Raw genomic sequence first — 72089 nt, 5'->3', positions numbered from 1 at the left:
CGTTAATTCCTTGTAAATCAAAGAAAGTAAAATGACATTACTACTTACAAAAGCAAAAATCCTCCAAACAAAAAGATTAAGTTAGCATTGACGTGCTGCAGGGTATAGTGGTTGGCAAGTCAACCAGGATTATTAGGACTATCGACAGGACGATAAAAAGTTATGTAAGAAGCAACAGTCTCAGAGGGAGAAACAGGATATTCACCAGGCTGCGTACTGTGCACAATGCTTGCCATGTTTGACCAACTGGCAGTGGGTATGGATAAGGGACCTTAACGTGGATCTGTACAGTTATTCAAGAATCAGTAGACCGGCAGTAATTGTATATTTCTGTACAACTGAGGGAACTGTATGTAGAAATCATAGGAACTGTCAAAAGCCAATGTTTGATTGGAATGAACCCAATGGGGAACAGCGTAATGGAAATGATCTACAGAGCAATCAAAGTCAAGATTAGGATCAAGGTCAACAGTTCTCACATCAAAGACCTACCAATCTTTCAACACTGAAGAGCACACATCAGGAAGAATTGTATAATCGCTTAACTGCTCAGATTTGTGATGTCAGAAACTCAGAGGGAGATGGGGTAATAGTAAATGTAAATATAATTATATACGCAAATGTCTGAATAGATAAAAATCTTAGGCTGAGGGGATGTATATGCTTATGGTTCACATAGGGTTAATGTTAGAGATTGCATTGAGCTCCACCCAAACCTCCCTCACAGCACCAGGGACCAGGGTTCGATTCCAACCTCGGGTGACTGTCTTTGTGGAGTTTGCACATTCTCCCCGTGTCTGCGTGGGTTTCCTCCGGGTGCTCCTGTTTCCTCCCACAATCCAAAGATGTGCAGGTTAGGTGAATTGGCCATGCTAAATTGCCCCATAGTGTTTGGGGATGTATAGGCTAGGTGCATTAGTCAAGGGTAAATGTACAGTAATAGGACAGTGGGAATGGGTCTGCGTGGGTTACTCTTCGGAGGGTCGGTGTGGACTTGTTGGGCCAAATGGCCTGTTTCCACACTGTAGGGATTCTATGATGATCTAATTCTGTCTTGGGTGAGGAAAGAGGAATCTAATTGAAAGTCCTAATGGAGGCAGAGAGTTGTCAATGTCTCCTGATAGTCTTGGTTCTTATGTCTAACTAGTCAGTGTAACGTATACCTATTGCTGTCAATATAATAACACATCTTAAGACAAGTGCTTCATCTCATTATGATTCACTAATGCCTTTCCTTCACCACTATTCACCAAATAGGTCACTAAAACCAGCATAGAACAGAAAGTTGGTAGAAGTACTCTATCCAAAACATTAGCTGTTAGTGACTGGTTCCACAGCACTTAACAACAGTGACCACAAAATTATCATTGTAAAAACCTACAGGTCATTCTGATATAATGTGTATTTTGTCAGTGTGAATTGGCTCTAACGTGATTGATGAATAGGGACGCAGTCTCTAAAGTGCGAACTTTTAAAATGAGTGGTGGCTATAATGTGATTAGATCACCAACACTTTAAGTGCTATTTGTATTACGCGATTCTCGTACAGCGCAGAGTCACACAGGAACGTGACGTTCGCACTATAGAGGAAGTAACTGTACATGGTTTACCAAGGTCCTTTCGAGGAGTAATGTGGTGTCTTTATCCAGTCTACCCTCCTGGTGACTCCAGATCCACAGTGATGTTTTCGACTTTAACTCCCCTCTGAAAGGCCCTGATCGGCCATCCATGATCATGAAATGAGCCACAAATGATGTCCACATCTATGAAAAAATTAAAGCTGAAAAATATTGAAACCGCTATGATGAGCATGAGCTGACTGAAGTAGTGGATCAAAACAAAAGCAGCCAGCTTTTGCTGTCCTGAAAGTTTCCATGTGACACGCTTCCTGGGTTCAGGAATGTATCTGGCTCTTCCAGAACCAGAGCCTGACAGCCATCTCTTCCCAGCCCCAGCTTCATTTTGATCCCAATTCATCTCCTGAAAGTGTAGGCTGAAAAATGTAATGCAGATAGAGAGAAACTATTTCCCCTGGTGACTGAGACTGGGGGGAATCAGGACAAGGGGGTATAGCCTTAAAATTCGTATCAAGCCTTGGAAAGTGAGCGGCACTTCTTCGCACAAAGACTTGTGCAGATCTGGAATTCTCTTCCCCTGGAAAGCTGTCATAGCTTCCAATTGATTAGGGAAAGGATCAAGTTCCCTACCTCCTCCAGCCTCACCACCCTCTGAAATATCTGTGCTCCTTCTGTTAGGACCTTAAATTTAATCACCTCAGAGTTGTCCATCCTAACTTCAGGTCCTGCGCCTTAAACTCTGGTATACCGTCTATAGATCTCTTTCTGACTCCCTAGCTTGCTTTCCTCCCTTGAAATGCTTCTTAAACATGGAAACAATATAGAAATAGATAAAAATCACACAATGCCTGGTTATAGTCCAATAGGTTTATTTGGAAGTACACGCTCTTTGGGTGCTGCTCTGAATGCTTGTAGCTTGTACTTCCAAACAAACCTGTTGGACTATAACTTGGTGTTGTGTGATTTTTAACTTTGTCCATCCCAGTCCAACACCAACTCCTCCACATCATGTATAGAAATAGGCAAGGAGTGGGCCATGTGGCCCTTTGATGGCTGATTATCCAATTAGTCCCCTGTTACCACTTTCTCCCTATACCCTTTGATCCCTTTAGTCCTAAGGACTCCATCTAAATCCTTCTTGAAAACATTCAATGTTTTGGCCTCGACCTCTGTTTGTGGTCATGAATTCCACAGGCTCACCACTCTCTGGGTGAAGACATTTCTCCTCACCTCAGTTCTAACTGGCCTAACCCTATCCCTTCCTGCACTAACTCTCTTAAGGACATCCTTCCTGCATATACCCTGCTAAGGCCTGGCCTCTTATCACTTAAAATCTTTGACCAAGATTTTAGTCAAGCAAAAGTGAGGACTGCAGATGCTGGAGATCTGAGTCTAGATTAGAGGGGTGCTGGGAAAGCACAGCGGGTCAGGCAGCATCCGAGGAGCAGGAGAATCGACGTTTCGGGCAAAAGCCCTTCATCAGGAATTAATTTTAGTCACCCAACTTAATATCTCCTTTAGTGGTTCAGTGTCAGACTTTTTAGCAATGATTCTATAAAGCGTCTTGGGACATTCCAATATTTTATGCTGTGTAAGTTGTTGATATTGATGGTGCTGGTATACAATTTGCCAACATGCATTGCCTATCCTTGTATTCTTGGCCTGTGGAACAGATACCAGAGTGTATTGGGCTTCTGTGGATTCAGTGCCTTCAGAAGAGGGAGGTCATAGAGGAGCAAGAACAGAAATGCAATTTTTATTTTGTATTTTCATATACTAGGCCAATGTCGTGCTGCTCTGTAAATTTGTTTGTAGATTTTTTTTCATTTCCTTGCTTGGTTACAACATCTGAGCAAAACAAGTTTGACCTAAATGATGTCATGCTCAGGTGTGAATTCCCAGATCTGCCGAGTTAATCTTCCTTTCCCCATCTCCAATCTGTACACAGCACTAGCTGCACATCAGTTTTCTTTCCAAACCTGCCATACTCACACAACAATAGCACAATTGCCCTGAAGTGCAATCAATGAGGATAAACACAGGGCTATTACAGAGTTCTGCTACTCAGGGAGTGGAATAAATTGATTTTTGACATAACGACACCTCATTGACTCAAAAAAATACATTTTAGATTATCATGTCTATTCTTGTAGGCATTCAATGCATTGAGCTTCACCTTGAAAAATTGTGAACTTTAAAATAAGGTTCTAATTGGGGCAAAGGTAGCAATGTTTCTTCTTAAGGAGGAGTCTAGAATCAGGGTCACTATGTAAAAATAACGTGTCAATAAATTGTAATGGCGATGAGGATAAGTGTTTACTCTCAGAGAGCTGTCAGTCTTCACTTCCTGAAAAGACAGTAGGAGCTGGGTTTTGAAATGTTTAAGACAGAGGCGATAAGATTCTGTGAAAGCCAGGGGGTAAAGGGTTATCAGGATTAGGAGAGGGTATGGATTTGAGGTTACAATCAGATCATAATTTTAATTATTGGAGGTTTAGGATCAAGGTGCTAACTAGCTTACTCCGACTCCTTACTCATTTATTGTGTTCAAGTTGTAAACGATATATTTTAATTAAAATAGGAAATAGCCGAACTGAAATCAAGAGTGGTTCCAAATGTATCTTTTTAATTTATTCATGGAATCTCTAGAAAGGCCAATATTTATTGCCCATGTGTAGTGATTGGAATGAGGGCTGGGTGGATCTCATTGACTATGAGATCCCTGATTGAGGCTGTTAACCCAGGCCATTCAGGGAGCCCTGGCTGACAGATGTAAATAGGAGATTTAGAGAGTTTCCTTTATCTAGGGCCTGGCTGTGAGCTGTCTGGTCAGAGCCCAAGTACTGTGCACATGTCAGTAATAAAGGGTGATGGGATACCGGCCTCTGTGCAGTTGTTTCACCATGCCTGACCTGTGTACCTGTAGCCTAACCCTAAGCCTAATCCTTTCAGCCTGTTCTGCAATTGAGTGATGAGCTCAGTTGTTTCAAAAGATGGTTGAGTGTCAACTACATTGTCATGGATCTAGAATTGTATATAACCTAGAATGGGTAAGGAAGGCAGAATTCCCTGCCCAAAGAACATTGATGAGGGAAATTAAAGTTACCACAATGCTGTAATCTTATGGTCACTGTTACTAGTTTTTATTCCTTATGCTCTGCGTTTTCTGTTTAAATCCCCAGTTACTAAGGAGTGATTTGAATATATCTCCTTGTATCGATTAGTACTGGCCTCAAGATTACTACCTTTCTAACACAATCACTGTGCGATCATATCTCTTGCCCTGCTTCCTACTTTTAACTCCTTCTTTCCCACATTTTTACTTTTGTCTCTCAACTATCTTCAACCGACTTCCGATGTCAAATGATCATCAGTGGTTTTCTGCTCTGCACTGTGATCGTTGACTTGGCACTTGATTTGCCTCAATCATAAAACAACTACAATGTGGAAACAGGCTATCGGCCCATCAGGTCCACACCGACCCTCTAAACAGCATCCCACGCAGACCCAGCCCCCTACCGTATCCGTGCGACCCTGTATTTCCCATGTCTAATCCACCTAGCCTGCACATCTTCGGACACTATGGGCAATTTAACATGGCCAATTCACTTAACCTACACATTTTTGGACTGTGGGAGGAAACCAGTACTATACTGAATGCCCATTTATGCACTGCTCTACCCACTCCCACCTTAACAACATAAGTTGTAATCAACTGAAGCTAAGTTCCGAAAAGCATTGAAACTCGACATTGCAGAATGAAATCATTCAGTCCATCATGTCTGTGACACCTGATGAAGAACAATCCTTTCTGGTCCCTGATTAAGGAAATCATGTCGTAGTGTTAACTTTACTGGACTAGTACTGCAGAAGAGCCAAGCTAATGCTCTGAGGACGTAAGTTCAAATCCCACTGTCCGTTCCTGGGACACCATGGTCCTGTAACTGAGATGTGGAACTCTAGGGGGAAGCCCCTGTGTCTGGGTCTATGGAAGGGGGCCAGAGCAACTGGGGTCAGGGGACAGGACCGTTGTGCTTGGGTCAGTGATAATTGAGCTGCTGTGTTCACAGGGAGTCTGGGAATACTTTTGTTTATTTCAAAAATAAACTTTATTCATAAATTATTTTGATGATCTGTACAATTGGTCATGCCATACATACATCAAATTCCATTTCTTTAATATAGAGATCGAGTAATCATTCGAATACACAGGTCTGTACATTTACTATCCACATATTTAGCTGAGGCATCAGTGGACCTCATTTGCTGAGTGGGCCCCCTGTTCTTCTTAGGCAGGCAGATGTTACACAGTGGTCTTTCCCCACCGTGCCTTGGCAGCAGCTGCCCCAAGCTTCAGGGCGTCCCTCAACACGTAGTCCTGGACCTTGAATGTGCCAGTCCGCAACACTCAGTCGGGGTCAACTCCTTCAGCTGGAAGATCAACGGGTTTCAGACCGCCCAGAGAGCGTCCTTCACCGAGTTGATGATCCTCCAGGCACAGTTGATGTTCGTCTCGATGTGCGTCCCAGGGAACAGGCCGTAGAGCACGGAGTCCCGCGTCACGGCGCTGCTCGGGACGAACCTCAACAAACACCACTGCATTCCTCTCCAGACTTCCTTTGCGTAGGCACATTCCAGAAGGAGGTGTGTGACAATGTCGTCCCCTCCACAGCCGCTTCGAGGGCAGAGAGTCTGGGCGCGCATAAAGGATCTCACAAGCAGAGCCCTTCTCACCACCAGCCAAGCCATGTCTTGGTGCTTGTTGGAAAGGTCTGGCGATGAGACATTCTGCCAAATGACTTTGACAGTCTGCCCAGGGAACCGCTCGACAGGATCCGCCCTCTCCTTTTCCCGAAGGGTCTCAAGGACACTATGTGCTGACCACTTCCTGATGGACTTGTGGTCAAAGGTGTTTTTCTTCATAAATTTCTCCACGAAGGACAGGTGATACGGAACGGTCCAACTACTTGGAGCGTTCCGCGGCAGCGAAGCCAGGTCCATCCTTCGCAACACCGGGGACAGGTAGAACCTAAGTACGTAGTGACACTTGGTGTTTGCGTACTGGGGATCCACACACAGCTTGATGCAGCCACACACAAAGGTGGCCATCAGGGTGAGGGTGGCATTGGGTGTATTTTTTCCCCCGTTGTCAAGAGCTTTGTACAGCGAGTCCCTTCGGACCCTGGCCATCTTTGATCTCCATATAAAATGGAAGATGGCCCGCGTGACTGTGACGGCACAGGTTCTGAAATAGGCCAGACCTGTGCCACATATAACAGCAATGGCAGTGCCTCACACCTGATGACCAGGTTTTCCTGCGATGGAGAGCGACCGTAGATTCCATCTGCCCAGTTTCTGCCTCACTCTCTTGATACACTCCCCCCAAGACTTGGTGCACGCCCCAGCCCCTCCGAACCAAATACCCAGCACCTTCAGGTGGTCAGTCCTGATGATGAAGGGGATGAAAGATTGGTCGGCCCAGTTCCCGTAGAGCATGGCCTCGCTCTTGCCTCGGTTGACCTTAGCTCCCGAAGCCCGTTCGAACAGGTCACATATGCACAAGAGTCTGTGCATGGACAGCGGATCCAAAAATTGAGATTTGTCTCTCTGGCTTTGCCAGATGGTGGAATTTAAATTAAACTTGTAAATCTACCTTGTATCAATCATGATGACTGTGAAACCATGCTGGATCGTTGCAAAAAGAAATCACACAAAGTTTGCAATAATGATTCCAAGTAACTTTTAGTGAACTTCATTTACATAAATTGCTTGAAGATATTTCCCTTCAGAGGAGATTGGAGAACAGTTTTGATAAAGGTATTCTAAATTCTGAGGAGGCTGGACAGCGTCAAGTGGTTCCCATTGGTGGAAGAACCAAGAGCAAGAATAAACAGATTTAAACTAATTTACAAAAGGAACAATGAAGATGAGTAATCTCGATTGACTGCCTGGGATTTTGATTTTTATTCAATCACAGGATGAGGGTGTCATTGGCTAGGCCAGCATTTATTACCCATCCCTAGTTGCCCAGAGGGTGTTTAAGTGTCAACCACATTACCATGGATCTGGAGTCACATGTAGGCCAGACTGGATAAGATGGCAGATTTCCTTCCCTAAAGGGCATCAATGAACCAGATGGGCTCTTCATGTCAACAGCAGTTCAGTGACCATCATTAGACTCTGAGCTCAAATTCCACCATCTGCCTTGGAACCTGGGTCCCCAGAATATTGCATGGGTCTCTGGATTAATAGTCTACTGATTGTATTGCTAGGCCAACACCTCCCCTGGCTCAGTTGAGATGGACTTGGTTTGTTTCTTGTAAAGGAATAATGTGAAGGGTTTCGGGGAGAAGGTGAGGGAGTGGCACTGGGTAAATTGCTCCAATAGGCAGCTGGCACAGACGTGATGAGCTGACTGCCCACCTTCTGTAACCATCCTGTGAACACAACCCCACTGCATCTTACCTCATGGCTGAAATTCAGCTGAGTCATCTTAGCATTGAAAGAAGACCCGCTTTTTTTTTGAAGAATCCCTACAGTGCGGAAACTGGCCCTTCGGCCCAACAAGTCCACACCGACCCTCTGAAGAGTAAACCACCCTATTTCCCTACATTTACCCGTGACTATTGCATCTAACCTACATATCCCTATACACTATGGGCAATTTACCATCACCGGTTCACCCTAACCTGCACATCCCTGGATTGTGGGAGGAAACCGGAGCACCCGGAGGAAGCCCACGCAGGCACAGGGAGAATGTGCAAACTTCAAACAGGCAGTCGCCCGAGGCTGGAGTCAAACCCGGGTCCCTGGTGCTGCGAGGCAGCAGTGCTAACCACCAAACCATTGTGTCGCCCCAATCTTCACACAACAGACCTGTAGCAGCTGCAGACCTGGCATCCTCCAGGCAAGTAACACACTTCTTGGAGTGAGAAATTGAGCATATTTTACTCCTTTTTAAAGACTTAACTTGATTTCCTCCTCCCTGAGGCCTTTCCTTTTAAGCATTTGCCCTTTTGTTAGCTGCTGAATAGACAGACACAGCAGTGGGGTATGCAATCCCTAGCTATCTGCGCTTTATCAAGAGGTTGGAGAAAAAAACTGACAGTGCCATGTGGAAATACAAATTGCATCGGCAACGTTTCACACAGGAGTGTTGGCATCACCTGCATGGAGACAGCCACCAGTCAGGATAAACAACTGACTATGAGTAATATCTTTGTGACAATCTGTTGAGGGGAATGAATGCAAAAGAGCAGAGATAGGAGTAAAAAAAAGGCACCCTCAAAAATGTATTGTGACCAATTGGCTCCAAAACCAACTGGGTGGCTCAGTGGTTAGCACTGCTGCCTCACAGCGCCAGGAATCCAAGTTTGATTCCATTCTCGGGCCACTGTCTGTGTGGAGCTTGCACATTCTCCCCGTGTCAGCATGGGTTTCCTTCAGGTGCTCTGATTTCCTCCCAGAGTCTAAAGATGTACATGTTAGGTGGATTGGCCATGGGGAATGCAGGGTTATGGGAATGGGGTTGGTCCGAGTGGAATACTCTTCAGGGGGTTGGTATGGGCTGAATGGCCTGGTTTCACATTGTAGGGATTCTATGAATCACATGTCTTAATGCCTAAATTTGAGAAAGAAACAACTCTGCTTTTTTTTTGAAATTCATTCACAGGATGAGGGCATCGTTGGTTAGACCAGCATTTATTGCCCATCTCTAATTACCCAGAGGGCAGTTAAGAGTCAAGCACATTGCTGTGGGTCTGGAGTCACATGTAGGCCAAGCCAGGTAAGGATGGCATATTTCCTTCCCCAGAGGATATTAGTAAACCAGATGGGATTTTCCAACAATCTTTATCATCATTAGTTCCATATTTTTGCAGTGAATTCAATTCCAACATCTATGATAGCAGGAGTCAAACCCAGGAGATCAGAACATGTACAATTACAACATTTAAATGGCATCTGGATAGGTACATGAAAAGGAATGGTTTAGATGGATATGGGCTAAATTCTGGCAAATGGATTTAGATTAATTGAGGATATCTGGTTGACAAATTGGACTGAATGGTCTGTGTCCATGCTGTATGACAACTCTATGACTCTATAACATTACGTGCGTCTCTGGATTAACAATCTAGCATTAGGCCATTGTCACTATAGGTATCTCCATTGGGTTCAGCTGTGGCTCAATGGGGATCCCAGTCATGTTTCTGAATCCTTACCACCTCCACCCTCCCGAAGGACTGCAGTGGTTCAAGGAAGTAGCTCAACGCTACCTTCTCCAGGGTACGTGGTGATGGGCAATGAATGCTGGCCTAGCATCCACAACAGATTACAAAAAAAAATGGCGGTTTCATCTCATTACTGCAGAGAATTTAGCCCATAACCCTGGTTGACACCTTGGGGTTATCATCTAGTAGGGTCTGGCAGGGATGATTCAGACCAAACAGAATGCAGGAACAGTCATTGGCTAAATGTAAATTACGAGATAGTTAGGTGAGAATTTGGTGTGTGTTAATGGGGCAGAAATAATCAGTAAGTTCGATTTTGTGATGTGTGAGTTGAAATGAAATTGACTATACCTGGACTCTGCATTACTGAACTTTTAACATAAAAACATAAGAAGCCGAAGCAGGAGAAGGCCGTCTGGCCCTTAAAGCCAGCTCCGCCATTCAATAAAATCATGGCTGATATTTTCGTGGACTCATCTCCACTTACCCACCCTCTCACCATAACCCTAAATTCCTTCACAGTTCAAAGAATTATCTAAGCTTTAAAAGCGTTCAATGAGGAAGCCTCAACTACTTCACTGGGCAGGTAATTCCACAGATTCGCAACCATTTGGGCGAAGATGTTGCTCCTCCATTCATTCCTAAATCTGCTCCCACTAATTTTGAGGCTATTCCCACTTGTTCTAGTTTCACCCATCGGAGGAAACAATCTTCCATGCTTCTACCTCATCTATTCCCTTTATTATTTTATATATTTCTATAAGATTCCCCTTCATTCCTCTAAATTTCAATGAGTATAGCTCCAGTCTACTCAGTCTCTCGTCAAGAGCCAACCGTCTCAACTCCAGAATCAACCCAGTGAACCTCCTCTGTACCCCCTCCAGTCCCAGTACATCCTTTCTCAAGTAAGGAGACCAAACCTGTACACAGTACACCCTATAAGCTGCAGCATAACCTCCCTATTTTTAAACATCCATGCACAGAGTATCCAACATGGGCAAGCCTCTAGTTCCTCATGGCACATCTCCAATCCAGTTACAGTGTATTTCTGCACTTCAGTAATGCAACTCAGGGAAGTTGTCATTGTAACACTGCTGCAAGGATACTGTGCAATCAGGAACATGCATCAAGCTCATATGATCGAATTAGTGAACCAGAGGGGTTTTTTACAACCATTGATCGCCATCAGGCTAGCATTTACTTGCAGGTTTTTAAAAAAAAGAATTCAAACTTGATTGAAATCTTTGTTTAGATTAGAGTGGTGCTGGAAAAGCACAGCAGGTCAGGCAGCATCTGAGGGGCAGGAAAATCGACGTTTTGGGCAAAAGCCCTGATTGAAAGCTATCTCCTAGAGACATGTGCAAATATCAAGATGAAGCATTTCTGCAGTGATCAGAACATGATTGACCAAGAGGATCTCATTGACAGTGAGTTCTCTGAGTGGGGCTGTTAACCTAAACCAATCAGGGAATCCTGGCTGACAGATATAAACAGGAGTCTCCACACCTGCACACACATACCAGGGGTGCTGGGGAAAAAATAAGCACTACCGCACTTAGGTGGTAGTGTGGGGGTTAAATTATAGAAAAAAAAAGAGAAAAAAAATAAACAGGAGTCTCTTCTCTGTAAACTGGTTGAACGGTAGGGTTTGGGGCTTGGCTTTGCTGCTCCTCTCTCTTGAAAAATTGCAGTTGTATACAGCTGTAAATGTTAACTGTTTTTTGTAAATTGTGTTTTGTAATTGCTTAATAAAGTAAAAGTCTCAGGGATTCTCTTCGCTCTAAGGACTGGCTCTGAGCTCGCTGGTCAGAGTCCATGTACTGTGCACTTGTAAATAAAAGGTGACTTGGTGATGGGATACCAGCCTCTGTGGAGTTATTTCAGTTTCCTTCTCCTCTTTACTTCTTCCCACGCTCAACCTTTCAAGAGCTTTTGCATTTCACATTTTGTTGTGAAAGTTGAAAATAAAAGCAGAAAATGCTGGGGATGCTCAGTCAGGCAGCATTTGTGGAGAGAGAACAAGAGTTAACCTTTCAAATCTGTGACATTTCATCAGAATTCATAAATAGAGAAACAAAGTACTATGGATGCTGAAAGTCTGATCCCAGACCTGAAATAATTATTTTTCCTCTCTCTCCCTGCTGAGCATTTGCAGCATTTACTGTTCCCATTTGAAAATCTGACCCCAGACATGAAACAAACTCTTCTACTCTCCCTCTCCATTAAGCATTTTCACCAATGTACGTTTTTATTTGGAAATCTGATCACAGACCTATTTGACTCTCAGACAAAAACAGAAACTGTTGTACTCAACAGGTCTGGCAGCATCCGTGGAGACAGAAACACAGTAGATGTTTCAAGTTAAGTGAATTGTTACTGTTTTTGTTTCAAATCTTCAGCATTCGCATTTCATACGATCATAAAAGCCTTATAGTGCAGAAAGAGGCCATTCAGCCCATCGAGTCTGCACTGACCTCCAAAGAGCATCCCACCTGAACCTACCCCCTACCCCATGTGGACATTTTTTAAACATGGCCAATCCACCTAACCTGCACATCTTTGGGCTAGGTTAAAAACCACACAACACTGGCTGTAGCTACCTGATGAAGGAGCAGCATTCCGAAAGCTAGTACTTCCAAATAAACCTGTTGGAATATAACCTGGTGGTGTGTGATTTTTAACTTTGTTCACCCCAGTCCCACCCCGGTGCCTCCACCTCATCTTTGGACCGTGGGAGCAAGCCGGAGCACCTGGTAGAAACCCACGCAGACACGTGGAGAACATGCAAACTCCACACAGCCAGTCACCCAAGACTGGAATCGAATCTGGGCCCCTGGCGCTGTGTGACAGCAGTGCTAACTGCAGTTCTTTGTTTTATCTTTCTCTCTCTCTGCCTCTGCTGAGCATTTACAGCAATATCTGTTCCTATTTCAGATTTCCAGCATCCGCAGTATTCTGCCTTTGCTACCCAGATTGCTATTAGTGGCTTTTGCCACTGGGGTCAGAAAGTTGGAGCCTGCAGGCTAATTGCGGATTATGGTTGTACAATGGTAATTATCGCTTTAACTTCCACTCTCTCCCCCCCCCTTTCTCAACTCCCTTCCTGCAAGGTGGATGTCCATCCGGGTCCCGGCTCCCCGGTGACGTCAGCGGGGCAGGCTGGCCCTTGTAAATAATGGCGAGTCTCTGAGAGCGGGGCGGCTGCGGAGAGCGGGGAGGTAAGTCGGCGCGACAATCCCCTTCCATCCTCCCTCATTCAGGTATCGTCGACCGCGACAACCGGCGGATCAGAGGCCCCGCTTCCTCCCCGACAGTGGGGAGGGGATATTGGTGGAGATCGGCGTCGTTTTGCCTCTTAAATCGGCGGGGAAAGAAGTCCTTGTCCCCCCTCTCTCTCTCTCTCTCTTTTCCCCCCTCCCCCATCCTTACATTATAAGCAATGGCTGCGGTTTGCAGTCACAAGGGGCTGGTTCCCAACAATCAAAAGAAGGTGCAAAAACTAACATTATTCCCTTTTTTTTTCTACAGAGTAAAATAAAAATGGAGCTGCGAGTTGGGAACAAATACAGGCTGGGCAGGAAGATTGGCAGTGGCTCCTTTGGTGACATTTATCTGGGTAAGTTACAGTGTTTTTAATTTTCTTTTGAAAATATTACACTTTGTTTGTAATGTCATTTTTCGAGGGGGTGCACCTTGTTTCAATTTAACAATAATCAGTGGGTGAAGCTAGTGTTTTTAATGTTTAAAAGCAACTTGGAGTTTTTTTGGTGTTTTGTTTTGAGTGAATTTATTTTTGTGTTTTCCAATTTTAAAATAGGTCTGTGATTTAAAATTGGGCTTTGGAGTATTTTGTCTGTTATTGTGACTTGTGCCTTCTGCTCGGCTTGTGCCCTCCTGTAAAGGGAGCAGCTGTTAAAGTTGCTGTTGGTGTCGATGGCTGTTGTCAAGACCTGTCTTTTTTGATAATTAAACAGAAATGGGACTTAATTTTCTGTCTGTCAGACTCTCTTCTCTCCTCTCAAATTGTCAAAAAGTCTGCCTGTGGGCTTGTGTCAAAATTGGTTGGAAGTCAAGTGTTTTTGGACTGTAAGTACATGGGAAATAGTGGATGAGATGGCTGTAAGGGGTTGACTTGCTCCTCCCTACCACTCCTCCTGGGCATTCCATCTTTCCAACTAAAAAGTTCAGAATTTCTAAACCATCTGGCACTAATCTATCTTCTGTAGTGTCAGAGTGGTGTCTCCACAGAGACCTGGCCCCGTGTCAGGGCTAACCCTCCAAGCCATTTCAATCTAGGGTCTTTGGGTACTCTGGAGTTAGAGCAAAAAGCCAATTTGTCCTCAAGTGGAAGGACTATACATAAGGTTGAAAGTTTTGTTACTGAGAAGACCTGATTTCCATTTTATTGTTAGGAAGATCACCAAGCAGGATCCCCCATTTCCACTCCCCCATTTAAATGTCAAGTTATAAAGGCATCTCTAGCTATACTTGTGCAGCTCTCTTTGAGAGAAGGTGGCTTCAGAAATCTTTTCTCTGCAGTGCAAGCAAGGGTGTTTGATTTCTTGGGACTGCCTGAAGGAAGAGCGCCTGTGGTCATTCCCATTGCTATGAAGTGGAGCCATTTTGACAAAGATATTCCAATAATTGACAATAGCAAAATGGTTTAACAAACAAGGGGATGTTTCCCTAGAGACTGCTCCTGATGATTGAAGCCAGTCTGGAGTTAAAAGTTGGAGGAAATGTTTTTGTTAGGAATACTTCCTAGCAAGAGCAAAGTAATTTCTCTTGACTTTCTTTCCCAGTAATGGTGTCAAACTGCAGAGTTTGAGTTAGTCTGATTAGCATGATGACTTGAGTAGAGTACGTGTACATCCTGTCGTTTCTTGTCTCCCTTGAGGATTCTGTTTATGTATTCTGCTGTTGAAATACAAGCTGTTGGTCCTACTCCAGTCTGACATATTCCAATTGCTCTTAAGCTTATTTCTAATATGTAAAATGCTGAAATTTGATTTTGACATGACATTTACCCCCTTTTTTTAAATGATGGTCGGAATTTACAAAGCAGAACGAGCTGGTGTTGCCTAATTTTCCAGCTCTATCTATTCTCACCAGTGGGGAAGGTTTGGGGCTTGTGTCAGAACATCAGGAGCTTGAGGTGTGTGCGCTTTTGTTTGCTTGCGGGTGGAAGTTAATCAAGACAACATGTTAACCTGACTAATTTGAAACTTGTCTTCAAGGTGTGACCGTTTGCTTTCCCAAAAGGTTTGACATGTCTCTCCACCCCCCCCCCCCGACAAAAGACTTCAAAATTATCTCTCGTGCTCACACTGTGGTGCTTGCTTCTGTTAAATATTCTGCTAGGAAGATGGGTCATTCAGACAGCACTGTTCTGCTCGCAGTTGCCCCAGAGTGGTTGTGTGCCACTTTTTTTGACAGCCTTCATGAAACAGCCTCAATGTAAAAATTGAACACTTAACTATTGAAGTGTCAATACTTATAGACTGTGCTCTAGTAAACGAGTTGAGAAAAATTCAGACTGACATCAACTGTAAGTGTAGTACTGAAACCTGTTTAATGTGATTGATGCCAGCATGTAGTTTAGAAAAGGTTCCTAGATTACGAAAGGCAGATTTGCATTTATGTAGCTTTTTTTTTCCAAAACTTCAAGACTTTCCAAAGTGCTTTCTGATATGGTCAGTGTTTTTGGTGTGATTGCAGCAGTAATTTTACCAACAAAGATCCTGCAAACAACAATGCAATAAAGAAAAACATTAAACTTTTTTTTAATTTCATGATCTTGAATTGGAGAAAGATATAGGTCCAGATAGTTGGTAGAACACCAGGGGATTTTGCCTTAACATCCATTTGACATGGTAAGTGGCCTCTCAGTTTGTTGTTTCATGCAAAAAGCAGCACCTTTTGACATTGTCGCTCTGCATTGGTGCAAGTGCTGGAACCTCAGGCCGTGGAGTGTGTCCATTTGTTATGAGGCTTGAACCCACTTTCTGGCCTGGGAGACAAATCTGCCCATGGTTGACAATGTGTCTGCTGTAATACTTCTACACCTCTGGTTACTTGATGCTTTTTGATGCAGTGTGAACATCCTATGACTGTCTGGTCGTCTCCACATGCCTGAGTTCGAACTAAAACCTCCATTTGTCTTTTGTTGCACTTGTTGTACACGTGCAAATGTTTCCCTCTGGGATTATAAAAATCCTAGCGATAAATGAGTTTGGTTTTTGAGGTCGGACCTTGCTTTGGAACTGATTTGTAATTAGGTTTGGGGTGATGGTTTTGGGGGGGGGGGGGGGGGGCAGTGATCAAATGATCTGTTTCAGTAGTTGATATTGATGGAGGGACAAAAATTGAACAAAGCAAGGGTTTTACCAAAATCAGTGTCATCCAAAATGGTGGCTATTCGTACCAGATATTCCTAGCTGCTGCTTCAAATAGATAATTAATTCAAGCCTACCTGTTGGAAGGTCCTCCATTGCTAATTTTACTTTGGCACAGTCTGAAGCAAGGAAAATGTACAGGTGATTAGAACACTAAATCAAGACTGTATAATAGTGGCAGATAGAAAATTTTGCATAACTTGAGCTGCACACTCTCTACAGAAATGAGTAGAGTTTGTACGTCATTGTAGTTGAGGACCCTGAGATTTTGTTGCTGTTGCGAAAACCTGGCCTTGAAATTTCACTGGGAGTATTGGTGAGTGTAATGTATTTTTGGGTTTCTGTCTGTGCTGTTCTATTTGACAGCAATCTTCTGATTTGAAATAAATTGGTTAATGAGGTCACAAAGGAACTTTTATACTCAAATGAAATGACTTTTTATATATAAGGTGCAGGGGTAGGTCACAAAGCTCTTAAGATGCGTAACAATAACAGTTATTGCTAAAGGAGGTGTTAATACATGGTGACCGAAAAAGACCTGATCACTGAGATGGTTTTTTTTTTAAAGAGCAATCCTGAGATGTTTAAGAAGGTAATGGGGCGTCACCAGCTTAAGTCAAGGCTACCAACGATGGGATAAGAGGGTGAATTTTATGGGGGTTGGGTAAAACATCCAAGCACTGTATGAACTCGGGACTTTCAGGGCTGGTGGCTGCTGCATTCCAACTGAAGCAGACTGTAGAAGAACAGGAAACCACTCCAGGTCAGCTGTGGTAAGTTGTCCATTCTTGATGCAAAAACTGCAAAGCAAAAAGTTTGCAGTGAGTTGAGATTTGTGAACCATGGAAGCTGATAGTTCAACTGGAAAAGCATTGCAATATCTGAATCTGGGATTGGAAATGGCCTGTACCATTCTACAGCAGCTGGACTGTGCAAGTGTGATTTTAATGGATGGTCATTGATATTGTTTCCTCACAAATGTGCAGCCTCAGCTTGGTTGAGTGAATGCAGAGATTGCTAATCTTCTGGAGAGGAGTTTTTTTTTTGTTGCAGGGTCAAAGATCATGAAATCCCACTGTTAAGCTTGAGGAAATTGCAGCTCATCCGTATGTTGAACAGATGTTCTGGCTGTGGTCCAGACTGCAAAAGTATGTAGTTCTGTAGGTGACAGCAGGAGCTGGCTGTTATGACCCATCCTTCAGTGAGGGCTAGGGTGAAATGCTCTGTAGTTCCTGAAGTTATTCGTTTTAGGGTCAAGAAGCAAGATTGAGTGATTAGTATGATATGAATGGATTTCAAAAAGCAGGAGGTGGCTTATGTTTCACATGATTTGATGGAAAAGTATTTTGACTTGATGGAGTTGGATTTGGTTGGTGGGACTCTGCATCCCAATGATCTGATTCATTTTATGACAGAAATGTAAAGATCATTTTAATGTTGCAATGAGTGGTGTGAAAGATTGGTTGATTTGTAAAGAATAGTTTGGGTCTTAAATGCTTTAAGATAATGTGTATAGTGGGTGTTTACTTTTGGCAGAAGGTAGTGAGACAGAGTTTAATGTAATCCAGCCACATCTGGTGATGCATGTCTCAGTTGTGTGCCAGGTTATGAAGTCTGTACCCTATGGACTTGAGGGATAGATAATTGGGGGCTGTTCGAGGGGGAGAGAATATTTTAGTTGTGCTGAGGAGAGCAATTGAAGTGAGAGATGACCAACGTAGTCATACAGCGCAAAAACAGACCCTTTAGTCCAACTTGTCCATGCTGACCAATCTTCTAAAACGAAAAGAGCTAAGAGCTGCAAGGAGGGGACATGAAAGGTCCTTAGTCGGTAGGATTAGGGAAAACCCTAAGGCTTTCTATAGGTATGTTAGGAATAAAAGAATGACTAGGGTAGGAATAGGTCCAGTCAAGGATAGTAGTGGGAAGTTGCGTGTGGAGGCGGAAGAGATTGGGGAGACACTGAATGAATACTTTTCTTCAGTATTTACTCAGGAACAGGGCATTGTCGTCGATGTGAATACTGAGACACAAATAAGTAGAATGGAAGACTTTGAGGTATGTAGAGAAGAGGTGTTGGAAATCCTGGAAAAGGTGAAAATAGATAAGTCCCCTGGGCCTGATGGCATTTATCCTAGGATTCTCTGGGAAGCAAGGAAGGAGATTGCAGAGCCATTGGCCTTGATTTTTATGTCCTCTTTGTCTACAGGAGTAGTGCCAGAAGACTGGAGGATAGCAAATGTGGTTCCCTTGTTCAAAAAGGGGAGTAGGGATAACCGTAGTAACTATAGGCCGGTGAGTCTCACTTCTGTTGTGGGCAAAGTCTTAGAGAGAATTGTAAGGGATAGGATTTATGCACATCTGGATAGGAATAATGTGATCAAGGATAGTCAGCATGGTTTTGTGAAGGGCAGGTCGTGCCTCACAAACCTTATTGAATTCTTTGAAAAGGTGACGAAGGAGGTTGATGAGGGGAAAGCGGTAGATGTGGTATATATGGATTTTAGTAAGGCGTTTGATAAGGTTCCCCATGGTAGGCTACTGCAGAAAATACGGAGATATGGCATTGAGGGTGAGTTGGAGGTTTGGATTAGGAATTGGCTAGATGGAAGAAGACAAAGGGTAGTAGTTGATGGCAAAGTTTCTTCATGGAGTGCCGTCACTAGTGGTGTTCCGCAAGGATCTGTTTTGGGACCATTGCTGTTTGTCATTTTTATAAATGACCTGGAAGAGGGGTTAGAAGGTTGGGTGAGCAAGTTTGCGGATGATACGAAAGTCGGAGGAGTTGTTGACAGTGAGGAAGGATGTGGCAGGTTACAGCAGGATATAGAGAAGCTGCAGAGCTGGGCAGAAAGGTGGCAAATGGAATTCAATGTAGCTAACTGTGAGGTGATTCACTTTGGGAAGAATAACAAAAAGATGGGGTACTGGGCTAATGGTCGGATACTTGGTAGTGTGGATGAGCAGAGGGATCTTGGTGTCCATGTACACCGATCTCTGAAAGTTGCCACCCAGGTAAATAGTGCGGTGAAGAAGGCATATGGCGTACTGGCTTTTATTGGTAGAGGAATTGAGTTCCGGAGTCCTGAGGTCATGTTGCAGTTGTATAAGACTCTGGTGCGGCCGCATCTGGAATATTGTGTGCAGTTTTGGTCGCCATACTATAGGAAGGATGTGGAGGCACTGGAACGGGTGCAGAGGAGGTTTACCAGGATGTTGCCTGGTATGGAAGGAAGATCATATGAGGAAAGACTGAGACACTTGGGGCTGTTTTCATTAGAGAAAAGAAGGTTTAGGGGTGACTTGATTGAGGTGTACAAGATGATTAGGGGGTTAGATAGAGTTGACAATGTGAACCTTTTCCCGCGTATGGAGTCGGGTATTACATGGGGGCATAGCTTTAAATTAAGGGGGGGTAGATATAGGACTGAAGTTAGGGGTAGGTTCTTCACTCAGCGAGTCGTAAGTTCATGGAATGCCCTGCCAGTAGCAGTGGTGGACTCTCCCTCTTTATGGGCATTTAAGCGGGCATTGGATAGGTATATGGAGGATAGTGGGTTAGTATAGGATCGGCGCAACATCGAGGGCCAAAGGACCTGTACTGCGCTGTATTCTTCTATGTTCTATGTTCTAAAATAAACTAGTGCCACTTGCCAATGTTTGGCCCGTATCCCTCTAAGCCTTTCCTATTCGTTGTTGCTGGTGACAAGAACATCAAAAGGTAGAAATAATTGAGCTGCAAAAGAGAATCATAGTGTCGAAGATAAGGCAGTTGAGAATTTAAAAGTGCATGGCAAGCGTTTTGTTTTTGGAGCCTTTTTAGGCCTGATGTAGATGAGATGCAAATGAAAAGGAAAATATTGAACTAACTTCCTGCACCTCTCACTGAGGTGCTGACAAGGTTCCGGAGTCTATAGAGGCTGGTGAATTCCGAAGAGAACAAGCTCAGAGCCATTGGGTAGGGTGGGGTGATGGCCACTTGCTTGATAGAGAATGGGGGAAAACAGAGGGTTTGAACAGGGTGAGGTGTTTGAAATAGAAAATGGCAATGTGATGACAGCCGTGGGTTAGTTTGAACAAGGCAAGTAATGGGATGTATAGACAGGAATAGGTAGGCTTAGCACTCTGGTCATGTGCTGTGTATTACTACTGTGCTAAATTTGTGCATGTTTTCATCTCATTTAAAATTGCTTGGTGAGGTTAAATGACGAAACATTTTAACCTTGGTACTTTGTATTCCGAGTTACCTAGTTAATTGCCGTATAGTATAAATATCCCATCCTCCATTGTGAAAACTATGTGCCATCTTAAAAGAACTTGCAACAAATCTGCTTCCTCCAAATTAACAACAGAAACAAAGTGCAGGAAATGATGTTGCTTGGCCTCAAAATTTTAGTTCTGATACCGTCAACAGACTCAATATTAACTGTTTTCTTTACACAGACAATGCCAGACTGAGTTTTACCAGAAATTTCTGACTTTGCCCCACATAATGCTAAGAATAGTCATTGTAATATATTTTGAGGTTCTGAGGATTCTGAATACAGGTTGAAAAGTAGTTATCAGAAGTGAATTGGATAAATACCTAAATAAGGAAAGCATGGAAAAATTGAGTTAGAGTTAATTTGAAAGAACCAGTAGAGTATTGATGGGTTGAATGGCTTTTCTTGTGCTGTGAAATGTTTTGCAACAACATGCAGATTGCAAATGGGGAGAACGACACTTGGGAGTGGATTTTGATTCACTTGAGTGAACCTGTCTTTTTTTTTCCCTTTTGGCACATTTCTACCTCTACGACTCCTTTCTCCAATTAGCCCCCCCCTCCCGCCTATGATTTCCATTTGTTTGCCAGCAGGGTATCAGGGGCTTGTGGGAAAGGTAAGCTTTTCTGTACTGTGGTTTTGAGGAATGTGCATTCTGTACCTTTTTTTTTCTCTTTTTCCTAGCAGGGTTGGACTGGTCTGCCCAGTTTTGCTTTGCTTGTAAAGACTGGTGAAAATTTGAGTTCTGTTGTTTTCACTGAAATCCATTAACTTGTGGTTTTAAGCCCTCATTTTGGGTTTCCAGGGGAAGGCATGTTCTTTTGACATTACCCATTTTCTTTCCATACAGAGCCTGCAGTGTTTTTTTGAATGGGATGGCAGTGCAGGACACTGCATTTATACTATCTGATGACATCCTAAGCAATTCTCATGCAAGTTTCATAATGTGGCTACTGTTATGGGCAATTGCAGAGACATGGTTTTTTTAAAACAGATCAGAACTCTCAGACCAGTAATCAAGTTGTATTAGACAATAGACAATAGGTGCAGGAGTAGGCCATTCAGCCCTTCGAGCCTGCACCGCCATTCAATATAATCATGCATGATCATTCCTAATCAGTATCCTGTTCCTGCTTTATCTCCATAACCCTTGATTCCACTATCTTTGAGAGCTCTATCCAACTCTTTCTTAAATGAATCCAGAGAGTGGGCCTCCACTGCCCTCTGGGGCAGAGCATTCCACACAGCCACCACTCTCTGGGTGAAGAAGTTTCTCCTGAGCTCTGTCCTAAATGGTCTACCCCATATTTTTAAGCTGTGTCCTCTGGTTCGGCACTCACCCATCAGTGGAAACGTGTTTCCTACTGCCAGTGTGTCCAATCCTTTCATAATCTTATACGTCTCAATCAGATCCCCTCTCAATCTTCGAAACTCAAGGGTATACAAGCCCAGTCGCTTCAGTCTTTCAGTGTAAGGTAATCCTGCCATTCCAGGAATTGACCTCGTGAACCTACGCTGCACTCCCTCAATAGCCAGAATGTCTTTTCTCAAATTTGGAGACCAGAATGCACACAGTACTCCAGGTGTGGTCTCACCAGGGCCCTGTACAGCTGCAGAAGCACCTCTTTGCTTCTATACTCAATTCCTCTTGTTATGAAGGCCAGCATGCTATTAGCCTTCTTCACTACCTGCTGTACCTGCATGCTGGCCTTCATTGACTGGTGTACAAGAACACCCAGATCTCTCTGTACTGCCCCTTTACATAAATTGATTTCATTGAGGTAGTAGTCTGCCTTCCTGTTCTTGCCACCAAAGTGGATAACCATACATTTATCCACATTAAACTGCATCTGCCATGCATCTGACCACTTGCCTAACTTGTCCAGGTCACCCTGTAGTCTCCTAACATCCTCCTCACATTTCACCCTGCCACCCAGCTTTGTATCATCAGCAAATTTGCTAATGTTATTGCTGATCCCATCTTCTATATCATTAACATATATTGTAAAAAGCTGCGGTCCCAGCACGGTTCCCTGCGGTACCCCACTGGTCACTGCCTGCCATTCCGAAATGGAGCCGTTTATCACTACCCTTTGTTTCCTATTAGCCAACCAATTTTCAATCCAATCTAGTACTTTGCCCCCAACACCAATTTTACTCTAATTTTACTCACTAACCTCCTGTGTGGGACTTTATCAAAATTTTCTGGAAGTCCAGGTACACTACATCTCCTGGATTTCCCTCGTCCAACCTCATAGTTACATCCTCAAAAAATTCCAGAAGATTAGTCAAGCATGATTTCCCCTTCATAAATCCATGCTGACTCTGTCCTATCCTGTTACTACTATCCAGATGTGCAGTAATTTCATCCTTTATAATAGACTCCAACATCTTTCCCACCACTGAGGTCAGACTAACTGGTCTATAATTTCCTGCTTTCTCTCTCCCACCTTTCTTAAAAAGTGGTATAACATTAGCCACCCTCCAATCCTCAGGAACCGACCCCGAATCTATTGAACTCTGGAAAATAATCACCAACGCATCCACGATTTCCCGAGCCACCTCCTTCAGTACCCTGGGATGCAGACCATCAGGCCATGGGGACTTATCAACCTTCAGACCTAACAGTCCCTCTAACACCAAATCCTGGCAAATATAAATTCCCTTAAGTTCAGGTCCTTCAGCCGCTGTTACCTCGGGGAAATTGCTTGTCTTCCCCAGTGAACACAGATCTGAAGTACCCATTTAATTCCTCTGCCATTTCTTTGTTCCTAGTAATATATTCCCCTGTTTCTGTCTTCAAGGGCCCAATTTTTGTCCTAACCATTGTCTATTGTCCCTGCCTAACCTCTTCATTCTTAAGAAAACTAGTAGATGGAGAGACCCTTTGGTAGTGAATGCGCACCACCATGATGACAGTTGTTCAATGCCATGTCTATATTTTAGCTGTAAGAATTGTAAAACAACAACTTTTAAAAGCAATGTTGCTATGCGTAAATGATTTTGTATGTTATTTACAAGTCTATATAAATTGTCTTTTGACACTACTCAAGACAGTGTAGTACAGAGGAACCTCAATTATTCGGCAAGATCGGAAGGTCCCAATGCTCAGCTAACTGATATCCAGCATTCGATTATCTGGAATTTGATTAACCAAATGAAATACTCCCTGCCTGTATCCTTTGGATAATCGAGATTCCTCTGCGGTTTGTTTCTGTAGTCATAGTTTTAATTGCACTGACTAAATTGTTAAATATTTGATCCCTGTTTGGCGTTTTCATCAATGAATAAAATCCAAGATGGGAATAGAGAGCAAATCTGATTCGCGAGTCGCAATTGTGCATCAAAGCTGAAACTTGAATGCTAAACTGTTTGTGGAGAAGCAAGGAATTTCTAAACTGGTGTTTCTGATTATGGGCCTCAGATGCAAATGAATTATGGTGCTTTAATTGGAAGGTGTCAATGTGCTGAACCCAATGTTGCAGATCACGTGAAGTGCAAAATTACCATGGCCATGAATAAGACTTGGTAGGCTTGCACCGTTTGTTTATGGGTCCTTCATCTAAATACAGTGAAATAGAATGTGAAGGCAGGAAAGGGAGGGACCAGAGCACAGCATCTGACCAACCAAATTCTTGCTGTGCATTTGATTTTTAGTAATCAAAAAGTTTCAGAATTCAAAATAGTGTTCCCTTGCCTGCCATGCAAAAAGTGCAAAACTTCCTTTTTTTGACAACACCATCCACTTCAATGATGGTGGTAGTAGGTGAATCCCAGATGGGGATACAGTTTGGCTAATCTAGCCTCTTAAATCAAGATGTTCAGGCAACCCCCTGATGCTGGTCAACCAATCACCATGCCGTGCCATCGCTTGGCATGGATCTCCAGGCATCTGTCCCAGAAGTTTGTTGTGTTGACCATCCTATGCCTGGTTCAGAAGTTGAATTGAAACCCAGCAAGTATTTTTAAATGTGCATTCATTTGAATGGAACTGAGCAATTTTGACTGTCATACTCCACTGAGGAGGAGGTATTGTTTGGCATATTGGCTGCTTAATGTTGCTGCTTGCTTAAGTGGAAAGCTAAATTGGAAACCCATATCTGTAGAATTTGGGCAAGTGAAACGAGATTGCGCCCATTTTTTTTCTGAAACTGCTGGAAGGAGAAACTGGCATCAACTGAACGAGACAGCAGGTGAGGTCACAGGAAGACCTGAGGCTTGAAACTACGCTACTGAGATAGTGATTGGAAAGGATGAGGGGCAATTCTGCATTATGAACATACAAAGCTTACAATCTCAAGTGATCAGGTAAATTTGGAACTGGTTTTTACATGCAAAATGCAGCAAAGCTCTTAGAAGCATTGACACGCAATTGATTTTTTGATTAAAGCCTGAGGCTCTTCAATGTTTTTTTCAAAACTTTGATTACAATGATGTAATTCAGCATAGTTGCGATAAGTCACAGAAATCATAAGTTGTCATCTTTCTGTTAAAATTGATAGTACTCAAGATGCAACCATATCTTTACATTATGTTGAAAACAATTCACCTGAACAGCAGTGTGTTTTATTTTTATGTAAGTTGGTTTAGAGCATCCTAAAGGCAAATCTCTTTCTCAAAGAGATTACTTGGATTATTCAGCATCAACACTGTCTGAGGAGGCAATGTTGATAGCAACTTGAATGTGTATAGCTGCTTTGTGTCATAAATATCCTGGTGTGCTTCAGATTTCTTACTGAGAAGACTTTGGCCAAAGGTGGAAATTCCATTTTAGTTTAAGCTCCAGATTTCAACTGCAACAGGATGGCGTCCAACTATTTGTCACAGCTCTTTTACATTGTAATGCTTCACACAGCCGGAATTGATGTTGGTAGTGGCATGAGGTGGTCTAGATTTACTATAGAGGTAAAAACAATGACTGCAGATGCTGGAAACCAGATTCTGGATCAGTGGTGCTGGAAGAGCACAGCAATTCAGGCAGCATCCGAGGACAGGCAAAATCGACGTTTCGGGCAAAAGCCCTTCATCAGGAATAAAGGCAGAGAGCCTGAAGCGTGGAGAGATAAGCTAGAGGAGGGTGGGGGTGGGGAGAGAGTGGCATAGAGTACAATAGGTCAGTGGGGAAGGAGATTAAGGTGATAGGTCAGGGAGGAGAGGGTGGAGTGGTTAGGTGGAAAAGGAGCTAGGCAAGTCGGACAAGTCCGGACAGGTCAAGGGGACAGTGTGGAGCTGGAAATTAGTCTCCTTCCCCACTGACCTATTGTACTCTATGCTACTCTCTCCCCACCCCCACCCTCCTCTAGTTTATCTCCACGCTTCAGGCTCTCTGCCTTTATTCCTGATGAAGGGCTTTTGCCCGAAACGTCGATTTTGCCTGTCCTCGGATGCTGCCTGAATTGCTGTGCTCTTCCAGCACCACTGATCCAGAATCTAGATTTACTATAGAGCCAATCAAGAGACTCAACTGGGTTTAGTTTGTTTTTTAAAGAACGTTCAAAATGCTAATATTTATTGAGAGAGAAAATCCCTCTTTTTAGCAAAGCAAGTTGCTGAATCTGTACAGTTAGGGGAAAATAATCTGAGCAGTTCAGTCGAAGGAATGAAATTGCCTGCAGTCAAATGGCATCATTTTGAATTGAATTCTCCAACCTAAACATTGACATTGTCCACCCCCAGCTTTTCCACATCATGGACCTGAGAAGACAAATGTAAAGATCTCTCACCCTGGTATTGTGATTTCTAACTTTTTCTGGTCAATATAGTCTAATTTCAAAGCGTGATTGAGTTACTTTGGCTAGCTGTATAGGCTACATGCACCTGACTGAGTCAGTGACATGAGGCTGAGTGATTCCACAGCAGTACTTCTAATGTTCTCTGGGTTCGATGGAACCCAGAGCTAACACCAGTGTCCTCCTTTTTAAAATCCGATCCACAAACCTCTGGGAGGGAAGATCTCTTGCAAAATCAACTGTTAAACTGGAGACACCTTTTTTTTTTAATTGACTCTGTTGTCTAGTGGTTAGTGTTCCAGAGAAGGACAAAGAAAATGCAGAGGATGTTTTGAAGCTTCACCTGAAAGGTGACAGCATTAACACGAATGACCTGACTGGGAGGAGCTTGCTACCAGCTGTTCCAAATGGCAACAACTACATAACGTTTCAAGTTCAAATGCTTTTACATGGTGGGATCAAGAAAAGAAGGAAATCCTGCACTCTGGATCCTACTACTTGTGGAACATCCTGCCTCGAGCCCAAAGATCGGATGGTCAAAGTTGACCTGTTTGGCCCCTTGAAGATCTGTTGCAGAATGTGCCCTTTAGGAAATGTTGACCCCTACATGAGAGATGGCCACCGATCACTGTTTACAGCACACCAATATAGGGTAAAAACAATGACTGCAGATGCTGGAAACCAGATTCTGGATTAGTGGTGCTGGAAGAGCAGTTCAGGCAGCATCCAAGGAGCAGCGAAATTGACGTTTCGGGCAAAAGCCCTTCAGCAGGAATAAAGGCAGAGAGCCTGAAGCGTGGAGAGATAAGCTAGAGGAGGGTGGGGAGAAAGTAGCATAGAGTTCAATAGGTGAGTGGGGGAAGGGATGAAGGTGATAGGTCAGGGAGGAGAGGGTGAAGTGGATAGGTGGAAAAGGAGATAGGCAGGTAGGACAAGTCATGGGGACAGTGCTGAGCTGGAAGTTACTTAGACACCGTTAGCCATGCGGCTGATGCAGCTGCCACCCCCACGCTGATTGTCACTTCCGCCCACACCATGGCCACTCCCACAACCACTTCCACCCCTCACAATTCCTCATGCATCACACGTGACATCACTTCCGCCCCTCACATCATCGCTGATGCCACACGCTCAGTGACTTCCGCCACCCCTACTGCCGTGGTCACCACCACTTCCGCACCCACCAGCACCACTCACCTGCATTCTGCTGACATGCCCCCCCACAGACCCCACTGTCACTATCCCCACCCCCCAGAACCCCGAGGGGGAACACTACCCCTGCTCATGACTCCACCCCCATTCCCCCCACCACCACACCCACTTCAGTTATAGGTTCCGCCCCCACTCCCAGCTCCACACCCACACCAGACCCCAGCTCCCAGCCCTGCTGAGTTTTCACCATCCCTCCAGACCTCCCCCTCACTGAGGATGAATGATCAGTCCTCAGCAAAGGACTCACCTTCATCCCCCTCCGTCCATGCATCAATGAATTTAATACATGCCGTGACATCGAACAATTCTTCCGTCGCCTCCGCCTCCGAGCTTACTTTCACAATCAGGATTCCCGCCCACTTTCCGAGGACCCCTTCGCCCACCTCCAACACACTGCATCCACCTGGACACCCCGTGCTGGCCTATTACTCGCCCTCGACCTCTTCATTTCTAACTGCCGCTGGAACATTAATCGCCACAACCTGTCTACCCCCCTCCCCCACTCCAACCTCTCACCCTCACAATGCGCAGCCCTCCAATCCCTCTGCTCCAATCCCAACCTCACCATCAAGCCAGCGGATAAAGGGGGCGCAATGGTAGTCTGGCGATCTGACCTCTACACTGCTGAAGCCAAACGCCAACTCGAGGACACCGCTTCCTACTGCCCCCTCAACCATGACCCCCCCCCCCATCACCAAACCATCATCTCCCAAACCATACAGAACCTCATCACCTTAGGAGATCTCCAACTCACAGCTTCCAACCTCATAGCCCGGGAACCCCGCACTGCCCGGTTCTACCTCCTTCCCAAGATCCACAAGCCACGCCACCCTGCCCGACCCATTGTCTCAGCATGCTCCTGCCCCACTGAACTCATCTCTACCTACCTCGACACTGTCCTATTTCCCCCCAGTCCAGGAACTCCCCACATACGTTCGAGACACCACCCACTTCCTCCACCTCCTCCAAGATTTCTGTTTTCCTCGGCCCCCAACTCCTCATCTTCACCATGGATATCCAATCCCTCTACACCTCCATCCGCCATGACCAGGGCCTCCAAGGCCTCCGTTTTTTCCTCTCCCGACGTCCCCAACAGTACCCTTCCACCGACACTCTCATTTGTTTGGCCAAACTGGTCCTCACCCTTAACAATTTCTCCTTCGAATCCTCCCACTTCCTCCAGACCAAAGGGGTAGCCATGGGCACACTTATGGGACCCAGCTATGCCTGTCTCTTTGTTGGCTACGTAGAACAGTTGATCTTGCGTAATTACACCGGCACCACTCCCCACCTCTTCCTCCGCTACATTGATGAGTGCATTGGCGCCACCTCGTGCTCCCGCGAGGAGGTTGAGCAATTCAGCAACTTCACCAACACATTCCACCCTGACCTTAAATTTACCTGGACCGTCTCTGACATCTCCCTCCCCTTCCTGGACCTCTCCATCTCCATTAATGACGACCGACTTGACACTGACATTTTTTACAAACCCACCAACTCCCACAGCTACCTGGATTACACCTCTTCCCACCCTACGTCTTGCAAAAATGCCATCCCGTATTCCCAATTCCTCCGCCTCCGCCGTGTCTGCTCCCAGGAGGACCAGTTCCACCACAGAACACAACAGATGGCCTCCTTCTTTAGAGACCGCAATTTCCCTTCCCACGTGGTTAAAGATGTCCTCCAATGCATCTCGTTCATATCCCGCACCTCTGCCCTCAGACCCCACCCCTCCAACCGTAACAAAGACAGAACCCCCCTGGTGCTCACCTTCCACCCTACCAACCTTCGCATAAACCAAATCATCCGCTGACATTTCTGCCACCTCCAAAAAGACCCCACCACCAGGGATATATTTCCCTCCCCACCCCTTTCCGCCTTCCGCAAAGACCGTTCTCTCAGTGAGTACCTGCTCAGGTCCACGCTGCCCCCCTCCCCTACAACCCACCCTCCCATCCTGGCACCTTCCCCTGCCACCACAGGAACTGTAAAACCTGCGCTCACACCTCCTCCCTCACCTCTATCCAAGGCCCTAAAGGAGCCTTCGACATCCATCAAAGTTTTACCTGCACATCCACTAATATCATTTATTGTATCCGTTGCTCCCAATGCGGGCTCCTCTACATTGGGGAGACTGGGCGCCTCCTAGCAGAGCGCTTTAGGGAACATCTCCGGGACACCCTCACCAATCAACCACACCGCCCCATGGCCCAACATTTCAACTCTCCCTCCCACTCTGCCAAGGACATGGAGGTCCTGGGCCTCCACCACCGCTCCCTCACCACCAGACGCCTGGAGGAAGAATGCCTCATCTTCTGCCTTGGAACACTTCAACCCCAAGGCATCAATGTGGACTTCACCAGTTTCCTCATTTCCCCTTCCCCCACCTCTCCCTAGTTCCAAACTTCCAGCTCAGCACTGTCCCCATGACTTGTCTGAACTTGTCCTACCTGCCTATCTCCTTTTCCACCTATCCACTCCACCCTCTCCTCCCTGACCTATCACCTTTATCCCCCTCCCCCACTCACCTATTGTACTCTATGCTACTTTCTCCACACCCCCACCCTCCTCTAGCTTATCTCTCCACGCTTCAGGCTCTCTGCCTTTATTCCTGCTGAAGGGCTTTTGCCTGAAACGTCGATTTCGCTGCTCCTTGGATGCTGCCTGAACTGCTGTGCTCTTCCAGCACCACTAATCCAGCACACCAATATAGTTCAGTGGGCACAGCTGAGCTTGTATTTTTGCTTGCCGCCCTATTCCTAACTATGCACTGCCGCCTTTCTTGTTTATTCAGCTTCCCCTCTTTAAATTAGAATACATATTGAATAATGTCCTTAAATGCATTCCTATTGCTCATTTCAGCTACTTTATAGAAGGAAGTTTTGCGTTCTCCACATTTTTTGAAGTTTCTCCATCTCATCCACTGAGCTTCAAAATTAAAACTTATCAATGACTGGTAGATTCTTCCTACCAATTCACTTAAGATATGGAACATGATCTACTCTTTTGAACTGCGAAAGGATCCTGAAATCAATCTAATCATTACTTAGGTGGGCAAAATATGATGGAACTATTTAGAATCTGTGCAAAGCCTACCTGTTTCGAAACCATGATAAACTTGGATCTGGTATTGACTCTTGCTTTGAAAGTGGACCATCCTTTGGGCATTATGTAAGGAAATGTAGTCTAATTTCTGAAATTGCAGTTGGTCACACCAGCAAACATTCATAGTCATGTTTTTGGCTCACTTTCGACTCGAAGGCCAGCTGACACCCCATCTTGAGGGTAACTAGGGATGGATGAGCAGTCACTAACATCCCATAAGTCAACTTTTTAAAATCCTTCCCTTTTTTTTAAATGAGTTTCAAACTAAATTGATACAGCTGCTTGGCATTTTTCCAACTCATTGTTTTGGAGGATTGAATGATGTTCTGTGGGAGGAGAATGTCAAAGTATACAATAAAAATGAATGTATTGTTTGCCATAATTGTAGAGAAGAGTGGGATGCTTTTTTACTTTTTTAGTATTTTTAGCAATTTTGTAATTTTTATGTGGAGAGGATAGAATGAATTAATATTCAATAATTCAAAAGGCCAAGTCACTTTCTGTAGCCTATGTCTTAGTTTGCATGTGGAAGCTTTTGATCCCTTTCAATAGCTGTTGTCTCAATAGAATGCACTGTGGTATCCTTCTCTCTGTGTATCTTTTGTGGTAAGGTGTGAGGTGGTAAAAGCTTTCTAAGGGGGATTCTTTGCTCTTCAAACAACATGTGATCTTTTATGTCTTCCTGAGCCTGCTGACATGCTCTGGACTTCAATTTTTAAGGCTGAGATGCTCACCAGGAGCCCTGTGCGTTCTCTCCTGATGCAGTATTGTAGAGCCTATGTGAAAATGGCCTTGATCCATTCTAAAGATTCAGCTGCGGTACTGTTAACCAGGCATGTTGGAGCTTGTCCTACAAGTTTCTGTTCAACAACAGGAATTTGGAAAAAAAAAAGCCAACTTGGAAACCAAACTTTGCCACCAGTCTCTAATTTCCATCTGCAATTAGTCAGGATTTTAAATGTTATTAACTGAGGGTACAGGTCTTTTGTTTGTTACTGAGCAACCCTGTATTTGATGTTACACAGCACTTCCTTGTACGTTTTTTTTAAATGGGGGGGGGAGGCTAATGAATGGTTTATACCTTACATAACTGTACACAATTTTGTGATTTAGAAAGCAGTATATTATCAGTGGCTATCGACCTCTGCTGAAGCTGCTCTCAAATATACGAATAACCTGGGCAACAGGTGAAAAAGCTTTTCTGCTTTTTGCCTCATCCATCCCTCATCTTTCCCCTATAATTTGCCAAGTTTAGATCCTTTAAACTGCAGCTTTTCATTCTTATGGTTTTCTTATTGTAATACACAATCTGTAAGAGTTTCCAGCAGTGAATGTTTTTGAAGTGCAATGACGCTTCAAGTATTTGACGTACTGTTGTGCATCACTGCATTGTTCCATCAAATTGGCTTTTCCGAGATTACATGTTGCCAGCTTCCAAGTGAAATGCAATGGTCATCAATTAGTGGCTAGCGGAGTAAGGAGGAGAACATAGTCTAGTGATTTCCCCCACCACTTCCCACTGCAACATGGTCATGCTCAATTTGAATGGTTTCATAAAACATAATCCTTATTCCAGTGATGGAAGCGGACTTTTTTTTTGGAGTTGTTAAAATGCTTGCTGCAAATCTCTATTAAACTTCTTTAAAAGTAAAAATTATAAGCACAGATTGTTGTTCAGTTTTGTATATTGTTGTGTTTGCAGTTTGGAGTTCATGGGTTCATTAATGCAGTTTTTGGCGATAATGTACTGAAAGTAGACCTAAGGTTTGTTTTTTCTTTTTTTTTCCTTTATGTGACTATAAAGCTAGACTTTCATTTCCCATATCCCATTTCTTTGCACGGAATTTTCAAACATCTGCCACTGTATTTTGTGATCCTGCTGGGGTTTGAGATTCTCCCGTTGGGCCTCATTTGTATATGTCTATCGAATCCTTCTATTCTCCACCCCCAACCCCACCCTTAAACGTGATCCCAATTAGAACTAAAATCTTTTTTTAATGAAATGCTACTTTGTTTTTCTTCCCCATATCTTTGATTTTCCATGCGCAATTAAAATCCGCCTTCTAAGCCTCCTTTTGGATCATAGTCTGCAAGCATGTTTGCAAAGGCTCAATCATTGCTTTGAGTTCTTCCTCAGTGACTGCCATAAATGTCTCAAATGTGCATTTTATGCATTGCTTTGCTTGTTTAATAAATGTAGCACACGTTTAATAAATGTAGCATTTTGAAGGTGAAAAGTGCACAGTCATTGAGGGGAAAATGATTGTTCAAGGCGTCAACAGATTTATTGTTTGACTTTGTCTGTCAGAGGTGGATGGATAGATGTACAGCACGGAAACAGACCCTTTGGTCCAACTTGTCTATGATATCCCAACCTAATCTAGTCCCACTTGCCAACATGATTTTCAGATTTGTTTTATTCTCTGCTGAATCAGTTTTCACTTAATAGAGGCTTTCATCCATCTTGAAACCAATATTTGAGCTTTGCTCAGTGTGCCGTAAAGGTCAAAGTGATTGACCTTTCTTTAGTTGGATGCTGTTGCCAGTTCAAAACTGAGAGAGAAATGACGGGTGTTTCCACTTGGTCCAATTCATCATGTCAGTTCATAGATGTGCACTTGTTGGGCAAAGATAGATAAAGCTTGTGTCATCTGTTAAAGATTTGAGTTTATCCAATCTCCATGTGAAATGTTTGTTCTGGTAACTGCTGCTGAGTCATCGCCACAACCGCAGGTGACCGAGTAATATTGAGATTTTTATCGTGTGGGAACTTGAACAAATTATGAAAGAGAATTTGACTATGTTGTACAAGTGGGTTACTGTTCTCTCTGATGCAAGTCATCTGTTTTATGGTAACTGATGCAGTCGTATACAGAATCCCGGAAACATTTGTCTTTCGTTTGGAGGATCCTGGAATTCTGTCCATTTTTTTTCCCCAACAACTGCAAGCAATGGGCTTCGTATTGCCTTGACGGCATAAGAATTAGGCCATGTATACTTGATGTGCTACGTCATTCTAAGCCAATCAACCGTAACCACACTTTTTGTTTTCTTGTCTCGTCCTTCTACCCCTCGATTTTCCTGTGTTTAAAAAGTTCTCCACATTTGCACGCACAACGTTTTGAGCTGAGAATCCCAAATAGATGGGAGAAGTAGCAGGCATTTATGGTGAAGAAGAACTCTTACAGGATTAAAAACTGAAACTTTAATAAATGTTCGTTTTTTTTTAAATTATTTTAACTTTCCTTTTGAAATTGTAAAATTCTTGAAGCTGCCTTTGGGAAGTGTAATGCAATCAAACAGAATTTTAGAACATAGAATGGTGCAGCACAATACAGGCCCTTCAGCAGACGATGTGCCGAGCACTTAGATTAAAGATAAGATCAACTTAACCAACACACCCATGAATTTACTGCCGTCCATGTGTATAATCCAGTAGTCGCTTAAATGTCCCTAATGTCTCTGACTCTGCGACTGCCATTGGCAGTACATTCCACGCACCCACTACACCATGCAAAGAACCTACCTCTGACATCTCCCATATACCTTCCTCCAATCATCTTGTAAAATTATGCCCCCCACTGTGACAGCAATTTTTGCCCTGGGGAAGCATCTCTATTTACTCTAAGCCTCTTATCACCTTGTACATTCCTGTCAAGTCACTTCCCTTTCTTCCTTCTCTCCAGCATGAAAAGCCCTAGCTCACTCAACCTCCCTTCATAAGACAAACCCTCCAAATCCAGGCAGATTCCTGGTTAAATCTCCTCTGCACCCTCTCTAAACCATCTACATCCTTCCTATGAGGTGACCAGAACTGGACACACTATTCAGAATGTGGTCGAACAAGGGCTTTATAGAACTGCAGCAAAACCTCTTAAACTCAATCCCCTGTTAGTGAAAGCCAAAACACTGTACACCTTCTTAGCAACCCTATATATTTGGGTGGCAACTTTTGTGGAATCTATGCACATGGACCCCAAGATCCTGCTGTTCCTCCACACTGCTAAAAGTCCTGTCTCTACCTCTGTATTCAGCATTCCAGTTCAATCTACCAAAATGAATCACTTTGCATTTATCCAGGTTGAACTCCATCTGCCACTTCTCGGCCCAGTTCTGCATCCTGTCAATGTCTTGTTGTAGCCTGCAACAGCCCTTGACACTATCTACAAAACCACCGACCGTTGTGTCATCAGCAAACTTACTAACCCACTCTTCCAGTTCACCCAAGTCATTTCTATAAACTAAAGAGCAGAGGCCCAAGAACCGATCCCTTTGGGATACTACTGGTCACCAACCTCAAGGTGGAATATTTTCCATTCACTACCACATGCTGTCTTTCAGCCAGCCAATTCTGTGTTCCGACAGCCAAGTTTCCCCGTGTCCCATACCTCCTAACTTTCTGAATGAGCCTACTGTGAGGACCTTTTTTATCAAATGCCTTACTGAAATGCATGTCCACCACATCCCCTGCTCCATCTTCATCAATTTGTCTCGTCACATTCTCCAAAGAATTCCATAAAGCTTGAGGCCTGACCTGCCCCCCTCAAAGGCATGCTGACTTGATTTTTAATCAAACTGTTTTTCCAAATAGTCATAAATCCTATCTCTCAGAATTCTTTGCAGTTCCTTGCTTACCGCAGACTTAAGACTGGCTGGTCTGTATTTCCCAGGGATTTCCCTCATCCCTCTCTTAAACAACATTCGCCTCCCTCCAATCAGCCAGTACTACTCCTATGGAGAGTGAGGATGCAAAGATTGTCGCCAGAGGCGCAGCAGTCTCATTCTTCGCTTCCTGTAGGGAGCTGTTTATTGTTGGAAAGGATGGCCAAAGTTGATAAAATGGCGTGGGTTTTAAGGAGCATGTTGAAGAAAATGAGAGGTGTTCAGGTTTGCAGAAATTGTCGGAACTTATTTAAATTCCTAGCTGTCTGGCTTTGAGACTCTAAATAGCAAAATATTACATAAGTAAAAATGTGACGTACGCAGTTGCCACTGGCCACCTGTCACAGGCTCGTGCTCCTTCAAGTACAACTGATTTTAAATTGCATTTCAAGTTTCAGCGAGTCACGCTGCTAGTCTGAATTGCTATTTATATTGTCACGGAGATTTTAAAAAATGACTAGCTCTGACGGTTTTAATACAATGCATGTATTTTTGGAGCACTTACTGAGTTGTGCTGGGCGCTAAATGGGGAAACCAGTCAACCCCTAGTCACATGCTTAAATTATATAAATATTGTTGCTGAGTACCGAACTAAATTTTGATCTTTAATAAGTGATATTTCAGTGATTAGGAAGGTAGCTATGAAGAATAAAATTCCTCACTCAAGTGAAGGACACCATACATATTACATATTTGAATCTCTCTTTATTCATTCACTTCATTTTCAACACCATATTTACAGTTAGTGCAGGTCATTTTGATGGCTTTTCTGTCTCTGCAAGGCCCTGTCAACATTTACACTCTTCACAACTTGTGTGTTTAAGTTCAAGTTCCTTCTAGGATATGACTCCTTTTGCTAATGCTCTTTAGTACCCCATCAGTTACTTACCATCTAACAGTCGCTGCCTTTCAATTAAACTAAGCCTCTATTTGCTTGATTGGATTGATGTAAGAGATATAATGGTGCTATTCAGATAAGAGTTGAGTTGACGTGTTTGTGTAGCTTCATGGGTCTACAAAACAAGTGACAGTACTTCAAAAATTTGGCATCTTGATGATAGGCATTACAAAAATGGAATCTTATTTAGGAAGAGAAACCAGAATCGCATTTCTCCCTGTTTAAAATTTCCTCCCGTGTGTGATTGTTTAAAAGTAATGTTGCGAGATTGGGGTCCAATGTAGGTGAATGAGCACAAGTGATCAGGACTTTGTGCTTGATGACTCCTAATGAATAGTCTGCCTGGTGAAACCTGGAAGAATTTTCAACTATTCCACTTCAATGTTTTCGGAAAACTGGCTGCATAAAAAGGAGCCCTATCATAAAACAGCCAGACCACATCCTGGTATCTAAGTGAGGTTGGTGACAGTGGTAATACTTGGTACACTGGAGAATGCACTAGTCATAAACCATCATTTTATGATGCCACATTTACTTTTGGTTCATTTGTGACAAATCTGCAGCTACCTTTTTGTTCTGTTTTGCAGTAATGCCAAATTTGGCATGTATGCCTGTGCACACACGCAGTCCTTGGCTAGGTTTTTAAAACAAAATCTGTTTGTATTACTCTTGAATTAAAAATAAAGGTAACTGTCTTGCTTGCAGAGACTTGCCAAATCTGCATCTTGTTGTGGTGATAACACACATCCTCTACTTAATACCAGTCTGAGTAAATGAGAAATCCTATTGTTCCTGACAGGACACCACAGCAACGAGATACCAATTGCTGCTAGCTGTGTTGTTACCACACAGTTTCCTGTGGTTTCCATGCTAAGACCAGGATTAGGAACTGCCTTGACAGTGGTTCTTAAAACTCTTGCAGGCGATAATGATTGGATAAAGTGCTACCCCTATTATTGAGATGCTGGACTGGATTTCTAACTTTTTGTTAGATTATGTTTTTGTCCAAAAACACTTCTGTCTTTGGACAGAGGACCCTGTTCTGCATGTTAGAATGTTTGGTCAGTAAGATAACTTGGAAGGTGACCTCCAGAAACTATTTTCAGGTTTGAAGATTTCCTTGTAGTGTTCATAATGGCTTTTTTTTCATTGTGGCAGAAGTGGAAAAAGTGGTTGCTTTTGGTGTCACATTAAGTGGCGGAGGGGGGAGCAGAGTGAGAGAAAGTGTGTCAGCCTGTGCATGAAAATCATTCAAGATTTGGCTTTGGTAAGGTTCCAGAGTTAAGTGAAACTCCTGGGTCACTAGCATCCATTTCGTGAGTCATGTGGCCTCTTGTGCCATAACATCTGCAGGTCAGCTAGGCAATTGGCATTTCAGCTGAGCATTTCTCCTGGTAATCATGTATGTGTACTTAAGTCCCTGTATAGGCACAAAGTGATTCTCGTTATCTCTTTCCTCTTCCACTTGCGAGACCATGGGTCAAAACGTAACATCGCCAACCTGACTAATACAGCACAGACCGTAGATGAAACCTGGGGGCAAACTTAAATCCAAGTGTTGCTCGTGTTACCAAGCCTGATGGTCTTCTTATAAGCACTTTGAATTACTTTTAAATTTCTGTCGCATTGTGTGAGTGCTACCTAATATTTCTGACCATAGCTTATTTGTGAGAAATGCTTAAACTGGTAAAGGACCTAAAGCCAGAAGTAATACTTTTTTTCCTTTCGCAGTTCTCACTGGTGAATGAAGTATTTCTCTTTCTCATTCTCTTTCAGGTGCAAACATCGCTACTGGGGAAGAGGTTGCAATAAAGCTGGAATGTGTCAAAACAAAACATCCCCAACTCCACATTGAGAGCAAGTTTTACAAAATGATGCAAGGAGGTGGTGAGTGCTCAGACAGTTTTGGATAAAGGTTTGGGGTGCGTTTGTTTATCAAAGGAAGGACTTCTGAGGACTATCCCCTTTGCTGTAGCGACTCCTGGAATCCAACTGTGATCTCAGGACCCCTCCTGTTTGGATATTCTTTCTGTCTACGTGGTATTGCAGACCAGTATTAACTTCTGTGCTAAAAGCTCTGTGTTGATGTGATTTCCATTTATAGTTAGTTACATGAGCATTCCATGAAACTACAGAGGAGCCTCGATTATCCGAACGAGATGGGCGGGCACTATTTCGTTTGGATAATTGATTTATTTAGTTAATTGATGTATCCTCTGGGGCTCTGAGTGTTCTGTGAAGTCAGCTCCCCATTCAGGAGACTAGGCAGCAGCACACTGAGCAAACGTTGTCTCTCGCTCTCGCTCTCACTCCCCCACCCACCCACCTCCAACCCTGTCCAACTTCCCGCTGAGCAGCCGGACTAGACCACTGGTAAGACTGTGGGGTAAGTCTCCAAATAACACACTCACGCGCGCATGCAACTTTTCGACAGGTTGCAACTTTGCCCTCTACAGGACAGTGTTGGAGAGATTCTGGGGATGGGTGGTTCAAGGTACACCCTCTCTGTAGAACTCTGGGAGGAGGGGGGGAGAGAAGGCAGGAGGTCAGTCATTTAGAGATGGTGCCTGGATGTTAGTGAGTAGAGTTCGTTTTTGATCATTGTACCTGTAAGCAAGAGACTTGATCAGGGTTGAAACAGTTCTTTGTAACATTTCTATCGGGTCCTTGAGATCCCCTTCAGATAATCCGATATTCTGATAATCGAGGTTCCCCTGTACTTAGGTAAGTTTTTTTTAATCGTTGTTCAAAAGGTGGTAGTTTGCTGCCCCTTGAATTGCAGCAGTTTGAGAGATTTTCTGGTCCTCCTTTATTTTAAAATATTAAGTCAGGGCTTATGCAGTCCAAGCCAAACACACATTCCTTCGTATAACAGCACACTTCTAACTATTAAACTGCACCCTGCACCGTCACTACTTTGTAGTACAAAGTTTTTTAGGAGGGGAAAGAAGGAAGGCAAATCTGTCTTTCCTTATGCTTTTCAGCTGTTTGAGTTGTGGAATTGTTTGCCCCCCAGTAGCTGCGGTGTACTGCTGTGCATGGTCCATGATCCAGTGGTGTATCGAGTTGCTAGGTGTGAGCTTTGGCCGTATCAGCTACGCTGCAATAGCTGTACAAAAAAACCACATGGTTAGAGAATTTGGTAAAACCGTTTGTCTGAATGTTCGGGAATTTTGTCTGTCTGGATTGTTGGTGAACAGTAAGGGACTGTGGCTGTCATGCCTGAATTTGGAGGGGATGTTATACCTCAAAGTAAAAGTATATCTTTTTGAGGCCTCATTGGGGAGAGGAATTCTTGCAGTTACATGATCTGTCTAATGAGCAACTAGCCTGCAACATCCAGAAGTATCTCTGCCTTGGATCATTATGGTGCAACTAGTAAGGTTTTATATCAAATCGTGTATTTCAAACTTTTCAAATGCAGCATTCTGTGCAGTTCTACATCAATTTTCATGCATATATTATAGGAAGGAAATGATCTGATTCCTAGTTAAACAGTTGCTTTGTAGTATAGAGCTAGTATCTTGCTGGGGAGAAAAGGCACAATATTGAACTAATGTTTTACGCTCATGGGAAGTAAAAAAAATCTTACAAGAATGTAAAATCTCTCCAGGACCAACAATTTGTATTGCATAAGGAGAGAGTGCTGGTTGGTTGGCAAGTCATTGTCATGGAAAATGCATGAGGGAATAGCTGTTCTCCTTTTTCTGTCCCCACCCCACTTTTTGTTTTTTAAAAAAAAAGCTTTTTAGTTGAGAAAGAAGCTTGGACATGCTTTCTGTTCACAAAAGACAGGCCCAGCAAACATGTCCATATGTTGTGCCTTTTTTCAACCAAACAAATGCTGGGGAGAGCGCCATTCCCTAGCATATTCATGACAGCATCTCTACCAAGCATAGTCAACTTGCCAACCAATCAAACTTTTTTTAAGGTGTGTATATTGTTACCTTGAGATTTGATATTCTTGTGAATTTGTCCTGATGAGTGCAAATCCAAAAAACGTGTGCCTCTGTGTGCCTCTGTGTGCCTAGGAAGAAGACACTTAGTAATGTTTTTCTGGAGACTCTCCTATGAATGTGCCTATATGAGAGAAACTTGTGATGTAGGGTTGGATTGAGCACTCTCTCCATTCTGGATTCATTTAAAATGTCATAAGGTGTGAAGACAGGATTTCCATTGTGCTAAGTATGGGTTACAGCAGATGAAATAAATATTTAATTAGTTTGTGGGATGTGGGTGTTGTTGACTAGACCTGGATAAGTTAATAGTGAGCTGCTTCCCTGATCTACTGTCATCCATATGATGCATTCATACATTCGCTGTCCTGTTAGGAAGAAAGTGTTAGGTGCAAAAGCAAGGAAGGCTGTGGTGAGTGAAGTACTTGTGTTCATCCTTGTGAAAGCTCTGGCCCTGAAAGAAACTTTCCCACTGACACTGGGCAAATTGAATGCATTGAGATCATGTTGAACTGTGTGGCTCAGTGCTTTACTTGCATGTACAGAATACCAGCCTCTACTTTGTGAAATGAAGGCAATTTTCAGCCCAAAGTTTTTCACCCTAATAACAGCTAATACAGTCAGCATACCAAGTATGCTGCCTGAAATCCAATTTTAGCATTTGAGGCTTTTCATAAGTGTTTCAATCTTTACCATTTTTGTTTACTTGGACTTTACAGTTTTGCTTAAGTTTTATTTTTTTTTAATCTCTTGCAATTTTCATTTGTAATTCTGTATATAATATGCTATATTGGCATTATTTGCACTTTGATTCTTAATGTATTTGTTCCCCCCACCCCCATCTCTTGTCACTCGTTTTTCCCAGTGTGAAAAGAGATTTCTCAAATCGAAAATTGTTTTGTACTTCAAATACTGAGTCTTTTCCCTTTTTGAAATGGAGTATTGGAGCACAATGGTTGTGTCCCTGGATTAGGCACCATACAGTGACAAATAGCATACATTTGTGGGTGCTGTGTTATAGGAATGATGTGAATGCATTGGCAAGAGTTCAAAGTGATTTACTGAAACGATTCCAGGAATGAGTAGCTTCAGTTGGAAGAAGAGATTGAAAGAGTTTCTCCAAGAGAGTAGAAAGCTGAGATGAGATTTTGAAAATCTCTTTTGAAAATCATGAGTGGGCTAGGCAGGGAGAAGCAGTTCTGCTCCACTCCTAAAAGAGAAAAGAATGAAAGGGTATAGATTTAAAGTGATTTGTGAGGGAAAAACATTCTTTATACGATGAGTAGTTAGGGATGGAATGCACAGTCTGGAAATGTGATGGAGGCAGTTTCAGTTCAAGTATACTCCATGCTCTTGGATGATCATGTCTATCCAGATAATGTACGGAGGTATGGAGGAAAGGCAGGCGATTGGCACAAGATAACAGGACCGGTATAAGATCCTTGGTGGACATGGAAAGGATGTTTCCTCTTTGTGGGAGTCCAAAACTAGGGGGATCGTTTTGTTTTTAAAAAAAAACATCGGGGAGGACCTGGAGTGATGGTCTGTCATCTTAAAAGATCTGTGGACAAAGTTAATATGCTTAAGATGGCATACAGGAAACTTGCCTTTGACAATCATGCCATTGATTCTGAGAGCAGGGAGATTATGATGGAGCTGTACAAAACTTTGGCTAACTCACAGCAGGAGTACTGAGAGACGTTCTGAACACCATTCTACAGGATGGATGTGATTGCACTGGAGGAGCTGCAGTGGAAATTCAACAGGATACTGTCTGGGTTGTAGCATTTTTTGGCTATGAAGAAAGGCTGGATAGGCTTGGGATGTTTCCCTTTTGGGGAGAGCAGGCTGAGGAGGCATGGACTGAAACAGCTGTTCCCCTTGACTGAAGAGTCAGTAACGAGGGAGCATAATTTTGAAGAGAATGGTAGCAAGTTTAAAGAATTTTGAAGAAAATCTTTTTTTTTCCACCAGAGGTTGGTGGAAATCTGGAATATTCAGCCTGGAGGTTAGTAGAGGTAGGAAACCTCAAATCTGTCAAAGGAACATGGATGAGCAATTGAAATGTCTGTAATAATTCAAGGCTGTGGGCCAAGTGCCAGAAAGTGGGGTTAGTGGGGATAAGTCAGTGCAGATCTAATAGGCTGCAGGGCCTATTCTGTCCTTTATGACTCTGGCTCGAACGATGGAGTTTTCTCTGAAATGGTCTAACCTGTCTCGCTCCAGATGTTAGCTCACCACCTCCTTTTGGAAGGTGATTGGGATAACCAGGAAATGCTGGCCTTACCAGCAATGTGTGCATCATGGGAAAGAAACTGTTTCAGATTTAATCCAGTTCTCTCAACTTGTCAGAGATGACCCAGTTCTTCTAATCATTCCTCAAAGTTGAAGTCGTTCATCAATACTGTTTAAAATTGAATCTCTCCAGCATTGCATTTGCAGTTGTTTGAAGAGCCCTTTTTCACACTGCAGTTAACTTGGCCAAACCTACCTTGGTTGGTTAATTTTTTTTTTAAGAAATTCACTCTTTGGTGAAAGTGACCATACACTACTGACAGATTTCAAGCTGAAAGTTTCATTCTGAGCTAAGAAAGAGCTGAGATGCAAAGAAATTAGCAGTCTGTGAATTTGAAAGATGATCTAAATAGATCCTTTAAAGTTAGGAAGGACTTTGATAGGGTTGACGCGGAGCAGATGTTTCAGTTTATGGGGGAGCAAAACTAAAGGCCATCTGTCAGAATGTTACAGCTTCCTGGGGTAGCATGCGGAAATCAAACCCTACTATTCCTTGTGCTGTCACAAATGTGAACATTTGATTTAACCACCGAATTGTTCAATTTTACTGAACTGTCCAACTCCATTTAGCAGTATACACACTCCAGGTTTTTGTAAAATAAGTAAATAACTGTTGTGAACCGACTGGTTTTTAAACAACAAAAAGAAGAGTTGAATGCTAATCCGTAACTCCAACTTAAACTCTGATTCTTTCTTAAAATTCCCAAAGACCTACAGAAACCAATATTGTGGGTACCAGCGTATCAACAAAGTTAGTGTGGCGTGGTTCTGGTAGCAGTCTGAGTTACAGATGTAAATAACTTTCCCTTTTAGTCACCTTTTGGGACTCTGAGGACCCAAGGTTGTAGACAGATTTAAATCTGTCGTTCATCCCTTTTGGTATCCCTTTTGGAAGATACTTTCTCTGTCCTGCCCCCTCAAGGGAATTTACAGAGTGTAGCTAGCTACTTGGAAGTTATTTTAACTCCTCCACTTGCAAAAGGGGGCAAGAGATTTAGCTGCTTGCTTTTTCCTAGCCTGGATGTTTTTGTTGTATTCTGTTGAAGCATAAGGCAATTGCACAGTAAACTATCAAACATAGAAACACCGAAAATAGGTACAGGAATAGGCAATTTTTAGGCCTGTGAGCTTATACTGTACCATCATTCGATATGATCATGCAGTTTCAGTATCCCACTCGCACTTACTTCCATACCTCCTTGATTCCTTTAGCCACAGGGCCATGTCCAGCTCCTTCTTGAATATATCTATCAAACTGGACCCAACAACGTTTTCAAGAAGTTGCTGGTATGCTGAGCACTCCTGAACATGCACAAAATGTAGGGGTATGGGTGGGTTGCGCTTCGGCGGGTCGGTGTGGACTTGTTGGGCCGAAGGGCCTGTTTCCACACTGTAAGTAATTAATCTAATCTAATCTAATTGGTCCTGGTTGAAAGGCCAATCAAATGTCTGTCACTGGGCAAAACTGTTCTGAACACCTTCTGAACTGAGGTGTTTAGCATCCTCTCCCGCTTTGACTACGGCAATATTGCAGATACAGCTCTCGAGTTCTGGCAGTTTGTTTTTAAATCTGGTTCCACAGTCCCTTGGTCCTAAACAATGTCTGATATTAGATTAGATTACTTACAGTATGGAAACAGGCCCTTCAGCCCAACACGTCCACACCAACCCTCCGAAGAGCAACCCACCCAGACCCATTCCCTTACACCCTTACACCTAACACAACAGGCAATTTAGCATAGCCAATTCACCTGACCTGCACATTTTTGGACTGTGGGAGGAAACCGGAGCACCTGGAGGAAACCCACACAGACACGGGGAGAATGTGCAAACTCCACACAGACAGTTGCCTGAGGCCAGAATTGAACCCAGTTCTCTGGCGCTATGAGGAAGCAGTGCTAACCACTGTGCCACCGTCCCGTCTCTTCCATTTTAAGTAAGTGATATTCACAATAGCCATTAATAAATTCAGGAGAATCTCCTTTTACCCAGAGTGGTTAGAATGTAGAATTGCTGTCTTGAGGAGTAGTTGAGTTTGATGCATTTAGACTGAAACTAGAAACATTTATATTCCTTTCTTCCTCCTGTGGTTCCACTCGATGGGGTGGGAGCAGGTGCATGTAGAGCACGAACATTGTAGATCATTCAATCCGACTTGTTTCTGTGCTCAAATGTAAGTTACCACATCCGTTTGTAAATGTTTTAGTTCCAAGTGCAACTGCAGTGTTTAGTTGTTTTGCAATTTGGTGATTTCTTTTTCTCTTTCTATTTGGAATAGATTTGCTTGCATTAGAACTGAAATTTTAAGAAATTGGTTTGCTTTCCTCTTCCCGCAATAGATCTAACCACACTCAAATGAAGGAGGAAAATGAGGTTGTGGTACTAGATTCTACCAGAGCATGTGCAATCCTCACCAATATAAATAACATGCTAGCGTGCACAACAAAGTCAGCCTTAGAAAATGTATTGAGGTTTCAGAATTGAAGGGAGCCCTCTTGAAGTCTGATCTTTCAGATGCTAAGTTTGCATTCTATTGTTGCTCAAGTGTTGTGTTTAAGAATTCGTTCACTTGTTTTCTCCCTCACCACCCCTCCACTTCCCCTTTTTTTTAGGGTTTAATTGAAATTCTTGTGTAAACGCTACTTAAGGGTGCTATTGTAACTGAACCCTTAGATTTGACAAACCACACTTCATTTGTTTCCAGAATTTATTAACTTGTTTTGTGCTGGACAGAGTGAAAGTTGGTTTTGCCAGGGAATGGGACCTGATATTGAGCAACAAGTAGATTCTCTCTCAACTCTTCCTCAATCCAAGTATTGCAACATTTTTCAAAGTATCTTTCACAAGAAGTCAAAGTGTCTTGCAGATCTATATTTTAAGGAAAGTACAGCAAGAAATGTTTGTGTCCAGAAGCTTGGCAAGGAACGGGGGGTATAGTACAGAACAGTATGGTGGGATTGGAATGGGATGCAGAAGTTGGAGTTGTTGTGGGAACTGACCTGCAGCTATTGTGATGTAATACTTCTGTTAGTTCCTTAGGCTTCCATATGAGACAAGAATGTTTCAGTATTGAAGAATTCAGTGAACCTTTATAACCCTACCTAGTATCTAGATAGGCACACTACAGTTGCAGGCACTTTTATGTTTGGGTTCAAGCTAAATACTGTAGGGGAGAGGAGGAGGCGGGACATAAAGGTCAGAAGGCACATGACACCAGGTCATAGTCCAACAGATTTATTTAAAATCACAAGCTTTCAGAGCGCTGCTTCTGATAAAGGAGCAGCACTCCAAAAACGTGATTTTTAAATAAACCTGTTGGACTATAACTTGGTGTTGTGTGACTTCGGACTTTGACTACCAATGACCGTCCAAACCTGGATTCCACAATCGGCCGCTTCTATATCACTGGATGGCTATCAAAGGCAAGGTGACTTTTTCTGCTTCTAACTTGTGTTTCTAGATTTAAAATTATTTTTCAGTATACTGCACTACACTAAATGGACCCAGTGAGAGTATTTAAACAATGTTGCTATAAAGTATTAAAGTTTCCACCAAGAATGATACATCCAGTCAACCAAATATGCCTCCAAATTTGTGCAGATATATATCTTTGTCTAAGATTCAGTAATTAAGTGTGGTGTAGAAATGCATACGTGTAGAGGTTTTAATACAATTCTGTATTACTTTGCTCGGCTAAATATGATCTTTAAATCATAGACTGAAGCCACAGCTGTTCCAAGCATGCATATTGTAACAATTGACTCCACATTAGCTGTTCCAAATTATCAGCTTGTCGGATTACTATAAATTAAACCTGGGATTTAATATATTTTTTCTTTTGAGATGTCATCATGAGGCAATGAAACATTGAGATTTCTACCGAGCTGCTGGTTTAGTACCTGTATGGTTTTCTGATCCAAACACTTAAACATGTCATTTCCTGCTCAAAGCCCCACGTGCCCAGGCATGTGTTATAAATGTGTTTTGTTTTTTAAGATGTAGCAAAAGCGTACTGCAGTGGTGCAGCTGCCATGATTACATCATCTGGTCTGGAATTTTTACACCGATGCACAGAACTGAATTTTAATTGCAAAGGGTTCTGAATGTCCGTTTATTAGAGTGAGAATTTTCGATATGCAGCAACAACCTCTTTTGGCATTTTGGTTCTCTCCTATGTGCATGCTGTGTTGTTGGGATGTTAATAGTGAAAGTGGAAAGAGGAGCTCTGTTCCACCAGCTGGTAATTGTGTGACTTCATTGAATGTTTTTTTAAAAATCACTACTTGCTTTGTGACTGTTGTGTGTCTGATGGTGACCTGATATGTTGTTGGGTTCTGTCTGCAGTTGGGATTCCCTCGATTAAATGGTGTGGTGCTGAGGGAGATTACAACGTGATGGTGATGGAGCTGCTGGGTCCTAGTCTTGAAGACCTCTTCAACTTCTGCTCCCGCAAGTTCAGTCTGAAGACTGTGCTCCTCCTTGCAGACCAGATGGTATGGATTTTCAGGGTTTTACAAGTGGGAAGAGGGTTGAGAGCATTGGGTGTTGTGTAACCGCTGGCACGTTCGTCTTTCTCCTGATGCCTGTATCTTGATTCTGAAGTGGATCCATACACGTGTCACTCTTGTCCTTGCTCAAGCAAGTTGGCTTTTGACCCAGCAACACTTTAATAAACATTTTCATCCTTTTTATTTAAAACCCTTTTCTATACATTTGCCTTCCTACATTTGTAACCATCCTTGGCTGTGCAGTCTTTAAGATGTCAGTTCTGGCATCTTGTGCATCCCTGACTTTAATTACTTTCTTTAACAGTCTTTCCATGCCTTGGCTCCACGTTCTGGAATTCTCTCACTCCCCTTGTCTTTACCCACCTCTAGTAGTTCAGTGTAAAATGTCTCTGCTTTTATGAAGCACCTTATGATTTATATGGTTTAAAAACCCCAGAAACTGCTGGAGAACTCAGCAGGTCTGGCAACATCTGTTGGAAGAAAGTAGTGTTGATGTTTCAAATCCAGTGACTCCTTATCAGGGGGCAAAAAAAGAGTTCTGAAGAGTCACTGGATTCTAAATGTTAGCTCTGCTTGCTTCTGACACGTTCTGCCAGACCTATTGAGTTTTTTTCCAGTTTTTTGTTTTATTTGATTTCCAACATCCATAGTTTTTTTTTATTTTGTGATTATAAGTATCTCATTAAAGGTGTTATATAAATACAAGTCATTGTTGCTTGTTCCTTGATCCTTGATATTGGAATGACCAACAGGCACCGTCATTTCACACTTTAGCTCGAATGTCCAAGTTTAGAAATGATACTCTAGAATGATAGAGGATGGAATGCAAGGAAAGTGAAAGCAGTAGATACTCGCATTCAGAATTTTAATTCTGATAGCTAAAGTGTGTAAAGTCATGTTGTCCATGGCCCAGCTTTGCCCTTTCAATAAGGTCGTTGCTGATCTGACAATCCTTAATCCCACTTTCCTGCCTCTTCTTCATAGTCCTTGATTCCCTTTTAATGATTTGAGAATCTCCGTCTCAGCCTTGAGTATATTTAACAACCCATCCTTCAGTAAAGAATACCACAGATTCACACCCTTCTGAGAGAAAACAGTTCCTCCTCAACTGTCTCTTAAATGGCCAATCCCTTATTCTGAGATAATACCCTCTGAGTATAGACTCCTATAAGGGGAAACAACCTTTTCTGAATCTACCCTTTCAAGTCACCTAAGATTCTTGTATGTTTGAGTAATGTCATCTCTTACTGTCTTCTGAGCTCCAATGAGATCAGTCTAATGAACCCATTCCGCCCCCAACTCCCCGCTAACCAATGTATCTTTCTTTAGATAAGAGACCCAAAGCTTTGCAGGATTCCAGTTGTGGTTTGACTATACCATGAAAAGTTTTAGGAAAACTCCCTTATTTGAAACATTCCATTTTCCTTCTGTATTGCCTGCTGAATTTTTTTGAGACTTAGGCATGTGGACTCCCAAATCCTTCTGTGGTGTAACCTTCTGCGGTCATCCTCCATGTAAACAATATTTATTCTTGCTGTGACGTGTATAATTTTACTTTCCCACATTTCTAGTTTGTCGGTCAAGCTTTTGCATACTCATTTTTTATATATAATCCCTTTTCAGGTTGAGGTTATCCTCATCACTGGCCTTCCTACTTATTTCTGTATTATCCACAAACTTAGTACATTCACTTTTCCATTAATATGTATTGTAAGTAATTGTAGCCCTCCACTAATTAGATGTCATCCTGAAAATGCCCCCTTATTCCAACTTGATTATTATTTAACCAAATTTCTTTTTAAGCACATGTAGTACTCCCAAAGCCATGGGGGGTTCATTTGAATAGCCTAATAAGTAGTATCTAAAATGTCTGCTGAAAATCCAAATGTACTACATCTGTTGCTTCACCTTTTTTGACTATCCTAACTCTACCCACCAAAATATTCTTAAGTTTGTTAGGGTATGGTTTTTTCACATTCCTGATGCTGTTATGCCTTTCATAATAGATGCAGCATTTTCCCAATAGCAGGATGATGGGTAACTTTAGGCCTGTTAGCATAATTTTTTTTTTCTGTTTTTATCTTTTTTTTAAAATAATGTTACACTGACAGTTTTCTGATCCTGAGGTTTTTCCTTAATCCAGGGTAATTGAAAGGATACTACCAGTGCATCCACTATCTCTAGCTCCTTCTTTTAATATCCTTGGATGCATCCCATCTTGCCTGGTGATTGTATGATCTTTAGCCCTACTACTTTCCCTGTCACTCCCCCCCCCCCCCCCCCCCCTTAATGATTTAGTAATTTTGAAATGCTGTTAGTGTCTTCTACTGTAGAGACTGATGCAATGTATTTTCTCAACTCCTATGCCATTTCTTGGTTCTCCATTATTATATGTCAGTCTTGTTCTCAAAAGGGCCTGTGTTCCTTGGGCCTCTTTCCTTTTCATATGTTTTTAAGCAAGTTCTCACTATCTGTCTGGATGTTACATTCAAATTTCCCCTAAATTTATCATCTTTCTTTTTGAATGTTTTAAAAACTTTCCCAATCCTCTTTCTTACTACTAAATCTTTGCACATTTGTATACTTTCTCTTTCAGTTTGATGCTATTATTAACTTGCTTAATTAACCCTGATTGGCTTATCCCTTTCCTACAGTTCTCCTTTCTCACTGGGATTTATCTTTGCTGTGGATCATTAACTATTTTCTTAAATGTCTGCTTTTGCCCTTCAATCCTCTGATACTAAACCCCTTTCCCAGTTACTCCTGTCTATTGGCAAATAGGGGTCTGAAGTTATACTTGCCCTCCTCCTTTTTATGCTAAAGCCCTCATCTTTTAAAGAGAACCATTCTGAATCTTAAAGTGTGGAATTGCTCCTTAGTTACCTGGCAGAATTAATAATGGGGAAAATGTCAGCTTACAGGAAATGGAGAGGTTTGAGATCTTAAATAACTTTTAAAAGGATGTCTGTCGCGAGAAGCAAACAGAGGTGAAGTTGGTGAATCCTTGTAAGCTAATGTGTTAACCATTTTTGAAGGAGCAGATTGCTGCATCCTTGATTTGTGATCCCTTGTACTCACGACTTAATTATTTTTCTCAGATCAGTCGAATTGAGTACATTCATTCCAAAAACTTCATCCATCGTGACGTTAAACCAGACAACTTCCTCATGGGCTTGGGCAAGAAGGGCAATCTGGTTTATATCATTGACTTTGGCTTGGCCAAGAAGTACCGTGATGCACGGACTCACCAACATATCCCATACCGGGAAAACAAGAATCTGACCGGCACAGCGCGATATGCCTCCATCAACACACATCTGGGCATCGGTGAGCAAGTGGTCACTCTGACCAAAGTAGTACCTACTGAAGAAAGGGCACTTGAGGGCTCCTAAGAATTGGAAAAACTAGCAGGAGAGAATGGTTGTTTGGATTGTGGGGTGCTGGTGGCGGTGTGGGAAGCAGGGATGTCAGTGTGTATGGACTGAGGATCTAGCAAGCCAGATTGCCTAACAGGGCTTCTGTCAGCACAAGAGAAAATTTACTCTAGAAATGTTTTGACATTTGGAATTGAGAGATGCCTTTTCACAAATAAATGGGGTGGTGTTTTCAACATAATCCCTTTTAATGCCACTGCTAGTTATTCTAAGTAAATCTTGGCTCCTGACTCTTTTAAATAACAAAAAATCTCCACAGAACAAAGTCGCCGTGATGACCTGGAGTCACTGGGTTACGTCCTGATGTATTTTAACTTGGGCTCGTTGCCATGGCAGGGACTCAAAGCAGCAACAAAACGGCAGAAGTACGAGCGCATCAGTGAGAAAAAGATGTCAACTCCAATTGAAGTGCTGTGCAAGAGCTATCCATGTGAGTTCCTCTGGTTCCTGTTCAAAGTGGTTGCAACTGTTTGATTATGTAGGGATGGTACCGAGTTCTAAGATCCACGTGGATTATTTCTCTTGTGGCCCTGTCCTTTCCTAATGACATGGACTTCAGTGTTCCTCTAATTCTATGGCTAAACTGCTGTCCTTTTGCAGTAGAAGTTAGATGGTGAGGTAGTCAAACAAGAAAAAACATTGTTCACAAACCTAGTTGTGTCCTTATTCTGTCATTGTCTGTCTGAAATTTGCGGTATGGTCACTGAGCAGTGGTCTCACTCACGTGATCTGTGTGTCTGTGCACACTCCCAATATTCTGGCATTGCCTCCTCCTGCATCCTTGCTCCCACCAGTGTCCCAACATGGCTTCTCCACTTCCACATTGCATATGAGTCATTTGTGCCTCCAGCCTAGTGGCTCTGGATGCTGCATAATGGAGTCGATGCTTTGATGCATTTAACATAGTACAGAAGTAATGTTGATAAACCCACACTGGTTCCAAGGTTGCGCACAAATGTAAACTTCTCTTTTGAGGAGATACAGAGGGGCCTCGCAGCACTTTCCCACAGGCTCCTATCCCTCTGTTATTCTGCACCACCTACATTATGTCTAGAGTAACTTTTATATTTCAAGTTGTCTGGCTATTAAGACCTGCTGCTGAGCTGTTCGATAGATGGCCCACCCTGGCAGAGACTTTTTACTGTGATGCCAATTTTGCCAGTTCACTGAATTTAATACCAAATCTGCTGTAAGGGAGTCAGCCACTTTTCACCTAATGTGATTCTGCTGAACATAAGACAGAATGACGTTGTCTGTTGTCTTATGACTAACTTCTCATTCAGTCTTGGATTGTACAATTGAAGTTGCATAAAATTCCCGGAGTCCATCACTGACATTGCAAAACTGTTGCTGAGCTGACATGGAGCCCCCTGACCAGTGTACTGTCATTCTGGTAGATAGTGTTTCTTTTCATGTCAACCATGCCTCAGTTTGCTTTTAAATAGACAGTTAGCTAGTTTCAAATATCCTGATGTATAGTACAGCTATAGGTGCATCTTTTTAAATTAGGTTAGATTTTTTAAAAATATGTCATTTTGTGAAGTGTTATAATAAAATTGCAGGGTCTGACTCTGGCCGAGCAAGTTTCTGAATTGGAATAGATTAGATTAGCTTCCCTACAGTGTGGAAACAGGCCCTTTGGCCCCTCAAGTCAACACCGACTCTCTGAAGAGTAACCCACCTAGATCCATTCCCCTCTGACTAATGCACCTAACAACATTATGGGCAATTTAGCATGGCCAATTCACCTGACCTGCACGTCTTTGGACTATGGGAGGAAACTGGAGCACCCGGAGGAAACCCATTCAGACACGGGAGAATGTGCAAACTCCACACAAGCAGTCACCCGAGGCTGGAATCGCACCTGGGACCCTGGTGCTGTGAGGTGGCAGTGTTAACTACTGAGCCACCATTCCACCCTAAATTGCCCTTTCACTGGCCCCTTGCATTGATATGGAGCAGTTCCAAGTAAATACAGTTTATAAAGCATACAGACGCATTTAAACTCCGTTGGTTTTAAACGTTGCAGCTGTAAGACCATGAGCATATGAATTAGGAGTAGGCCATTCAGCCCTTGAGTCTATTCTCCGCTTGGTAAGATAATCCCTGATTTGCATGGGATTGAAGTTCCTGGCAACTCTACTACATTTGATTCCTTTCTTGATCAAGAATGTATCCAACTTTGGCTTTTTAAAAAAAAAAATTCAAAGATACACCCTTCACTGGTCTCTGTGGCAGAGAATTCCACAGATGAGTAACCATCTGATAGGGGGATTAAAAAAACTCTATTCATCATCTTAAAGATGAGTTTCCTTCACTTTTAAACTGTCCCCCAGTCTTGGTCATTCCCATTTTTTAAAAAAAAAGCATCCTTTAAATAACCATCCTTTCCTATCCCCTCAAAATCACGTGTTTCAAAATTACATTTACTAACTTAAGTCTTTTTCAGAGCCTTTCCTAGCTTATGTTCTCTTTTTAAAGAAATCAGAATTGGTTGAAAATTCTGTGAAAGATAATTGAGGATTAAGTTGTTGTTTCTTCCTGCTAATTAAAATTTGTCTCGATTTCTGTGCTGCTGCTTTATTTCCAATTCCTCACCTTGCAAAGTCGCAATTCCTGCTCTGTCCGGTTTGTTGTTCCCTTTCCAGATCCCCTTAAATGGGTAGTTCCTTAAGTCTGTCTTACATTGCTTGACTTTTTGTTTTGTTCAGTTGTTGGTTTTCAGTTGAAATAAATTGTTATACACTTTCGGAATAAATGGAAGAGAACTTAGGAGCAGCTTGTGTGCAGTTTTCTTGCCTCAATATGCCCCTCCTTTCCCCTCCTGCCTGCTCTATTATTGCTTGTCATCTCTTTTATATCATGTTTATAAATGTGCTTTTCTCAGTATTTCTCAGCTAATTGGTCTGTGTTGCTGTGATCCTAATCTTTTTATTTTCCCTCGTCCCTCTTCCCCTTAGCTGAATTTTCTACCTACCTGAACTTCTGTCGCTCCTTGCGTTTTGATGACAAGCCCGATTACTCGTACCTACGACAACTTTTCAGGAACTTATTCCACCGACAGGGCTTCTCATACGACTACGTCTTTGATTGGAACATGCTGAAGTTTGTAAGTGCAGGCGTGTTAAACTTGTAAAATTTGGTGCTGGAAGCAGGATTTTATTTCCCCACCTTCTCAAATATTTTCCTTTAAATTACCACCATCAGAGTGTGCTTCCATGTTGCAACATCTCACTTCTCAGACTTTTAGGCGTTTGTTTTGCGTGCAACTCCAATTACTCACCAAGTGAGAAAATAAAATTACATTGCACTGATCGCATCCTTCAGGCGTCTCTGCTTGACCATGTCAGCTGTGGTTTGGGCAGCACACTGGCCTTGGAGATTGAGTTCAAAATCTAGATCCAGAGATCAGATGTACTGAGAGGGTGCAGTACTGTCTGAAGTGCAGCTTTACCTATTAGACTTTAAACTAAACTCCGGTGTGAAGATTGCAAACATTCTCTGTGGAGTCCTGGCCAACTTAACTGACATCGCACTTGCTTTTTTAAAAAAAAAAGGTCTAATCTTGATATTGTAGGACCATGCTGACTGCAATTTGTTGGTGCTGTCAAGTGCCTTGGATGTTCCACAGGTGTGAGGCATTCCACAAGTGCAGCTCTTTCTTTAGCTAAGTTTTTGAAGTACTGCAGTTCACATAAATAAGCAAATGGAAAAACTTTGTCACTTAAGCAGCAAATATATAAACTGCCTGGGTCTCTTTGAACATCAATTCAATGCAGTCCATTTTTTTTCATTTCTCAGGGCATTGATTCTTTGTGATCCAAATGAGGCTAGACTCATTTTCCACCCCAAACAGACCCCCGAGTAGCTCATTCTTGTTAGTCACTGGCAACCAATTTGTGCTGTTTATTTTTAGTTAATCTGGCATGTCATATGTCTGAGTAGTTGCAGCATGAAATTCTTTAGTTCTGCCTCTCCTTATTCAAAGGATTTGTTTTTTAACCTCGTGCCAGTTTATTGCGAAATGGTTTTCCTGTCAAGTATTGCCACCCTGTACACTCCCATCAATTGCCACTCCTGCAGCATAGGAAACATTTTAACTTTGTTTTTTTCCCTGGTCTTGCCTTGCATGCCTTTTTACCCTCCTTTTTTAAATAAGAGTTCCCACTGAACTGTCCAGTTTTAATTCTCCCACTAATGGCTTTAACTCTTCCCCCCCCCCCCCCCCCCCCCCCCCCCCCCCCCCACCTTACACCAGCCACATATTTGACCATAAGTGCATGGTTCCAGGGACCAGATTAGCACAGCCCACAGGATATCTGGTTCTTCCAGGAGCTGGGCCCTGATGTTCGCCGGGCTGAGTGGTGGTGGTTAAACGGAAAGAACTGTGGTATTATCCAGTTCTATTTTGGTGCAGAGGGAATTAATTACTAAAGATCCCAAGATCAGTGTGTACCTGAACAGTCTTGATGTGGAAGGCACTGTGGCCACTGCTTTTGATGAGAGATTTGAGTGAATTGGTTGTTTAAAACCCATCTGCCAAAGCGCTTGACTTGGATTTTGCAGTCAGCTAGAATCACCCCACATTTCCTATTTAGCTATCCCCATTTTATGATACTTTTAATTTCCTTAATCCCTCCTTCCTTCTGACTCGTAACCACCAAACAAATGGTGGAGTTGCTCTGGGATGAGCTTACTGACACCACCTTCCCTGATTTACAGGGTGCTGGGCGGACTCCAGAGGAAAGTGAGCGCGAGCGCAGAGATCACGAACGGGAAGAGCGTGTAGTACAGACCCGCAGTTCGGCAACGAGAGCCCTCCCACCGGGAACGGGGGCTGGGGCAGTGGGTAACCGGTTACGGAACGGACAAGATGCAGTGCTGCCCACTCAGGCGACAAGAGCACAGCAGTCTGGTCAGTGTTCTCTTAATTCACTTCTACAACAATATTACGGGCTGCTTTTTAAAGACGTTATAGGTTTAGATATTCAGACCCTCCCACATAGTTGGTTGAATCATCTGAAAACAGCATAATATAGTTGAAAGCACTATTGCAGTAGATAAGGGGAGGCCATGGCCTGGTGGTATGAAGTTCTGGGGACCTGGGTTCGAATCCTGCCAAGACAGATGGAGGAATTTGAATTCAATAAAAATCTGGAATGCATGGTCTGATGATCATGAATCCATTGCTGATTGACAGGGAAAACCCATCTGGTTCACTAATGTCCTTTTTTAAGGAAGGAAACTGCCACCCTTACCTAGTCGGGCTTACATGTGAGTCCTGACCCACAGCAATGTGTTGACTCTTAACTGCCCTCTGGTAATTTTAAGGATGGACAACAAATTCTGGCCTACCTAGAGGCACCCTCATCCCATGACTGATTTTAAAAACTTCAAGAACATGCATATTAAGAGCAAAGGTTGGCCATTTGACCCCTCACGCCAGTTGTATTTAATCCTGATTGTGGCTTCGGCTTCACTTTCCACCTACTCTATCTCCTTTTGTGCTCTTATTTGTCAAGAATGTATCCTCAAATATTCAGCCCTGCTCCACTGCTCTCTGGGTAACACTTCTCCAGATTCTCAACTTGTTGAGCGGACATTTTTTCTTCACCTCCACCTTAAAGGAAAACACTCTTTTTTGCAAGTGTCATTCAGGGATACTGTTCTAAGGGAGGTACAGTACCACTGGGTTCATCAAAACTCTGATAAGGGCAGGTGATACTATAAGTGATGCAGTGGTTGGTCCTCAATGCGTCATAGAGATAATCAGCACGGAAACAGACCTTTTTGGTCCAATTCGTCCATGCTGACCAGATATTCTAATCTGCTCTAGTCCCATTTGCCAGCCCATATGCCTCCTAAACCATTCCTATTCCTATGTCCATCCAGATGCCTCTTCAATGCTGTAATTGTTCCAGGCTCCTTCACTTCCTCTGGCAGCTCATTCTATACAAGCACCACCCTCTGTGTGAAAACGTTGCCCTTGGGTCCGACAGGTTTAATTAGAAGCACTAGCTTTCAGAATGCTGATCCTTCGCATCACCTGATGAAGGAAAGCTAGTGCTTCCAATTAAATCTGTTGGACTATAACCTGGTGTTCTGTGATTTTAATTTTGTACACCCCAGTCCAACACTGGCATCTCCAAATCATGCCCTTAGGTCCCTTTTATATCTTTCCCCTCTCACCCTAAGCCTATGCCCTCTAGTTCTCAACTCCCCCATCCCTGAGAAAAGACCTTGTCCATTTACCCTATTCATGCCCCTCAGGATTTTATAAGCCTCTATAAGGTCACCCCTCGGCCTCCAACACTCTAGGGAAAACAGCCCCAATCTATCCAGGGGTCTCCTTGTAGCTCAAACCCTCCAATCCTGGTAACATCCTTGTAAATCTTTTCTGAACCCTTTCAAGTTTCACAGCATCCTTCCACATGATTGTAATGTTCAATATTTATCCCCTCAACCACGGTAATTAATTATATCAACATATTGTTCCAGACATCATTCAGTCCTACATATTTTTATATTGCAAACAAAAAATTGATCGGTAAGTAACTGAGCTCATGGTGGACGCTATTTATATTAAGATACTTACTTCATCAAATACACTTGAACAGACCTAAGTATCCATAGCCTTGTAGGCAAAGAAATGCTGATTTCCACTACCTTGTGAGGTAATACTTGAGTTTATTCCTGAATGGCCCAGCTCCAAATTTGAAATAGTGCCTCTATAGTTCTAGATTCCCCACTTTGAGCAAGCATTTTTTTCAGCTGATTTAAATTTTTCCATCATTTTTAAACATTTCAATTGGACAACTCTTTAATCTTCCAAACTCAAGGGAATGCATAAACTGGAGTGGTAATCTGTCCTCCTTATTCATGCAAAGCATACAGATGAAGCACAAAATGAGCAGCACACTATAAATATATTTACTATTAAAGATCAATGAACAAGTGGCAGGATCAATTCTACCAATTTCTCTCAATCCTGAAGATTTCAACTGAGTTAATTCTCCTACAAAGAAAGTCAGTCAAAACTTCCATTACATTCATTTAACATTCCTAATCATTGGGAAAGAGAATCGCTCACTTTTATCTGCAGTAGCCAAAACTATTAGTTGACAAAAGGATTATTCCAAGGGAAACCACACCAAACATTAAGGCAATGTACATTTTAATAATTACAGGGTGAAGAGAAATGCTATGTTGCTCCAGTTTTATTATAGTTATATCGTGTCAGTGTCCACACCACCATTTCTGTTCCACTGATCCAAACCATAAATTGTTTAATAAAGATATCACTACAGTCAGCATAGTCGTTTCCTACAAAGTGCTATAGAATGATGCTGAATATGCAGCTGCATATGAGCACTCTTATAAAAAGACAAAGAAACCACTACTTTTTGCTTTATAATTTATTTTTCTAAACACAAATACATTAACAAACAGCATACAAACAGAGGTATCAGTGATTGAAATGGTGCATGAGCTGCAATAGTACATGGTGCTCAGAGGCAGTTTGAGCCTCAACAATGGAATGATTTCTTCACGCTTAAACTTTTCATTGATTATAAGTTTGTTTTAAACAAGTGCGTGTTTCTAGCTGTCTGAGCAACTTTATCGATATTACAATTTCACTTTTCGGGCTGGCAAGAGATCAGGAAAGCAAATGTGGCCTTTGGAAACTTTGGACTTGGGAAGGCAGCCGATTCCATGTCGATAATGTCTCATGTTCCACTATTAAGGTTACAGAATAACGTATTTCACACAAACTGGCTTCAAAATGAGCAATGGTCTGTTTTTAAAAAAAAAAATACACACCCTAACCTTGGACCAGTGAACAGTGGGTTGTGGCTGCCATGTTTGATGGAAGTTATCAAACAAGTGTACATATGAGGCTTGCGTACTGATGATACAAACCTCTGTCACCTCTCCGGATTCCAAAATACTATTACTTATGAAAACCAAAATTGTAATCCTTTTTAAGCCCATAAAACTGGCAGGCCAAATGAGGAAATACAATAGGTTAGCTAGTCAACAACCAGTTAACATTGGGCCCTGGCACAAAGTCCTCCAACTGCACTTCATTAAGTATGGTTATTTAAAAAAATAAATCAAACGAAGCTTCAGACAAACTTCCAAACATCAAATGTTCAAAGGCACTGCCAAGCATGCTCCATTAGTTCTTTGTCCAGTTGGAAAACAAAAGTAATCAGCAACTCTTGCAACTGAGAGATTGTCGTACTGTAGTAAATCAAAACTGCTTAGTAAACTGGTTCGAAGTGTTCTGTTAAGAAAACGCTATATGTTTGGTGGTGGTAAAATGTTAGAGACAAACAAGCCATGCAGTTCTGTGTGAATAACAAACTGCTGAGGTCGAGAAGAAACCTTACCCACATTTTGATCAAAATCTAAAAGCAAATTTCAGATAACTATCCAAAAAACATTTTGTACATATTGTTAACACCCTTCGTATTTAACTCAATTTCTAAAAACAATTTTGCTTGCCAAAAGGTTTATGCTTCTCTTGTTTTGAGAAGTCAAGAAGCACCACAGTTCTACAAGAGCACAACTTTCAATCGGAGCAATTTTAAACAACACCATGGAGCCTTATCAATGCAAGGGCACTTTTACTGTTTCAATCAAAAGCTGGCTTGACCTAAGATCACTGACTCGAGCAGCATCAGGATAGTAACCATTGGGGTTCAGAGTGATTCAGGCACACAATAACAACAGTTAATGTCATCCAGTTTTAACAACATGGTGAGCCAGTGATTCCAAAAAATGGAAGGTCCCTCAGCTGTTGGTAAAATAGAACTACAGTTGGGAAGCAGCTCTTAATTGAGCTAGGAGTTCCCACTTCTCTATCGGAGAGATCAGTTAGCACTTGCTAAACTATAGCATAAAATGTCTGTAGATTTTATGTACTCGAGGTTGTGTCATTGGGATTAAAAACCTGAGTGCAGCCCTTCTTCTCTTCCTCCCTCATGCTTGCTGTCAGCTCTTACTGGTGTTGAAGGTTCCACTTGTGTGCACGGTCCCCTTAGCTTGTACTTTGAGTGCTTATGAAAAGACCATGTGGTAGATTCTTTTTGATTGCATAGGAAAGGACAGGAAATAGATTTGTTGATCAGGCCATTTAAAGTGAATGTAGAAAGCTTAGTTCTGTGGGGAGTTCTGAAACAGAGCATTTTTGTGTTTTGAAAAGCCACTGTATATAACAACCATGAAGTGGCCTCGAAGCTTTCCTCTTGGCTGTCGGCTCAGTACCACTTCGACCTTGCAGGATCAGCCAAGCTGAACATTCCAGTTAAACAATCTCAATCGTTGTCTGGTTGCAAAACGGGAAACCTTTTTTTTTTTCCCCCTTCCTTATGTGACAAAAGATAGTTTAACAAAGTGCTTTTCTCTTCCTGTTGGTTGCAGCCAATACTTCGCCGAGACCAATCTCTCGGGCTGAGAGAGAGCGCAAAGTGAGCATGAGGTTACATCGAGGCGCTCCCGCTAACGTTTCTTCCTCTGATCTCACAGCACGGCAAGATGCTTCACGGATTTCAGCATCACAGGTAAGTGGGGTTGTCACTGTCCTTCATCTGTGTGTAATTCCCCCAGCCCCCTCTCCTGGCTTCTGTTTTTAATTGACTTTGCTGGATGGGAGGTGGAGTTTGGGAAAATTTTGAGAAATACACCGATTCAATATCAGTGTCCCATCTTGAGTCTAGCACTTCCATCTGAGCCTATTGGAAGTACAGGCATTAGGGTATTATAGTTCTTTTACTGGGCAGGAGGCCTGGCTAAATGTAAAAGGGAATTTGATTTCCACCACAATTTGATTTGAATTGTTTATATCACTTTTTTTTAAAACGTCTGAAAAACTAACCAAGCTAGTAGCTTAATGTGACAAAATCCCAACTTTTGTACGTTCATTTTCTTTAATAGGAAGCGTGCTATGCATGCACAATTAATCTTCCAGTCTCATGCTGACTAAAGCACCAAACATGTCACCACAGCAGCTAGCGATAAGACAATTAATATTGACCTATCTGATCTTTGTGCCTCGAAAGCTAGTTCAAGGTCTGAGTAGTATTAGAAGGAAGTCCTTGTAATACCCCTGCCTCTGAGCCAGAGGGTCCAGGTTCATGTCCCACTCTGGGACTTGATGAACAAGGAAGACACATTCAATAAGTGGCCAAACAAGCTGAGTGTTGACCTTCAAATCCTTCCCATACGCGACAGTGACAGGCCTTTAAGAGTGGGAGACGTTCCTCGTCACCCACGAGATGAAAAGATCTACCATCCCTACCCATTGCTCCAAACTACACCAACCAGCTTAAAAGGTGCATGTTGATTGAGTGAACTGTAACAGCACTGTCAGAGAATCTGGGACTCTGGAGCTACCAAAAAGCTGTGTTGCAATTTTTATTGTTTTATAAAGGGTTGGCTATGTTGCTCTCATCATTAGTGTTGTTGACTTCCTCTGGACTCTGGTGTCATTTGGTGACTATGCTAATGGTTATCTCAGTTGGCTGGTTTGTGTTGCAGTGATGCCAACAGCACCAGTTCAGTTCCCACACTACTGTAGTGACCGTGAAGGCCCTGCCTTCTCTACCCTGCCTGAAGTGTGGTTTGTCTCTAGGTAAGCCACCACCAGACGTCTCTGTCTCCTTATTAAGAGAGCAGCTGTGTGGTCCTCTGGCATTCTAGTAACTTTACTAAGAGGTGACGGTGAGTGCTGGTGCCAATGAGTAAGTGGCCATCGCGGCTTGATCCTGTCCAGCAAGGAATAGCCACATTAACTCCTTGAAAAACCTTCGCCCGAGTGTATGGCTAATTGTAGCAGATCCATTGTTCTGGCCAAGTGAAAATGGTCCTATTCTGGAAACAAAATTAAGATCTGTCAAGGAGTCAGTTAAGGGGCAGAGTTTTTTAATAGCAGCAGCAAATACTTGCAAGTACTTGAGTCAGACAGCATCTGTGCAGAGGGCAGGAACTGTTAATGTTCTAGGTTAGTCACCTTTTTGTAACAACTAATAAGAGACATCAAGCCTTAACTCTTTCTCTCTGCAGATGCTGAATGTTTCCAGAATTTTATTTTCATTTCCAGCATCTGTAGTAACTGTGCTTCTGTTGCAATTTCATCCCCTTCAGGTGTGCACAAGTGTATTTTGTTTTGTAGTACGGAACATAATGTGAGTTAACCAGATGCCTAGATCTGTTTCATAACTATGTACATATTGTCAATGCCTGTGCGCTGAGACCTGGGTAGTCAATTGAAGTGCTACAGCTCTTTGCCGCCCTCTATTGGCCCATCCTAGAGTTGCTGTAATAAAAAGGCTGAAATTGTATCGCTGGACAACCTGACTGCTTTAACTCGGTATTGAATTGGATTGGGATGTGTGTATCCATTATTGCACATTTACACACATTGGCACATATGAGTACACAACTCCACTTTTTTCATTTCAAACTCTTGTTCTCCAGATGGAAAGTGTGCGCATTTTTATTGATGTTTGCGTGATCTCTGCTGCATGATGATCCGGTGAATACTGATGGATTGACGTCCCTCTATGACCAATTCCTTGGTCTCTGTGGCTACCATCTTGCAGCTGAAAGAGATTCCTTCCTTGATCAAAATCCAATAGCCCCATTGTTTCTAGTACAGTTCCTCAGGCAGTAAGAACTCGGCTTGCCTTCCTGTTCCTTCCCCCAACCAGGAAGTCAGTGATGGCCACTCCAAGTTCCGATGTTTATCTGCCCTAGATGTCACCAGAACTGGGCATTAAAATGTGACCCCTTTAACTCTTCATTTTCTGATGCCTTGTGTTGCTGGGGAGGGGAGGTATTCAGATATAAGTCACCGAGTAGAGAATGCAAAGTGACCTCAGTATCAAGTGGGCAGGATTCCAAACCTGTAGGTGAAGGTGGCAGCACTAAGCAATTGGGGGTGGGGAAAGGGGAGGAGGGGGTCACCTGGCTAGCACCAGTATGAGAGCAATGTTTTGTCACTCACTGATGAATTGACAGGCGATGCAAATTCCTGTTTATTGTTCGCTTCTCCATGGTCAGAGCTTTTATATTCCTTTTTCAAGAGGGTTGTTATTATTACACTCATGATCTGTTTACTTTCTTTACAGACCAGCATGCCCTTTGAACATCTGGCAAAGTGACTAGTGTCCCTCGACCAGCAGGTAGTTTGGTGAGTGGCCATAACCTACCCTGTTAAGTTTATTTTTTTTCTTTTTTGTGTGGAATGAGTGTCCCTGGCAAGGTTGGTCCTTGTCCATCCCTTGTTGCCCATCACCTGGTTGGTTCTGCAGTCTGAGTGCAGTCACAAGTCACTGCTGAGACCAGACCAGGTAAGTACAGATTTCCTTGCCTTAAAGGGCATTAGTGAAGCAGGTGGATTTTCACAGCAATCGGCAGTGGTAACAATGTGACCATCCAGCTTTTTAATTCCAGCTATTTATTGAACTCCAAGTTTCATCGCGTGCCCTGGGAGGAGTCAAACTCATTCCCAAAAAATCAGCTTGGATTCTGGATTATTGGTTGAATAACATTACCACTCCATTACTGCCTTCCCTACCTATACTGTGTCTCTGTCCAAGTTACGTAAGGAGTTTCCATCATTTAGTTTAAAGAAACTTGTGCTGATGGCTTAACTTGGTATAGTATCAAATAATGAGCAGATTTTACGGGGAAGCTAGAGAAGTATATGGGTGAAAGAAATCGAAGATTGAGAATATGGTAAGACTAAATGGAGTTGGAGGTTTTTTTTGGAGCAGTTTGACAGAAAGATCTGTGCTGTGACCTCTTGGGGACAAATTGCATATTTTCAAGTTTATATTTGGTGTTGCACTGAAAATCCTAAGGTACAACATATTGGAGGTTTTTGTCCACCGCACTGATAACTGCTGTTAGTAAGCTATTCACGTTGGAAGGTTTCGGATTTAATCTTTTGTCCTGCACCAAAGGAGCCTGGTACACTTGGATAATTTAAAAGACATCTGGATGGGTATATGAATACGAAGGGTTTAGAGGGATCTGGGCCAAATGGGACTGATTTAATTTAGGTATCTGGTTGGCATAGACAAATTGAACAAGGGTCTGTTTCAGTGCTGTACATCTGACTCTCCTGATATGTAACTGCAAGTACTTGTTCCTTGCTATCTGATGTCCAATTCCAGATGTGGTTAGGACTTCCTTTTAGCAATGCAGACCCTTCAGCCTCTTGATCTGTGACCTAATTCCATCTTTGACTCATATTCCTTCATATCTTTGATTAAGAGGAACTTGCCAAACTTCAGTTTAAAATGAGCAATAAATGTAGCATCTTTTCCTAGTGAGTTTTGAGAAGACCTGTAGTTCAGATTGACGTTCTGGATGTAGGTTTGCTCGCTGAGCTAGAACGTTCATTTTCAGATGTTTCATCACCATGCTGGGTAACATCTTCAGTGAGCCTCCAGACGAAGCACTGCTGAGGGTTACCCACACATATAAATAGAAAGCAGGAATAGAAAGCTGATGATTCCTGCTTTCTATTTATATGTGTGGGTAACCCTCAGCAGTGCTTCGTCTGGAGGCTCACTGAAGATGTTACCTGGTATGGTGATGAAATGATGGAAATGAACCTTCCAGCTCAGTGAGCAAGCCTACATCCAGAACATCAGTTGCCGTTTGCTGGAGAGATTTCAGACAATCTTTGTATTGGTTATATTTTGAGAAGGTTTGCTAAGTGCAAGTTATTTAAAGTGCATTGACCCATTAGCTTGGAAGTTCCTCTTCCCCCTTTAAGCTTTAGCAGGTATATATCATCTCAAATATTATGGTGTATTGTGTTAAATTCTAATGTTTACAGGCTGTATATAATCTGAACTTCCTTCTTGCCTCTTCACTTGGAAGTGTGGGTTTCTTGCTGAAATATTATTTTTAGTGAGTGTTGACTGTTGCACTTACCATATGACCAAGACTGGGGAGGGGGTTTAGAGTGAACTAATCTTCTAAGTCTTTGCTTGAGATTAAGGCTACCTTTGCTGCTCTATTACTGCTTGCCAAAGAAAGCACTGGTACAGCTGCTCCCATCTCCATTGATGTTCTGTCTCATGTGGTCTCTCATGCCAACTGTCAGTGAAGGGCTGTGTAGGGAATTGCAGGGAAAGGACTCTTCAGCATGAGGTAGTGGTTACACCCAAGTTCTTCTTTGAGCACTGAAGCCTCCAGGACTGGAAGTGGAGACATGATCCTCCCCTACACCTCCATTAGTGGTTGCCAGGCCCTGATTAGTTTTTAGGCAAAAGTGAGGACTGCAGATGCTGGAGATCAGAGTCTTGATTAGAGTGGTGCTGGGAAAGCGCAGCAGGTCAGGCAGCATCCGAGGAGCAGGAAAATCGATGTTTCGGGCAAGAAGGGCTTTTGTCTGAAACGTCGCTTCTTTAAAAAATTTTTATAAATTTTTTTTAACCCCTGTTCCTTGGATGCTGCCTGACCTGCTGTGCTTTTCCAGCACCACTCTAATCTAGCCCTTGATTAGTTTTTGTTTTTCCACTTACTAGCATCACTAAAGTATACCAGCCATTTACAGAGGGCTTTAGCTCCCTGAGTGACCTCGCAGTGATAATGCAGAACTAGTGCTTGCTGGGTGTAACTCTGTTCACACTCTGCTAATTGAGAAGGAGTCAAGAGCTAGGCAGAAGACCATAAAATAGCTGTGTGAATGTTGGATATGGGGAGTAGAATTTATGGAATGGTCTTTCAATGTGACGATAAGATTAGAGACTATATCTGCGAATGATGTTAACGCTGTGTTTCTCTGCAGCTGCTGCCTGACCTGAATTTTTTTTTTTCCAGCCTTACTTTATTTTGTTCTTATCCCAGATGACAGAGGTTTGAATGATGCTTTTGGGGGTGCGCTTTGATCGGGATGGTGTTTGAATAACACTGAACTTGCTTTCTCCTGCCATCCAGATTCCTTCGCTGACTTCTGCCAATGACGGAGCGACTTCTCCAACATTGACCACTGCGATGGAGCCTTCAGGGAGGATATCAGAACAGGGCTCGTATTCACCCACTCTTTTATTTGTGCGAGAATAGAGGACGAAACTCCTCCGTCTCAGTCTGAGCACGCTTTCAGTGATCTTGTGTCAATCACCTCAGATTTATTATATACTTTTTCCCCCCCCAACTCCCCGTTTGCTTGGAAGTTTTCTTTTCTTTTGGAAGAAAACCCAGATTTAACTTCTCCTCTGTTCTGGAAAGAAGTTCTGCCTCCCACCCTCCAAACAGTCAACGCCTTTGAGCTTCCCACCTGTCAGTTATAAATAAGCTGCCTATCTATTTCTTCCCCAAAATACTCCTTTCAAACACCGCCCTCCCTCCCCTTCTGAGTGTGTGTTCACCTCCTGCGGTACAGTTAATGGTAGGAGGTGAAGGAAAGAGAAAACAAATCATTTTTATTTTTTGAAAAAATGATGTTGACTAGCTCCTTTCTGGACACACAGTAGCCTTTGTGCTGGTGATGCCAAGTCTGGTCATTTTCATACACTTAACACCCCCCCCCCCCCCCCCCCCCCCCCCCAAACCACATCCATTTAGCGACCTATCCCAGAAGCAGCTTAGCCATCAATGCCTCGTACTGCAATTGTGGGCCACTGTGGTCAAAGCGGTGATGAAATTGTTCCTTTCAGATAACCGCATTGGGATTCATGTATATAAAGGATTTGTTTTCAGCCATCTAACCCTCCTGTGTTCAAGAAAAAAAATTTCAATCTCCTTTTTTCCATAATCCTGTAATACAGAAATTAATATCATTTAGTCTTTTATCTGTATGCAAGGTGACTAGACCTTTGCATTTTAAACTCTTGCATATATTTTTTTAAAAAAGCAGTCTGATTTTCTTTTTTAAAAAAGCACTATTCCTGTGAAGGGATTGGGGGAAATCTCTCAGCAAACACTCATTAAAGAGTGAGAGTCCAATCACATCTGCTTGTCCTCTTGTGTCAACTATATATATTTTATATATATGTGTGTGTATGTATTATAGTATATATAGTGTTGACAAAACCAGTGGCATGGAACCGCCTTGGCTGCTAATTTCTGAAGAATGTATATATTTATTTTGTCGGGTTTTTTTAAGCTTTATAGTGTTCCGTTTGTCGTGTTTCCTTTTAAAAAGGAAGGTAAATTTTCAGGGGTGGGGCTGGGTGTGCAGGAAAATCTGGATGAGGGTATTTTAATCCAGGTATAACATTTCAGTGCCACATTCCTGTTTGCCAACCCCACCTATTGATCTACGCAGGTTTTAAGGATGGCAAACTGGCACTCTATATTAATGTTTATTAATGTTTTTTTTTAGTAAATCGTGAATTTGATTTTTTTTTTCCTCTCAAACATCATGGTCATTTCCTCTGACTGCTTCTCTCTGCTGGTGTTGGGTGGATGTGGGGTCTCTACTTGGCTACGTAAAGGGAGTATCTGAGTGCTTCTGAACTGCACAAAATCTGAAAGACTGCTTTGTAGTGAGAGAAATTTTAAATAGAACTCCCTTTTGTTTTTAGATGTCAGATAGCTAATCCCCCCCACCACTGGTAACCCAGCAGCTCTAAGGACCATTCTCCTATCCCTCAAAACCAGGTACAAGCAAACGGTGGCACCATTCGGGGGTATTTGTTAAAGGAAAATGGAAGGGAAGACTGCAGCAGGGCACTGTCAAGCTCTTAAGGCTAATTATCTAAGTTTGCGGTAATACTTTGGTCTGTTAATGCAGTGTTAGCTGCTTGGATTCCTTTCACTGCTCCAGATTGGTTCCAAATGGTCAGACCCTGATCTAAGGGTGGACTGCTCCCCAGATCCCATGCTTGTTAATATTCAGCAGTATTGCCTCATTCTTTTCCCACATTGTGCAACCGTGCTTTATAAGCCACTTTTCGCTGATCAGAAATACTGTGTTGAAGCTTATGAATATTTTTGTGGGAGGGAGTGGATAGTATAGGGGTGGGTGCCAGTGGGGAGGAAGCACTTGCCAGCATACCTGCCAAAGCATCAGCCCGTCGAACCTTTCTGGTGAGATAGTGCAGAGATGACTGCTTCGAGCAAGATCCTAAGTGGTCAGAGGAAAGAAATCATTGTGCTGAATTATTTGTCGGCTTTAGCGTGTTGATGTGTTTACAATTTTTTTATTTTAACTTTATAACTAGACCCAGGCAATTGCTAAAGGGGATGTTTCCGATGCAGGTGTAAATGTGTGAATAACTATTGTGTATGTGTGCACTGTGCGTGTGTCTTTTTCCTAAAGGTGTTCAGTGAAATTCTTGCAAATTCAGCAGCCAGAAACGCGAAGGGAAGCTCAGCCAAACCTCTAGGCTCCCTTGGGACTTTATGCCCAGTTGAGTAAGGCTCGAGATACGCTTTTTTTTTTGTTCCCAAGCACCAAGAGATGTGGGAGGTGGGATATGTGCCTCAAATGTTGTCTTTCAAAAGATGTTCCTGTGGACATAGATTGGTGCTACTACCTCTTGTATCAAGGAATTGGTAAGATTTCCAGAACCCCTTCCAAATTATTGGTGTATCCATGATCCCACAGAATGGGGTAAAAAGGGAGGAGATTGATCTGAGGAAATGGGTCAGACATTTTGAATATAAGCGAAGTAAAATGTGACCCTTCCCTAGTTTGCAAATCAATTGCACACCTGCTTAAGTTTTGACAGACCTCTTCTAGGCATGGGCAACGACTGTGACAGGGGACCTATCTTAGGAATTTACTCTGAACGTAGCACTAGAATTCAGTTCCCTCATGTAGTGACCTCTTCTGAAAGGGGAGGTGGGGAAGAACAACAGAGCTAAAGACATTTTCTTTTTTTTATTCTTCCACCAACTCCCAAGAAATCTTTTTCCAGTGTCGACATTTATTGGACTTTATACAAACCTGGGACGGAGGGTTTCTTTCTTCCCCAACCCCTCTTGGAATGTCGGGGGATGTTGCTTCAGAGTATGGGAGTCAGGGGTGTCTGCCCATTGTGTATCAGGAACTGGTGTCTGAAACATTGGAGCCAAACATGGGTGGGTCCATTTGTAATGCTTATCAGTTTGGAAGCAGCAAATAATTTATTGCCCCCTCCAAGGTACCTCCCTTCAGAATTCGCACTCATTAGTTGACACCTGGTAACATTTTATCCCACAGTGAAAGTATAGAATAGCATTTCATTTTTTCCTCCTGTACTATAAACTTGAATATCACCTTTTTTTTTGAGATATTAACTGTGCACCAATGCTAACATGCCCTTTGACTCTTTCGGTTTTATATTTAATACACACGATTCTTAAGTTATTTTCCCATGGATTTTTTTAACATTGGTATTTCATAAATAACTTTTGAGATTTTTTTGTATTTGTGTAAATAGCAAGTTTTTTTGATTGTAAAGTGAAAACTGTTGCTTTAGTACTGACGTCGAACAGTGTAACATAGTTTTAATTTGTGCAAAAAGAAGGGGTGGATAATCGGGGAGGGCAGTGTCAAACAGTCAGCATATCCTTTCGTAAATAATGTGGACTATAAACTAGGTTGTCCATCTGAATGGTGTCCCTTCGCTAAGAAGGGTGGTGTTTTAATCCAAACCAGGACTTTGGGTGAAGTTCTCTCCCTACAGAATGACTGACTGGATAATGCTGTGTTTTTATGCTGTTTTGCATTTTAAAACTCTGCTGTCTTTTTTTTTTGTTTTTCATTTTGAATACTGTATCTAAATACAGCCTGGAGATGGAGGTTCCAGGTCTGAAATTTTAAATGGAGCTTTTTGTCAGCTATGAGCAGTCATTCCTGTCGCTTAACTGCTTGACACTAAAAGGAGGAAGACCAGTCCTTATTTAATGGTTGCCGGAAGTTTGAGAACAAAACAAAGTCGCATTGAAAAGCAGACCTCGTTTTTTCAAAGTGGCGGCTGCTGCTGTCTTACTGTTCAATATTGCTGAGGATTGGCACCACGCACGGTGTCATTCATGTATTGGGTGCCAGCATATGTCCAGTCGAACATAATTGCAAAACATGCCCCCTCTCCTGTTGTATATTGTATTTATTGCACACTATCTTATGAATGTATGTGCGTGTGTGTTTTATTTTGGCTATTGACAAGATTTGGGAGGGAAGGGGCTATTTTGGCAATTAGTGGCCTTAGACTTCTAGCTCAGTTCAGTTGCTTTCACTCCAGTTTCAGTCCGTATGAAGAATGTGGTGGTTGTTGCTTTTGTCTGACCTGATCCGAGGAGGCAACACAGCATAACCTTATGGGTTTCAGCTCCAGAAACCCATCAGTGATTTTTTTTTTAAAATGAAGAAATCCTTGACGTGTTTACATGATACTGACTGCTATTGGCGGTGAGACGAACACATTTTGTGTGTGGGGGGGTGGGTTGGTAGAGGAGGTAAATGTTTTCAATAAAATAAGAAGTGGGGATCTCTCGTAACTTGACCGTTGTGTTGCCGCTGATAATGTCTAGGTTTCTCTGTCTGTGTTATTTGGGGATTGTGGCTCTCTCTCTCTCGATGCTCGCTCGCTCTCGCTCTCTCTCGATGCTCGCTCGCTCTCGCTCTCTCTCGATGCTCGCTCGCTCTCGCTCTCTCTCGGTGCTCGCTCTCTCTCTCTCTCTCGATGCTCGCTCTCTCTCTCGATGCTCGCTCTCTCTCTCTCTCGATGCTCGCTCTCTCTCTCTCTCGATGCTCGCTCTCTCTCTCTCTCGATGCTCGCTCTCTCTCTCTCTCGATGCTCGCTCTCTCTCTCTCTCGATGCTCGCTCTCTCTCTCTCTCGATGCTCTCTCTCTCTCTCGATGCTCTCTCTCTCTCTCGATGCTCGCTCTCTCTCTCGATGCTCGCTCTCTCTCGATGCTCGCTCTCTCTCGATGCTCGCTCTCTCTCGATGCTCGCTCTCTCTCGATGCGCTCGCTCTCTCTCGATGCGCTCGCTCTCTCTCGATGCGCTCGCTCTCTCTCGATGCGCTCGCTCTCTCTCGATGCGCTCGCTCTCTCTCGATGCGCTCGCTCTCTCTCGATGCGCTCGCTCTCTCTCGATGCGCTCGCTCTCTCTCGATGCGCTCGCTCTCTCTCGATGCGCTCGCTCTCTCTCGATGCGCTCGCTCTCTCTCGATGCGCTCGCTCTCTCTCGATGCGCTCGCTCTCTCTCGATGCGCTCGCTCTCTCTCGATGCGCTCGCTCTCTCTCGATGCGCTCGCTCTCTCTCGATGCGCTCGCTCTCTCTCGATGCGCTCGCTCTCTCTCGATGCGCTCGCTCTCTCTCGATGCGCTCGCTCTCTCTCGATGCGCTCGCTCTCTCTCGATGCGCTCGCTCTCTCTCGATGCGCTCGCTCTCTCTCGATGCGCTCGCTCTCTCTCGATGCGCTCGCTCTCTCTCGATGCGCTCGCTCTCTCTCGATGCGCTCGCTCTCTCTCGATGCGCTCGCTCTCTCGCTCTCTATGCTCTCTCTCTCTCTCTCTCTCTCTCTCTCTCTCTCTCTCTCTCTCTCTCTCGAGGAAACCCATCTAAATGTGAAATTTGGCTGAAATGTTTAAATGCTTTGAACTGCCCTCCCCACTGCCCCTTTTTCTAAAAAAAAAGTGCTCTCTGACTTATTCCATATCAATGTCTAATGTACAGTTCTCTATTCCTGACACTATTTAACGTTATTTACAATGCAATTTAATATGGTTGTTATTTGTGTACATTTTAAAACTTATAAATAAAAGGGAGAGGAAAAACACAACTGCTGTCTTGTCTGGCTGATTGTTTGTTTGCTCAATTAAAGTTCCAGATTGTCCCCAATACAGGATTAGTTATCTGGGCTTAATTCTGGATTTTGTGATCCAGAAGGAACTGTTTTAACACTTATAAATGTAGGGTCTCCCAACCTTTTTGTACCATGACCCCATTTCAAAACTGGAAACTTATGATCTCTTGGTGGAGATGTGATTTAAATTCTGACTAGTATCATAAAGATCTAGTAACCTGGAAGAATGGTATTTACCAATGTACGCTAGTAAAAGTCAATCTTGGGTAAAGGTCAGCCCCCTATTTGGCCAAAAAATCTGGAATTTTCCATATGTTGTGGAAAAGTTGACCCTGTTTTCACAAGGGCAGCACGGTGGCACAGTGGTTTGCGCTGCTGCCTCAGCGCCAGAGACCCAGGTTCAATTCCCACCTCAGGCAACTGTTTGTGTGGAGTTTGCACATTCTCCCAGTGTCTGCATGGGTTTCCTCCAGGTGCTCTGGTTTCCTCCCACAGCACAGCCCAAAAATGTGCAGGTTAGGTGAATGGGCCGTGCTAAATTGCCCATAGTGCTAGGTGAAGGGGTAAATGTAGGGGAATGGGTCTGGGTGGGTTGCTCTTCGGAGGGTTGGTGTGGACTTGTTGGGCCACTACTGTAAGTAATCTAATCTAAAAAGATCAACTGTTGTGTCAAAATATTATTCTATACATGTTACAATGAGGAAATGATTTTTTTTGTGCTATGTGATTTCATACCAATTTGTAGTGAGTCTGGTGACAACCAACCTTGTGGAATACAGTCATATTGAGTTGAGTTTTGAAATTTCTACATTTTATGTGAAGCTGCCCTCCTGGATTTTTAAAAAAAAGGACAGCATTTAAGCTGAAGGTCATTGAAGTTGCAGAAAAGACAAATGACTGCAGCAGCAAGAGAATTTTGTTTCAGAAACTTGAGAGACTGGGGAAAGAAACCAGACCAACTTCAGACAATGCTAAAATGAAAGTGTGACAACAGAGGTAATTCCGGATGGACTTGAGTGTTTTGCAACCAATAGACGTTGTATCGATAAGCCATTTAAG

The 72089-nt window shown here is 42.9% G+C and overlaps 1 protein-coding gene across 2 annotated transcripts; it reads left to right on the top strand.

The window, feature by feature from the left end:
• Window positions 1-12979: 12979 nt before the first annotated feature.
• Window positions 12980-71006, top strand: LOC122542245 (casein kinase I). 2 transcript variants are annotated; one of them, XM_043679783.2, is made up of 11 exons: window positions 12980-13026; window positions 13337-13424; window positions 37848-37958; window positions 46667-46815; window positions 49929-50157; window positions 50524-50694; window positions 53225-53373; window positions 54987-55179; window positions 59691-59830; window positions 62399-62460; window positions 65226-71006. In XM_043679783.2, the coding sequence occupies exons 2-10, from the start codon at window positions 13349-13351 to the stop codon at window positions 62429-62431; spliced, it is 1251 nt and encodes a 416-aa protein (XP_043535718.1). In that variant the 5' UTR covers window positions 12980-13026; window positions 13337-13348; the 3' UTR covers window positions 62432-62460; window positions 65226-71006. The 2 variants fall into 2 exon arrangements, with proteins under 2 accessions (XP_043535718.1, XP_087834431.1); XM_087978305.1 differs by lacking the exon at window positions 12980-13026 and having other exon boundaries at window positions 13284-13424.
• Window positions 71007-72089: the final 1083 nt, after the last annotated feature.

This window comes from Chiloscyllium plagiosum, unplaced genomic scaffold (assembly GCF_037043375.1).
Source record: "Chiloscyllium plagiosum isolate Xiang-an unplaced genomic scaffold, Cpla_swu_hap1 HiC_scaffold_33, whole genome shotgun sequence".
Taxonomy (NCBI): Eukaryota; Metazoa; Chordata; class Chondrichthyes; order Orectolobiformes; family Hemiscylliidae; genus Chiloscyllium; species Chiloscyllium plagiosum.
This window is presented reverse-complemented; position numbering and strand designations above follow the sequence as displayed.

What these genes read in the sequence shown, in the direction of transcription:
- LOC122542245 (XM_043679783.2), top strand. Translation starts at nt 13,349, where the DNA reads ATGGAGCTGCGAGTTGGGAACAAATACAGGCTGGGCAGGAAGATTGGC. An exon ending in CAAAATGATGCAAGGAGGTG is followed by an intron (nt 37,959 to 46,666) that starts GTGAGTGCTCAG and finishes TTCTGTCTGCAG; the next exon opens with TTGGGATTCCCTCGATTAAA. An exon ending in GCTGTGCAAGAGCTATCCAT is followed by an intron (nt 50,695 to 53,224) that starts GTGAGTTCCTCT and finishes TCTTCCCCTTAG; the next exon opens with CTGAATTTTCTACCTACCTG.